The sequence below is a fragment of the Gopherus flavomarginatus genome, chromosome 4, assembly GCF_025201925.1.
Source record: "Gopherus flavomarginatus isolate rGopFla2 chromosome 4, rGopFla2.mat.asm, whole genome shotgun sequence".
Classification (NCBI taxonomy): Eukaryota; Metazoa; Chordata; order Testudines; family Testudinidae; genus Gopherus; species Gopherus flavomarginatus.
The window spans coordinates 3,112,270-3,168,046 of NC_066620.1; the positions used below are offsets into that span (position 1 = coordinate 3,112,270).

The 55,777-nt window shown below is 51.8% G+C and overlaps 2 protein-coding genes across 4 annotated transcripts; one reads left to right on the plus strand and one right to left on the minus strand.

The window, feature by feature from the left end:
• Nucleotides 1–4,879: 4,879 nt before the first annotated feature.
• Nucleotides 4,880–46,287, plus strand: PPP2R5D (protein phosphatase 2 regulatory subunit B'delta). 3 transcript variants are annotated; one of them, XM_050951211.1, is made up of 16 exons: nt 4,880–4,991; nt 7,246–7,335; nt 17,786–17,981; nt 19,667–19,866; nt 20,322–20,432; nt 21,516–21,608; nt 22,719–22,849; nt 23,280–23,339; nt 24,284–24,392; nt 25,645–25,698; nt 29,261–29,431; nt 33,191–33,318; nt 35,695–35,796; nt 43,983–44,055; nt 44,652–44,768; nt 46,032–46,287. In XM_050951211.1, exons 1-16 carry the CDS (start codon nt 4,965–4,967, stop codon nt 46,167–46,169), a joined length of 1,800 nt encoding a protein of 599 aa, XP_050807168.1. In that variant the 5' UTR covers nt 4,880–4,964; the 3' UTR covers nt 46,170–46,287. The 3 variants fall into 3 exon arrangements, with proteins under 3 accessions (XP_050807168.1, XP_050807170.1, XP_050807169.1); XM_050951212.1 differs by having other exon boundaries at nt 4,881–4,991; nt 17,792–17,981; XM_050951213.1 differs by lacking the exons at nt 43,983–44,055; nt 44,652–44,768; nt 46,032–46,287 and adding an exon at nt 40,970–41,508.
• Nucleotides 46,288–49,183: 2,896 nt separating this feature from the next.
• Nucleotides 49,184–52,377, minus strand: MEA1 (male-enhanced antigen 1). Its single transcript, XM_050951270.1, has 3 exons — nt 52,023–52,377; nt 50,180–50,288; nt 49,184–49,961 (listed from the first exon to the last, which is right to left on the minus strand). The coding sequence occupies exons 1-3, from the start codon at nt 52,314–52,316 to the stop codon at nt 49,798–49,800; spliced, it is 567 nt and encodes a 188-aa protein (XP_050807227.1). The 5' UTR covers nt 52,317–52,377; the 3' UTR covers nt 49,184–49,797.
• Between the last annotated feature and the right edge of the window lie 3,400 nt (nt 52,378–55,777).

Below are 55,777 nucleotides of genomic sequence, written 5' to 3' on the forward strand. Positions count from 1 at the left end.
ACGGGCTTCGTTGCGCTAGGCGCTGCACTGACACGGGACAAAAACACGGGCTCTGATGCGCTAGGCGCTGCACTGACACGGGACAAAGACACAGGCTCTGTTGCGCTAGGCGCTGCACTGACACGGGACAAAGACACGGGCTCCGATGCGCTAGGAGCTGCACTGACACGGGAGAAAGACACGGGCTCCGTTGCGCTAGGAGCTGGCTGCACTGACACGGGACAAAGACGCGGGCTCCGTTGCGCTAGGTGCTGCACTGACACGGGACAAAGACACGGGCTCCGATGCACTAGGAGCTGCACTGACACGGGACAAAGACGCAGGCCCCGTTGTGCTAGGCGCTGCACTGACACGGGACAAAGACGCGGGCTCCATTGCGCTAGGCGCTGCACTGACACGGGACAAAGACACGGGCTCCGTTGCACTAGGAGCTGCACAGACACGGGCGAAAAACACGGGCTCCTTTGCGCTAGGAGCTGCACAGACATGGGCCAAAGACACGGGCTCTGTTGCGCTAGGCGCTGCACTGACACGGGACAAAGACACGGGCTCCGTTGCGCTAGGCGCTGCATTGACACGGGACAAAGACACGGGCTCCATTGTGCTAGGCGCTGCATTGACACGGGACAAAGACACGGGCTCCGTTGCGCTAGGCGCTGCATTGACACAGGACAAAGACACGGGCTCCGTTGCGCTAGGCGCTGCACTGACACGGGACAAAGACGCTGGCTCCGATGCGCTAGGCGCTGCACTGACACGGGACAAAGACACGGGCTCCGTTGCGCTAGGCGCTGCACTGACACGGGACAAAAACACGGGCTCTGATGCGCTAGGCGCTGCACTGACACGGGACAAAGACACAGGCTCTGTTGCGCTAGGCGCTGCACTGACACGGGACAAAGACACGGGCTCCGATGCGCTAGGAGCTGCACTGACACGGGAGAAAGACACGGGCTCCGTTGCGCTAGGCGCTGGCTGCACTGACACGGGACAAAGACGCGGGCTCCGTTGCGCTAGGCGCTGCATTGACATGGGACTAAGACACGGGCTCCGATGCACTAGGAGCTGCACTGACACAGGACAAAGACGCAGGCCCCGTTGTGCTAGGCGCTGCACTGACATGGGCGAAAGACACGGGCTCCGTTGCGCTAGGAGCTGCACAGACATGGGCGAAAGACATGGGCTCCGTTGCGCTAGGCACTGCATTGACACGGGACAAAGACATGGGCTCCGTTGCGCTAGGCGCTGCACAAACACCAGAGGAAGAAATAGCCATAACACAGCTGCCAGTCTAGTGGGAATCAGGAGGACAGAGGGGTGTAATAGACACGTGGGATCAGTCAGTGGAAGGAAACAGCGAGGCATAAGAAGCAGCTGTCCCAACTCACTAGCTGCCAAGCCTTTGTCTGTAGCCCCAACTGCAGAAGATTTCATAGACTTTAAGGTCAGAAGGTACCGTTATGATCGTCTAGTCCGACCTCCTGCACAACGCAGGCCACAGAATCTCACCCACCCACTCCTGAAACAAACCCCTATCCTATGTCGGAGCCATTGAAGTCCTCAAATGGTGGTTTAAAGACTTCAAGGTGCAGAGACTCCTCCAGCAAGTGACCTGTTCCCCATGCTACAGAGGAAGGCAAAACAAAAAACAGGGCCTCTACCAATCTTCCCTGGGGGAAAATTCCTTCCCGACCCCAGATATGGCGATTAGCTAAACCCTGAGTGTGTGGACAAGATTCACCAACCAGACACCCAGGATAGAATTCTCTGTAGTAACTCAGATCCCTCCTCATCTAACATCCCATCACAGGCAATTGGACATATTTAACGCTAATAGAGATCAATTAATTACCCAAATCAGGCTATCCCATCATACCATCCTCTCCATAAACTTATCAAGCTCAGCCTTGAAGCCAGATATGTGTTTTGTCCCCACTACTCCCCTTGGCAGACTGTTCCAGAACTTCACTCCTCTGATGATTAGAAACCTTAGTCTAATTTCAAGTCTAAACTTCCTGATGGCCAGTTTATAGCCATTTATTCTTGTGTCCACATTGGTACTGAGCTTAAATAACTCCTCTCCCTTCCTGATATTTATCTCTCTGATATATTTATAAAGAGCACTCATATCCCTCCTCAGCCTTCTTTTGGTTAGGCTAAACAAGCCGAGCTCTTTGAGTCTCCTTTCATAAGAAAGGTTTTCCATTCCTTGGATCATCCTAGTAGCCGTTCTGTGTACCTGTTCCAGTTTGAATTCATCCTTCTTAAACATGGGAGACCAGAACTGCACAGAGAGAGTTTGAAGGAGGACAATGAGGAGGCCTTGTGCAAGTGATAGGGGTGCTAAGCCAGGCTTTATAATGGAAGCTAGTTGCTATCGTATCTATGCTAAGTGCATGCAGAGAATCTTTCTCCTCTGCCAGCCATCCTTGTTGGGTGAGAAGTACTGGTTCTCTGACTCCTGCAGAGTGAGGCCCCATTTTCATGGGTTTCCTTCTCAGCCCTAGCACATCCAACATCCCCAAATCTGTTTACTCATCACCACTACCTGCTCTTTGAGATAAGTAGCTGCTTGGCTTCGCGAGCTGGCCTCAAGCAGATGTGATGCAGCACTAGCCAGTGGTTGCTTGTGTCCAGGGGGAGAGATGTCTGTGGATCCCAAAGTATCTCTTCTTTGTTTTGGAGAAAGTAATCAAGAGGCTGATATGATGGGGTCAGCAGTTTGCCTGAAACACCCTCCCAACTAGCAGATGCTGGTCCAACTGGGCATTGTTAAGTGGGTTCTGCTGATTCCCTGAGACAGGGCACTCATTAACCCACAAAGATATAAGGGGGGAGGGAGTGGCTCTGTTACTCCCCTCCAGAATATTTTCCCTCCCTTCTCTTCAGTCAGCCAGCCTCATACTCTCCTTTTCTGCCCCTACATTCCCTCAGCCTCACAGTCTCCATCTAAACCCATCCCAGACACTTCCATTCCCTCCCTGTTCAATGCATGTGACAAGAGACAGGGTGGGTGAGGCAATATCTTTGTGAAAAGTGTTCTCCCATGAGTGACAGGGTGTTTTTGTCTTTTATCACTTTTTCTGTTTGAGTTAATTCAGGGGCACACTATGTGAGTGAAACTAGACAATCACTATGCTCTCCAGTGAACTCACACAGAAAATAGTTTTTTTATTATAAAATATTTTAATGAATTGAGCAGTTGTTGCTGTGTCTTTAGTGCTGAACAGCAGCGACACCTGAATTAAAGCATTCCTACAGATCTGCATGATCAGATGCTGTGTTGCATGCAATGGATATTTCTTTATGGCCTAGAATTCCTGAATAATTTGGTGCTGCCTGCCTTTCCATCAGGAAGCTTATATGATCCGTAATCCTGACAACCAACTCATATCCCGAACATTCCATGGACATCAAACTCCCTCTCAAGATATAAAGATCCTATCTTCACTAGGGAAAAAAGTTAAGATTTTACTGCATCTAGCTAACGTGGTAATTGACACATGGAAAAATCCTAGAGAATTCAAGCCAGTGGTAGGTTTTGTGGTTTGCTTGTTTTACTCTTTATTTATTTAGGAAATTTTAACCAATCTAAATAAAAATGAACTTTTGTTTAGAGAAACATTATCCTGTAACATAATCATGAGCTCTTGCAGTTTAACAGGGTGTTACCATATTACAAAGTGAGCATCTTTACACTTCCCACAACATGTTGTTTCTGGTGATTTTATTAAATCAATAACACACTAGGCATGTCTATCAAATATTAATATTAAAAAAGATTGGACAGGTGTGGGTTTTTGGCAGGTGACTGTACTGGCAGTTGTAGCTTTAACATGTTAGCAGGTCTTTACCTCAATCCTAGTCTTTACCTCAATCTGCTAATGTGTGTTAAAGTCACAACTGCCTTGTCTTCACTAGGATTGTACTGGTATTAGTTAATACATGGTTTAAAAAAAACACCTTTCGTTCACGCAGCAGGAGACTACCAGTGCAATCCTGCTTGTGACGGACATTGCTGGGCAGCTAAATGGACATGTAAAGGTGTCCTCTTACAGCAATAAAAACAGGTCAAAATGTATCTGATTCAGAATAAAGGTAGGTGAGGTTACCCAGCCAGTCTTGAGGGAGGCTCCCTGATGTGGATGACAATTCTAGGGAAAAGGTGAGTTTCGAACAAGTGTTGGCTAACATACATGACAATCCTAGCGTGGACAAGGCCAGCTGTAGGTTTCACACATTAGCTGCTCAAGGTAAACACGGAGGCCTGTGATCCTGTAGCCCCAAGGTATAAGTCACGTAAAGCTGCTGGCTCACAACCCCACACTGGCGGCAGCTGAGCCCATCGGCACTACCAAGGTATCGTATGTAGGGATAACGGTGGGAAAATCCACCTCCCGGAGCGACGCAGTGACAGTGACCTAGCCACGGGCGTGGACTCAGCCTGGCCCCACGAGGAGGGGGAGCCCCTAGTGTAGGCAGTGTGGTCACTCAGGCCTGGCGGGCAGACTAGGCCGGGGCTGCGCTCGGCCAGGCGCCTGGAGGTCTGTCCCTGCCACTGGGAGAGCCAGTCCCCTGCCCCGAGGGCCCAGCCACAGATCTGTTCCTCTCCCGCCCGCTAGGCGGCGCGGCCGGGCACCGCCTCCCTTTGCGCCACGTGACCCTGCCTGGGCGGAGTGACTGGCTGCCTTGGGCCTTTCTCCTTGCTACGGCCCCGCCCCTTCCGGCGCCGGGCACAGGACGGGCCGATGACGAGCCCACTGGGGGCGGGGCCGCGCTCCAGCCAATCGGTCGCGGTTACTGCTGGCGTAGGTAGCGCGGCTGGCGACCAATGAGGAAATTCCGTGCTGGCGGCGCTGGCCAGTGAGGTGCGGCCGGCGAGGCTGTTGCTAGGCAGGTTTGGGCCGGGGAGGCGGCAGGGCCCGGCTGAGGCGGCGGCGGCGAGCGGGCCGAGCGGAGCCGGGATGCCCTACAAGCTGAAGAAGGAGAAGGTGGGGCCGGCGGCTCCCTCCCCCCAGCCCCCCTGCGGCCCGCACCCCCCCGTCCCGGCCCCGCCCCGTCCCGCCTCGCCTCCCGCCGGGACAGGGAAAAGGGCGGGCCTGGGCCTGGGCCTGGGCTGCAGCCCCCGGGGGCGGTGGGGGCCGTGGTCTGGAGCCCGGAGCGGGCTGTGGCGAATGGGGGTTGGAGCAGGGCTATAGGGCTGGGGGCTATGGGGCAGGTGGGTGGAGGTGCCAGGGTGGAGGGGGCTATGGGGCAGGTGGGTGGAGGTGCCAGGGTGGAGGGGGCTGGGGGTGTGGGGGGCTATGGGGTAGGTGGGCGGAGGGGGCTATGGGGCAGGTGAGTGGAGGTGCCAGGGTGGAGGGGGCTATGGGGCTGGGGGAGGCTATGGGGCAAGTGGGTGGAGGTGCCAGGGTGGAGGGGGCTGGGGGTGTGGGGGGCTATGGGGTAGGTGGGCGGAGGGGGCTATGGGGCAGGTGAGTGGAGGTGCCAGGGGTGGAGGGAGCTGGGGCAGAGGGGTCTATGGGGTAAAGAGGCCTGGAGGCTATAGTGCACGGGGAAGAGAGGGTGGGAGGCAGTGGGTCCGGCAGTGCTGCCCCAGTAGGGGGTCAGTAACAAGGTGCCGTGGTGCAGGGGGAAGGGCAGCAGTGTCCCAGATAGGGTTACATGTTCAGTAGCGTATCACTGTGGTGTGAGCATGAGGGGCCACAGGGCTGCAGTGCAGGTATGAATCTGCAGCTGCCTGCAAACTCTGATACAGCCCAGGCATGTTTGGCACAAAAAGACATGACGGCTCCAGTGGCATGGTGAAATCACTGCATGGTGCAAACACACGTGGCCTCGATGCTAGTGGTGACCAGGCTCAGGCACTAACTGGTCTGCAGCATTGCATGCAGTGCCATAGCAAGGACGTGTGGGCAGGACATGTTTGGTGAATGTGTTGCCACAACCCAGGCTCGTTTCACCCACACTGTGCTCTCTAGGTCATGGTGCAGAAACCCACCTAGAACATGCTGCCATGGCCTGTGCATACCTGATGCATCTGGTACACATGTTGCGATGGACCACAGCACAGACTGGCCACACACAATGAAAACACTGCCCATGCGTGATGCACAGGTGTCTGCAGGCAGTAGGCTAGAGTGCTGCTCTCTAAGCCCATCCTGTGGGTGCACTAGCCTCGCTCACTTTTCTGGCTGCTGCACGGCTGTTGTTCATCTGGCTCTGGCTTCTCTCTCCTACTTCCCTTTTCTCCCACTTCTTTCCATCCCCAGCTCTCCCAGCTCTTTTCCTGTCGTTCTGCCCCCCACAACCCCCCACCCAAAGCCTCTATGTTTCTTCCCTCACAAACACTCTTCAGTCCCTTCCCTTCCCATTGTACCTGGTCACCTCATGGCTTAATTACAACCTCTTTGTGAGTCCTGTGTTGGCTAATTCTTTGCACCTTTTTTGCTGTCAGATGCCCTCTTGTGGGCCTGGTGTTTTAGCCACATATTGCATCAGCAACGTTTGTGCTGTAACCAGCTAAACTAGTTCCCCAGCTGCTGTCCTCTCCTGGCATTGCATTCCCCCTCAAGCCATGGACAGGCCCCAGGTCCACTGGGTGAATCTTTAGGAGTGTGAATGCATTCTTGTAGCCTGATTCTGTTCGGGAGGTTAACAGCCAGCTTTCCACATTGCAGAGGGTGGGTTACCGAGTCAGACTGGCTGGGAAGAGGATATGACGTATGTAGTAGTTGGAGAGTTGGGATGCTCCAGCCTTAGCTGGTTGCAGAGTTCTCCAGTGTGAAGGGGAGGAAGCATCTCTGGGAAGCCCCCATTTTAAGAGACATGCATGGATTATTGCTGGGATGGTGTCTCCATGACAGTCTGTGAAAGATATAAGCAATGTCTACACTGTCCTGCAGTTCAGACTGTGGGGGTGCCTTGTGCACTGAAGTACTGCGCTATAGCTCTTCCGTGTGGATGCAGCAGGTACAAATTAAAAGGTTCCTAGTTTGCATTAATGTAGCCCTGTTTGAAGAGGACTGTGTTAATGTGAACTAGGAACCTTTTAGCTTGCGCCCGCAAAGTTCCTGCAGGGGATTTATAGGGCAGCACTTTGGTGCACAAGACACTGCTGTTTTCACCCCTGTAGTCTGAACAGTGGGGTAGTGTAGCCAAGCCCACAGAAGCTTGTGACTAACTGAATGAAATTAAATCTTTTCCGAGCCCACTGCAACTGAATATGCTCTCTCCTCGTTCCAGGAGCCTCCAAAATCTGCTAAAAGCACCACAAAGGCCAGCAGCGGCAGCAGTGGTGGTGGGAAGGATGGTGGGGCAGAGAATTCAGAGGAGGTAAGGCATTCATCTTGCAAAGCATCACACCTGTACAGCTCCTCTCGTTTTGTATGGCATCTTTCTTTCAAATTGTCTCTTCAATAGCTTTGCAGAATAAGGAACTTAATGTGCTTAAGCGTGGTACTTAATGTCAAAGGTAGAGAGAGGCTGATTGAGGTAGTTGGAAAAGACGGAGGGTGAGAACTGAACCATGTGGCATTCCATAGAAATAGAGACTTGAAGGGGAGCGCAGTTAGATAGGCCAGAATACAACAGTGAAGCCTGCACTGAGAGCAAGGAGAATGGAGAGGAGAAGACATAGCTAGCAGGAAGAAGGAAGCCTGAATGGAACAGAAGTTTTCCTGGTATGGTCCAAAATGTTATTGAGAGGTGAACTGAGTGGTAGAAGAGAGCCTGCAGTTTGCTTGGGAGGAAGAGGCAAGCACTGGGATAAATTGACATCGGAGTTCAATTAAGCATGGGGAGAAAAGTGGTGAATTTGTGAGATACGGAGAAGGTACTAGAGAAAGTTTGAGTTTCTCACTGTTGTAACATCCTTACTGTCAGCAGAGGAAGAGCTAACATATGCAACCACACGTTCTATATTAAAAGTGCTACTCAGAGCATCCTTTGCCATGGGCGCTGATGCTGCCAAGAAAGACACATCTGGAGTAGTGTCAATACAGAGTAACTTGCTACAACAAATGATGTTGCATATTAACACACAGTTTTTCCGGAAATTAGCAGGAACTCAGGCACATATAAATGTTTTGGTAAGATTGAGCTCATTCAGTGTTCAAACAGCGTGGTTGTCTTGGGCTCTGGAAACAGAAACCCAGCCTCCAGAAAGCATTTTACTTGCCATCTAAGGAGGCATGCTTATTTTTTCCATTAATTTAGTTTTTCAGGCAAGACTCCCCACTTCCATCCCAGTCTAGTACAGTCTGATGAGGAGACTGTGTGCTTAAGTCTTCGCTATGTGCTGTCCTTGAGAAATTGGAATGTGTTTCACTATAGCTCTAGCCTGGGAATTAGAGGTTGTTGATGTGTGTAAAGTTAGAGGGGAGGAAGGGTAAAAAGGCAGCAATTCAGTGGGGCTGTGTCTCATCAAAGCAGAGTAGTCATTTATAAGCCCCCCTATCCCCAAAGATAAACACATTAAATGTATAAACGGCCCAAGCAACATCTCTACTGATAGTAGTTGCTCCTTCTGAAAAGCCAGTGTAAGAGCTTATGCCTAAACGAAGGTGTAATTGAAACAGAGTCTGAAGCTGGAGTAGTTTGCCTTGGGGACTCCAGTTTAGTGATCCATGGTCTCCATTCCATTTTAGTCTCAGCCTGTTTGTCCCCACTCCTTTCCCATGCTGGATTTTCCCCTCTATTGGTGTATGGTTTTAAAAACAATTTCCCACTTTAGTTCCTTTGGGCTAGAAGGAAGCAAGGGGACACCACCACCAGCCATGTGAGTAGTCGTTGCCTCTTGTACAGCTGTCTTGATCCTTGGATCCCACAGTGCTGTACAGAAGAACCTGTCTCGTGTCTTCAAACACAAAGGTAGCCAACAACAATCTGAAGCAACCAAATTAATATTGGGCAGTTCCCCAGTCAGGCTGGTGAGAAGCTGTTGTGCTGTATTCCTAGGACCCAAGTGATGCAGTATGAGGGTATAAAGAGCATCACTTGCAAGCTTTCCTCATTGACCCAAAATGGCAAATACTTTTGATTGCTACGGATGTAGAAAAAACCTAGAATGGTTTAAAAAACCCTGACAAAACAAACCCCAAGCCCCGCACAACCACCCCGTTCTCTGTTGAGGTAGAATGTCAGCTCTCCTTTGGCGATGCGATGTGCTTTGCAATGTGCTTCTCCTCCTTTCCCATTAGGGTTACCTGTAAGGCTCTGTTCAAGACTGTTTTTCCTCTTGTGCTCTCTTACCCTTAGTGGCAGACCACTCTGTTATGGAATGGATGAGTATGTCTCTTGACAAGTAACTGTCTTTTTTCTTAATTTGGATTAAATTTTTCCAGGAAACAAAGTGACTAACCATAATGCTCAGAAACATTCATACAGAACTATCAGCAGACATACTTGTAAGTCAGCAGTCCATCACATGCTGTTACTATCTGAATATTTGGAGGATGGATTAGTTGGTGAATGGAACAAGAGATGTGCATTGTGTGTCATCCTTTTAGTGGAAGGCAAAAGGGAGCTTGGGTTAGTGAAGCGTCCATGGATATTTTTAAGGGGTAAGGTATGTGGGCTGAAGTTGGACTGGATTCGAATGTTGCCCTAACTGAGGATTTCATAGTTTCACTGATTGCTTTGAGAGAGGTGAAGTTGCTCAGGTGCATTTCTTAAGAGAAGTTTTGGTTCCTTTGGGGGACCAGGGGAGTTGGCGGGGGCAGGAGAATTTTCCTGTTTTGAAGTGACCAATAGACATTTAAATGCGTATTGTATAGAGCAAGGGGCAACCCTGCTCCAGCATGTCTCCCTGTTCCCTCCCACCACATCGCAGGAAGAAGCAGGCGTCTTGCAGCCAAACTTGCCTCTCAAACAGAGTTTCAGATTCTGCTTCCAGAACAAAGCATTTTCCCAACGGGCTAAGGCTCTCCGCAGAGATGCCCTGCTCTGGCAGACTTTACAGGTGCAGCAGATTGGGACTTCCCCCTGTGAATTTTGGCAGGTCTACAGGAGGGTGAGGCAGGTGAGGGGCTGGGCAGCAGGCTTGGGAACCTGCACTAAGCCCTTAGTTTCAGCACTTTAATGCCTGTGCTGTAAGCCAGTGGTGATTTCTGCTGTCGTGAATAAGCAAATAAAAATACCATGCAAGCCAATCATGAATCTGTACTGGAGAGGGGAAACCTTTAAATCCATATGCAAACACTCAGCAATGCCAGTGCTGGGAGAGAGCAAAAGGATGCAGGATTAGTTCCTATAAGATGTACATTCATTTCTACCCGGTCAAGAGGTCACTGAGCTAAGGTGAAAATGTCAACGGTCAAGTGGCAGCAGCACTTAGTAGCTAGGCACGGGGCTTTTAAGGTGCCTACTTTGCTCCAAAAGAGAAGTTACCAGTGCTAGGAATCTCAGGAGTAAATCTGGGGAGATGGGGGAGAAAGGGACCGCTGGGGAAGTGTTTTCCTTTAGGGGCTGGATGATGAGGGGAGAAGATGTCAGTGTAGATCTTGGGGGAGGAGATGCTGCTGCAAATCGTTTCAGTATTAGCTGGGGGAATGATGAGGAGGAGGAGAGTTACTCACCTCTAGCCAGAGAGAGACTGAGAGGGACAGGTGAGGTGGGTGGGTGGAAGAGAGTTAATGGCCTGGAAGAGGGAGGGAGGCTTGCCAGCGCATTGGAAGAGAGGGAGGATGGAGAAGTTGCTCTGCAGCCTGGAAAGTGGCTCAGGAGAGGCAAGGATGAGATTCCCAACTCATGGGGCTCAGGGACATGCCTGTTGTTCTTTGAGTTGCTGTCTCATGCACTTCAGAGGCATTTCTATGGGACTTGTCACTGCAGTACACTGGGAGGTCTGCAGCTGATTGAACTAGGGTTACTTCAGGTGTGGGAGGTGGATTTTAATAGAGACAGTTGGCTTAAGGCAGTAGAAGAGACACTTGTATGTATCGGCTCCAGGGGCTGGAGGAGAAGAGTCAGCAAAGAAGGGGCTGACAGCAAATCTGGGCTGAAAAGCCCGGTGAGTTTAGGAGCTTGAGAAAACCGTGAGGCAGGATTGCATACCAAAGGGTGAGGCAGCGAAGTGAGCATTCAGCCGCAAATAGGAGTGGCTGGCGTATGTGAGTGCACGGAGAGGGGAGCCTGTGAGCTCAAGGGTGTGTGTGGGAGAATGACACGCAGGCTCTGGGAGTCCAGGATGAAGTGTAGTTCAAGAACCTGGGGCTTATCTGTGGACACATGAAGCCCTCCCAGGGAGGAGGAGGAGAGGAGGGAGAGTCTGGCTATGGGGAGGAAGAGTCTGTGAGAGGAGGAGTGAGAGTGGAGAACCTGACCTGAGCTTTGGTAATGACTAGCATGTCCTCTGGGCCTGAGCAAGGGGGCTGTGCTGGGAGGAGGTAGCTTCCACACTCACTGAGAGTCAAACGTTGATGTTAGTTTTTAAAGCAGCCTTCAGAGGGGAATAGTGTAGCGTAGCCACCTCCCTGAGCTGTCTTGCCTTGGTGTAGTGTAAAGGCATCTAAGTCTGTCTTATCCAGCTAGGAGGTGAGTGCCCAGCCTCATTCTTCTCAGAGACCAGCCAGCGGCTGAGCAGTGTTAATCTGGAGAGAAGGGTTTTTAAGGTGGACATATCTGTGCATTAAGTGACAAGCTTTCAGCTTCAGTGATCCATTTATATCTGCTGCATTTTCAAGGCTAGAAACTCTTTAGAAGAAAATGCAGAATCGTCTTCTGAGTTTGCATTTCCCGCCTGGCCTAGTCAGGAGTGGGTGTGGGACCCCGACGGGCTGGCTCTGCCAGCAAACCTGTGGGACAACACACCTACCACGGGCAGTGCGTGATGAGAGTAAGAAGTCCGCCTGGTGCTGGTTTCCACTAAAATCTTTCAGAGCACAGCAGTGTGAAGGAATAACTATCAACCCCCCATCCCTAGACTGAGCTGGGAGTGTACAGAGCCCCTCCCTGTGCAGAGAGGAGTTCTGTGTGTTACCAGGGTTTCTCTGTTGGGCTTGTCTCTAGCCAGCAGATCTTTGCTATTCTTTTGACTCCCCAGCTGTTGAAACTTTACGCAGCACTTCCCTCCCTCTACAGCAGCTATTCAAGGCTCTTCAAAAGCAGGAGAGGTAAAGCAGCAAGGCCCTTCCCAGGCTCCTAATGAAGTGACTGCAGCCAGACCCTGTTCAGATGCAGCGTGTTCTGAGCTAGTAGAGTTCCCTGTCGCCTCTCCATGTGAGAAGGGGGACCAGGAGACGGGAGATCCCGTCGGTTTCAGATTTATTTTGAAAGTATTGTTTCCTGTCCTGCGTCCCACAGAGTGTTTCCAGGTTTAAGGCCATTTGTGTTCCTCCTTGTCTCTGGCTGTAACGTCTCTCCCTCAGGCTGGCCCGTCGTATGGAGACTCTGCCTTTTCTTCTGCCCTGTGTGAAGGGCATACAGTAGCTTGGAGAGCTCCCTTGTTTTGAAGTTCCTTAGCGATGTTTGACCAAACCTGTCGGTTGCTAAGGATATTCCAAGGGCTGAATAGTCACGGGGAGAACTGAACTTTGGGACTCTAGGAAGCATCCAGTGGAAATCCTGCCAAATGGAGTCAGTGGCCTAAGGCATCAAATGACAGATCAATATTCAGGAATAGCCTTGAACTGGAATAACATCCCCAATAGCTTCATAGCAGCTCTTGCTAATGTCTCATCTCCGACCTTCATCATTAGGTGGGCCAGCTTACCCCCCACAGGCAAACAAGCAGCCGCTGAGACAGCTACCGCAATGGCCTATGTGGAAATTTGTTAGGAAAGTAACATTTCTGCTGACTTGAAGTGTGATTTAGCAGGTAGGAGTGACGGGGAAGTGCTGGTGTCTTGTGAGCAGCCACTGGCCTAAATGAACATCCTGCTCAGTAATTCTTTCCCTGCCCACTCAACCCGTGTGTCGGCTACGAGTGCGTGGGAAGGCCTCTTTGGCGAGACCTCTGTTCTATGCCCTCTTCCTTGCTAAATGGCTCGGCCTTTCCTTACTGAACACCTCCTGCGCCTTGCGTGGATCATCTCTTCTCTGCTGCTGGTTTACCTCTGCCCTGCAACACACTGGCATTGTCAGGAAGTCCAGCCAGCTTGTGCTGTGTGCCCGCCTGGCATCTGTCCCTCCCTCAGGCTCAATCTTCAAGGGGCTCTCTAACCTTGGATCTTCTTTCATGTTCTCTGTGCATCCTTCCCTTCTGCTACTCCCACCGCCTCCCACACCCATTCCTCCCTCTCTCGTAGGATTTGTTTTCTTGAGCAGTCAGGTGTGCCCTGGTCTCCAAACCTTCCTTTGACCTGTTTCCCCCTACCTGCACCTCATCTGCCTCCTCCCCTTTGCTCCAAGCTTCTGGAGGGTGCAGTTGATTCCTGGCTCTGCAATTGTTCTTTCAGGGTCTTCGCCATGTCTCTCTTCCTTCTACATCTTATTCCTCGGACTTCATCTGCTATAGGAGAAGGGAGGTCAGTTACTGCCTTTGCCCCGATGACTCTCAGATCTTCCTTGTTCAGCCTTGCATCCAAGTGCCTCCAAAATATCTCCCTTGATGTCCCACTGTTAGCTCTTCTTTGTTCCCCTTGTCCCTTCTCCAGCACTCAGCACTTCCTCTATCACCCACCTCTCCTCTCCCTGTATCTAGGTTGCCAGCCCTCACTCGGGAATCTCTCCTAAAACCCATCCTTTCCAGCCTGGTTCTAAGAGATTTCATGCCCTGGTCATTTCCCACTCCTGTTACTGCTCCTGCTTTCCACCTACAGTGCTGACGTCCCACTGCTCTGGTCATGTCAATCCTCCGTCTCCTTCCAGATCCCTTACTTAGTTTCCTTTCTCCTTCCACGCAAACTTGTGGTCCCTATTCTGCACAACTCCACCTAGTCCTGCGTCTGCTCACATTTCCTCCTGCTTCATTGCTCCCCGCAAACTTCTTGGATACCTGCCCCCTTTGTATCCTCCCTTCTCCTGGCTGAACTGTGAAAATGGGGTATCCTTGCTCTTTCTCCCAGGCTACCCCCTCTGAAACTCACTCTTGAAAGGTCTTTTGACATTAATTCACCAAAGAAACAAGACTGAAAAAGACTTGCCACACCATTTCTGAGCTGAGCCTTTCTCTGCATGGACAGCACCATGCACATCTGCTCTGTGCTGTGTGAGAGCTGCTTGGACAGCTGTGCTCTGGGCATCGCCAGACAGCCCTCAATGTATGAGAGTGCAGTGGCAAGTTCACAGCAGGCCTGTGCTCATCGCGTAGGTGTCCCCGGCAGACCAGTCTCCAGGGTTGTGTCCCTGGTGGAGTTCCAAAGACCCCTGTCGACTTCAGGAATCTCCTGTTTTCCATCCCTTGCTCCCACGCATGCAGACTTTAACTTCAGTGTGGAAAGAGATTAATGGTGGGATGCCCCACATCCAACCTGGCCTGCCTTACACCCTCTGCCCTTGAGTCCCCATGCTGGGCAGCGCCTCTGGGCATCAGGGAGGGGGTGGCTTACTGGGGGTTCGGGGAACAGGGGCTCTCAGGAGAGGCAGTAGTGATGTGATGGAGATTTGGTGGGGTGGAGGAGTGATGGGCTGAGGCTCGTGTAGCAGCTCCTCATCCTGGCGCATCCTCTGGTGCTATTGCATGTGATGTAGTGCTGGGTAAATACAATAGATAGCCTGGCGCCTCCCTAGCGGGGGACTGGAACAATGTGTAGAGTGGGGGTGCTGAGAGCCATTGAACCAAACTCTAAACCCTGGATATGATGGAAACCACTGCTAGCCAGGGGGTGCACCTGCACCCCTAATTCCAGCTGTTATGTCCCTAGGCGCTTCCAGCAGCCCCTAGAGGAGTAGGGGGCGGAAGATGGAGAGGGGAGTACAGCTGGCTTGCACAGAGGGAGACTCTCAGTTGCGAGGCTGGCGGTGGAAGAAGGCACAAAGAGTGAGGCTGCGGAAGAGACAGTGTCTGAGATGAGGCGGGGTCGGGCAGAGCGATGGAAGGGAGGCTGAGTAGGCAATGACCGCACAGCATGGAGGAACGGCTGCTGTACGGGGGTGGGGGGCAGTTACTTTGCTCTCACAACAAAGGAGCAGAGCAAACCGGGTTTTAGACTGACCCAGTATCCATCCCATTCTGTCTCTGGAGCATTTGCCTTGGTATCCAGGCAGCTCTGTACCACCTTTTGGGCTCCTTCTCCATGTCCCTTCACTCAGTCTCCCCAGCTACTATCTCACGGTTCTCAGGGGTTCCCTGTGCTGTCATGCACACAGGGCTCTGGCAATGGCTGGGTGGTTGCTGCTGGTGGCACAGGAAGTTCTTGTTCCCCCTTTCTGACAAGATACAACAGACACAAACCTAGTCTGGGAGCTCTGCAGCAGAGACTGCGATCCCGTGGGACGTCTGGACACACCCAGCGAGCAGTTTTATTTACTTTGCACAGGTGCTGTAAGTCCAGCAGACTGGAAGGGAGGGACGCAGGGGTTTGTAGGATGTGCTCAGGAGCAGGGGCAACAGAGAGAGCTCAGTGCTCGAATTCTGGGGGGCCTGGGCTGGCTTTGCAGTGTTTAGGGGCTACCTCACTTGTTTCTTCAACGGCACAGGTGGCCGGGAGGTGTTTTGGCCACCCTCTCACGGGTGTTCCCAGTAAAGTGCGCCATTTACCGCATGTCACACTGTGTCTCTGGCCCCGGAGCAGGCGCTGCCAGGGCCAGGCCTGTGACTCAGGCTGGGCAGGGCTGAGTGGCTGTTGTGAGTGGGACGCAGAGGAGCTGGAGTGGCCACTGCAGTGCCTGGGATTGGGCCAGGGAGAAAATAGGAACTGCCATGAACAGGCTGAGACTTGAGAGCAGCAGCATCTGGGGGGAGAGACACGAATGGCCAGGACCCCTCTTCCCAGCCTGGACCCGGCTGGTCCCATCGCTCCCCATGCAGGGCACCCACCCTTCCCCCTTGTATCCCTGACACCCCAACTTCTCCCTGCCCCCTTCTAGCCCTGACACGCCGACCTTCCCCCTCTCCCCACGCAGAGCACTGACCCTGCCCCCTTCCAGCCCTGACACCCCAACCTCACCCTGCCCCTTGTATCCCTGACACCCTGACCTTCCCCTGCTTCCCATGCAGAGCACCCACCCTGCCCCCTTCTAGCCCTGACCCTTGATCTCCCCCTGCTCCCCATGTAGAGCACCCATCCTTCTCCCTTGTATCCCTGACACCCTGACCTTCCCCTGCTTCCTATGCAGAGCACCCCACTCTGCCAGCTTCCATCCCTGACACCCCGACCTTCCTCCTCTCCCCATGCAGGGCACCCACCCTTTCCCCCTTCTAGACCTGACACCCTGACCTCCCCCTCTCCCCATGCAGAGCACCCGCCCTTTCCTCTTGTATCCCTGACACCCCGACCTCCCCCCACTCCGCATGCGGAGCACCGACCCTGAGGCCCCTACTCTCCCTGGAGTGGAATTGTTTGGTCCCCCCTCGAGTGGAGCCCTGTCGTCCTGCAGGGGACCAATCCCTGTCTGTGCCCTCCTTCCTCCTGGCTCACCTGGGCTGGGGTCAGTCTGGGAGGGTGTGGGTGGCGAGCCCAGTGTTGGGAGCAAGGCAGTGAGGGAAAGCACTCCACACACACTGTAAGGGCTGCCAGATGGTTGCCTTTATGCAGTTAGGGCGTCAGCATAAGAACCTGAGGTTAGGGTCGGAGTGAAATCAGAGGCAGACTTGTGCTGACACAAGTAGTCCTTATCCACCTAGTCCCCTCCCTCCAATCAGTGGCAATACTCAGGTGAGGAAGAGTTTTCAGGCACAGGAAAATGGGGAAAACGCATTCCAGGGTCAGGTGAGTGTAAATGAGGGCAGAATCTGGACCACAGTGGGACAGATTGTCCAAAACAATAATCTCTTAAGTGAAGTGTCCAGAGTCCCATTGAGAGCTCCTGAGTTCTGAGCTCTTTGGAAAAACTGGTCCCTTCCCTTAGGTGCTTCAGTGGTAGAGGTTGGGCACTGGCTCTTGGAAAATCTGGGCCTGAGTTTCCATCAGGATGGGAAACCCATTGCACTCATCCACGTTTGTTTTGTGATGTAAAAAATGTGGATGGTTCAGAACGGAAATAACCCACACCCTGCTGGATGGTGGGGGGATGAGGGACAGTAGTTTATGGAGACAGGGAGAGGAGACAGAAGAAAGTTAGCTATTGATGACAAGTCAGGTTTGATATAGTGCAGGGGGTAGCACAGTTTGGTTTCTGGCTCCTCCCCCCCCCCCCTGCAATTTACACTGCTAGCTTGGATTTTACTGCTGGAAGTGTACAAAGGAATGTCAGAAAGAGGCATCCTCCAGATCGTGAATACTGCCAAAATTAATCTGTGACTGTAGCTCTGCCTGCAGTTCAGTATGGGACAGCTTGAACGCTTTATTTTCTAAATGAATTCAGAATAGATTAATTGGAAAAGTAGGACATGCCCACTTTAAAATTAGACATGGAAATGTTAAGGGAAGAAGAAACACACCAAGATTAGAATTATCGACTGAATGTTCCCAGCGGCAGATAGCAAGAGGGATATTCAACACAGGTGGACACACATACATGGCATGATTGCTGGACCCTGCTCTGAGTTGTTGTCTAGGCCCCCCTGTTTTTTCCCCATAATTCGAGCTGCTAGATTTCTTCAGTTCAAGAAGAGGCTGACGGTGTCTAGTCTTGGTAAACAGCCTGTGAAACTATAGCCCAGCACATGCTTGTGGATCAGGTTGCTGGAGCTGAGATCTGGGGCTCTGGGTTGTCCTAGTCTCTTCTTGATCTCCCGTATCAGGTCCAGCAGCAGCAGCAGCCGCCGCCACCCCCGACTTCCAATAAGCGCCCCAGTAACAGCACGCCCCCGCCAACGCAGCTGAATAAGATCAAGTACTCCGGAGGACCCCAGATTGTAAAGAAAGAGCGACGGCACAGCTCCTCCCGCTTCAACCTGAGCAAAAACAGGGAACTGCAAAAGCTCCCTGCCCTCAAAGGTAATGACATGGCGGATCTGGGAGTGCATATGGCTAAGTCTCAGGTCTGCCTGGCTCACTGGAAACCTTCTTCAGGCAGAACAGCCACAGTTCAGCGGTCGCTTTGGAGACAGCTCAATAATAGTCATGCTAGCCTTGATGTCTGCAGCACCATAGTGTCATAGTACCTGCAGTGCCCATTGCTGTCTGGCTGCAGCTGTGTCACGGTGTCCTTGTGCTGCCCCATTGCCCCTCTGGTGATAGGGTAGCTTAGGCCCCTACCTGTGCTAGGCGCTGCACAAACACAGAACCAAAAGACAGCCTCTGCCCCAGGACCAGAGACGACAAATGGGTGTAGACAGATGGGAAGTACAAGCAAACAATGAGACAATACTGGTCAGTGTGATAGGCAGTAGCTGAGCCCTACAGCCCTCTGAGCCCTCCCTGTTCAGAGGAAGCAGAAGGAACCCCGGGAGTGTTCTCCCAGCCGGCTAGGCTCCAGCAGGTTCAACCACAGCCCTCTCTTTAGCATCAGTGTGCGCCCTCAGACTTCTCCCAGATGCTTAGAGCACATCCCCTTGCTCCTAGGGGTTTACAGACCTCCTCCCCTTGACTGTGGGGCTTATCTACATTCCCCCTCCAAAGATGGTGCAGCTGAGGAGTGGGAGAGTCTAAATCCTACCTCTACCCTGCGGTCCAGACCTGAGCCCCTGTGCAGCAAAGGGGCCATTCACACCAGCCTCCACGTTCTACTTGGCTGTTCCTCCAGAGCTGCTTCCCAGCCTGGCTCACCTGCTTTCTCACTCCCTTTCAACTGAGAACCCCAGTGTAGATCCCATCCAGACCACAGGGGCTATCTCTTGCGCACCCCTCACCCTGCAGCGGTCTGTTGTACTCTCCAGATCTCTCTGCTTATTGAGGGGCAGGGACCTGCCTTCTATTTCCTGCTTGCTGCCTCGCAGCCACTAGTCGCATGTTCTCAGAAGAACACAGACGCAAGTAAGAGGCGAGTTCAGTTTATGCCGTGACATGGCACTATCACAGGCCGTGTCTATGTTGCAATCCCAGGGGATGATTGTGGCTTGAGTGGATATACTGAGCTGGCTTTAGTCTAGCTAGCTCGGGGACCAGAGCAGTGAAGTCGTGGCAGTGCGTGCTTCAGCATAGGCTGGCCAAGCCTGCCAGAACCCTGGTCATGTAGTCATGGGGATAGCCCGTGGCAGTCCCACAGCTAGCTAGATTTAAAGCTAGCTCAGTGTGTCTACATGAGTTGCAGTCATGGCCCTTGATAGCTGTGTAGACATATCCTAAGAGGAGGTGAAAGCTGCACAGACTGTGGTAAATGAGCCCGCATGTGGACACTCTTATTGCAATGTAAGAGAGCCTCTTTTCAGTTTAAATTACTTTCCTTGGGAAGCCACTCGTATACTAGAATAAGAGTGTCCTGTGTGTGTATGTGTAACTAGATCTGTATAACTGGTAACACTTTCCAGTGTAGACAAAGCCTTAGTCTGTCTGCCTGCCTCAGTTCACCATCTGTATAATGGGGATAACAGCACTTCCCTGCCTCCCGTAGGGATAAATACAATACATACACTGAGGCTCTTGGGTACTACAGTAGTGGAGGCAGGGTAAGTACCGTAGATAGATGTTCTGCCTGGGAGTTGTTAGCACAGAGATGAAACGTGCTTTGCTGTCCCTGCCAGATGCTCCTGCTCATGAACGAGAAGAGCTCTTCATACAGAAGCTGCGACAATGCTGTGTTCTCTTTGACTTCATCTCCGACCCACTCAGTGACTTGAAGTTCAAGGAGGTGAAGCGAGCTGGGCTCAATGAGATGGTGGAGTACATCACGCATAACCGGGATGTTGTCACCGAGGCCATCTACCCTGAAGCTGTCATCATGGTAGGACTAGCAGGACTAAGGCCGGTTTTCTGTGATCGCGCCCCAGCAGGTGCCAGGGCAGTCAGGACTGGAAGAGGCTTCTGTCTGCATGCCTAGAAATTGGACGTAGTGAGAGGCGTAAATGAGGGCAGCTGGAGAGAGGAAGAACAACTTGCTCAGGAGGAACATGACCATGACATCTTTGGACCCTTATTAGCCATCCAGAGAATGACTGGGGTGTGTGCGTGGAGGGTCAGGGAATAGGCGGGGTATAGAGCCCCCAAAGGCATTTGTCTGCAGCACAGACAGCACTGGAGGTGTTTGACGTCAGCATGGCGGCTGTAACCCTTTGGCCTCCAGAGTGAGAGTGTTTGGGAGCAGTTATAACAAGCATCAGCTCTGGGCACTGCGAGAATGTCAGTGTCCGTGGGCCAAAGGGAAGGTGCGGAAAGGTCACTCATTGCTTCTCACTTCAGTTTTCAGTGAACCTCTTCCGGACCCTCCCCCCGTCGTCCAATCCAACCGGAGCAGAGTTTGACCCCGAGGAGGATGAACCCACACTAGAAGCTGCCTGGCCACACCTCCAGGTAAGAGAGAGTCTGCCAGCCTCATTTCCAGGTCACGGTGGGTGAATGGATTGCTAGGGGCTGCCTGGCCAGGTGACGGACGCCAAGAGGTAGGAGTGGGAAGGAAGGTACTAAGCTTTCCAAGTGCAGATTTCAAATATTCTCCCACTGCAGATGCTTTTACCCTCCCTTTCCTTGGGCGTCAGCACAGGAAATGAGGCATTGGATTCTGTAGCCTTCCAAAAGCAAGTGCAGCTTAGCCCCAGGTGTGGGCTGGGAACCAATGGCTATTCTAAGCAGTTTAGGGGGTCTTGCATTTTTGAAGTTAGGACCCTTGGGAATCTCTCCTTCATTTTTTCTCTCTCTCAGAAGCCCATGTCTCTGCTCCCCTCTCTCTGGCCAGGAACCTCAAGCATCCTCAGTGGTTGGGGCCTATTTGGTCCCCATAAGAGCCGTTCTTGGACACCCAGACCATTTACTTAACACTTTACCCGGCAAAAATAATTATGAGCAAAACTGATGGGGAGCAAACATTTCAGCAGAGATGTGAGAGCACAAACTGAGTAGTAGTTTGGGGAAAAGGGGATGTGGTGGAAGCAGCAATTAAAAAAAAATCAGTCTAGCAACAGAGCTCGGAGAGAAGGTTAAGAGAACTTGATCAGATCAGGTTCTGCAAGTACCTACGCACAGAGATGGTATCTGTTAGCAGAGGGCTGTTTGATCTCGCAATCAAAGACAGAAGACGAGCCAGTGGCTGGAAGCTGAAGTGAGAAATACTCACAGTGGAAATGAGATACAGTTTTATAACCATGTGGGGTAATTACCCATTGGTGCAGCCTACCTAGGAATGTGTGTTGTGTTAGTAAAGGCGGTGGGGCTCAGGCATCAGATGCTAACAAAACTCTTCTCCACTGTTAGAACATTCAACTGTTAATTGTTTCCTGGCACATTAGCGCTGGTGACACCTGCTGTAACAAGCCACCGTTCAAAATCTTTAGCCTTTTACTAATCAGATGGGAAAAGGAACATCATTGACACGTGTAAAGCATGAAGAATTAAGTGAAGCTTTTCTTTTTTTAAAAAGCCCCCTCTTGCTCTCCTCAGCTGGTGTATGAATTCTTCCTGCGGTTCCTGGAGTCGCCCGACTTTCAGCCAAATATAGCCAAGAAATACATTGACCAGAAGTTTATATTGTCAGTAAGTAGTTGCAGCTTCCCCCTCCCCATGCCCTTGTGAAGGGGTGTTTAGCAGGCACGCTGTGTATCACTGCTCAAGCAGCCCCCAAGGCCTCCTCAGAGGGAATGGGTAGTAGGCTTAGTTCAGAGAAGGGCAACAAAAATGATTAGGAGTGTGGAACAGCTGCCATATGAGGAGAGATTAACAAGACTGGGACTTTTCAGCTTGGAGAAGAGACCACCAAGGAGGGATATGATACAGGTCTATAAAACCATGCCGGGTGTGGAGAAAGTAAATAAGGAAGTGTTATTTACTCCTTCTCATAACACAAGAACTAGGGGTCACCAAATGAAATTGTTAGGCAGCAGGTTTAAAACAACGACAACAAAAAGGCAGTGTTTCTTCACACAACACACAGTCAACCTGTGAAACTCTTTGCCAGAGTATGTTGTGAAGGCCAAAGACTATAACAGGGTTAAAAAAAGAACTAGATAAATTCATGGAGGATAGGTCCATCAATGGCTATTAGCCAGAATAGCTGTTTGCCAGAAGCTGGGAATGGGAGACGGGATGGATCACTTGATGATTCCCTGTTCTGTTCATTCCCTCTGGGGCACCTGTCACTGGCCACTGTCAGTAGACAGGATACTAGGCTAGATGGACCTTTGGTCTGACCCAGTGTGGCCGCTCTTATGTTCTTAGGTAGTGTCTGGGCAGCTCCACCTTCCTCCATGCCCTCACTGGAGGAGCTCTTGGGGATCCTCAGTGCTAGGGGAACCTGCGTGGGTTTTTGCCATTGAAACTCACTCTAGAAGCTGCTTCCAAAGAAGGTCCCTGAAGGACTGGGAGAGCAGCAAGGGTTTCCCTGTCCTAGAGCTGGGCTGCATGAGGAGAGGCAGGCTCAGGAGCTGGCACTGGCACAGCCTTTGCTGTGCTACAGGAGTCTGAGCAATTGCTAGTGACACTGAACGTGGCTGACTGTGGGGAGGCACCAGCGTGCCCTGCGTGCAGAGGGGTGCGCTCCAAACTGGAACCTACTTACCCTGATGAGCAGACGCTTTCCCCTGTGCTGTCGGCAGCCCATGTCCAGCGGACAGCCCCTCAGGACTAAGTGAGTCCCTCTTTCCACAGCTACTGGATTTGTTCGACAGTGAAGATCCCAGAGAGCGAGACTTCCTGAAGACCATCTTACACCGGATTTACGGGAAGTTCCTGGGCCTGCGAGCGTACGTGAGGCGGCAGATCAACAACATATTTTACAGGTGAGCTGTTCTGCCAGGCCCAGCGATGCTTGGAATGGGCTTGGAGGACCCGGGGGATGCAAAGCCGGAGCATTCTGTCTGTTCTGGGCCCCACCAGTGACTGGGCAAGTCAGGTCATGTCTCTGGACATGGGGATAGTACTTGCCTGTGCTACAAGGGTAGTGAGGATTCAGTAGTGTGGAATGCCTCTGACTGATGTGGGAAATGGTAGGGCTTTCTTCCCCCGGCCATGTCCCAAAGCAGCCCACTGCTGATCTAGGAGCCTGGGCTGATCCCTTACCCACTCTTGTGTAGCACGTCCTCGAGCACGAACAATCCTGTTCTCTCCCTGAATCCTGTCATCTCTTTCGGGGAGGTTTCCCCTTACTGAGCTGTGTCCTGGGCTTGGCAATGACTCCTCTCCTCTCCCATCCCCCTCCCTTCTTCTCAGGTTTATCTATGAAACAGAGCATCACAATGGGATTGCAGAGCTGCTGGAGATCTTGGGCAGGTAAGGGCATTTCTCCCTTTCTGTGTTTCTTCTGCCAATTCTGGGAGCTCCAGGGCTTCTGAGCAGGGTGGGACCTCACAGCCTAGTGTATTATGTGGTGTAGCAAGGGCTTACCCAATCTGCCTTCAGGCCCATCTGCTGCCTCAGTTTCCCCTCACACATGTTGGTTCTCTCAGCCTTCCAGCACAGTTGGGTTGCTGAGCTGACTCAGCCCTCCAGCTAATTTACAAAAGTCTGCTCCTTCCTGGGTATCAGAGTCCAAATACACGTGCAGGTAGAGTTCCCCTCTCCAGTCTGGGCACAGCCCTTCCTTCCCCAGGGCCTGTCGTCTCATCCCCAGCCACTCTTCCAGCTTCACTCTTCTGCCAGGCTCTGCCCACTCTCTCCATATCCCTTCTGTTTAGAGGTCACTGCAACATCACATCAAGTGGCAGCACAGGAGGGACCCACACCTGCCCCATAGCCTCAACCACACTCCTGCATCTCCTTCCCAGGGCCTCTTCCAACACTCCAGTCCTCCTGCTGTTCTGTAGAGCATTACTGCCAGGGCTGCTAACCCCAGAGTCCATCTCAGTTCGGCTTCCCAGCAGGCCTGGCTTAATCATGTGATCCTTGACGCATTACTGCAGAACTCATCTCCTCCTGGAGCTAAGTGTGGCATGGGGGCAGCTGAGTCCCAACGCTCTTAAAGGACCAGCTCGCTGTGATGTGGGATTTCCCACTCTGCATGTGACTGGGCCTTCACTGGAGGGACTGTGCTTTTTAGGACACATTTTCAGGGTCCCCTGGGCTGGGGCCCTAGTGACCGCAGCCCTGAAGCCAGGTGCTTCCTGGAGATGATAATGTGGTGTGGTAGGGCTGGGGCTGGTTCTATGCTGTGGTTGCTCTGGTACATACTCAGTAATACCTGACCCTGTAATGTGTCTCTCCCTTCCCCTACTCAGTATAATCAATGGGTTCGCTTTGCCTCTGAAGGAAGAGCACAAGATGTTCCTCATCCGAGTCTTGCTACCTTTGCACAAGGTGAAATCGCTGAGTGTCTACCACCCACAGGTGAGAGGCTCTGTCAGTTACTGGAGAGGTCAAACACTCAGGCTTTTTTACAGCCACCGCCAGCTTTACTTATCAAAACCTTGCTGCGGGGGTTCTGCCCTCTATACGTTCACATCCTCGGATGCCTGACTGTACCTCTCACCCCCAGCATGTGCTTTGAGCTGTCCCGCCCCAGCCTCCTTCACCTTTGTCTGTTAACTTGCTGCCTCTTGCTCCTCGGCGGTGTGGGAATGCTCCACTGTCCTCTGCTGGCTTCAACGTCAGGCCTGCTCATCCTCGATGGTTGGAAGCTCATGGATGATTTCAGCCCGGGTTTTTACAGGTATTTAGGCCTTGCTGTGCTCAGCGTTGCAATGCCTGACTGATTTAGCAGCCTAAATCCCACCGACCGTCAATGGGATTTTTGACTCCTAAGTGCCTAAATCACTTTAGATTTAGACTCTTAAATCAGTCAGGCATTGCAACGCTGAGTGCAGGAATGCCTAAATACCTTTAACTATCTGGGCCTTATCCTCAGATATCTGCTACTCGCTACTACCCTTGTATTCAGAGAGTTGAAGGCCCCGAGTTCCATTCCCCAGCCCACGTGTGTGTGCTGTGTACTTAGATATGGAGGCAAGGTCCTTGCATACGGAGCAGTTCATCTAGGGAGACTACGGGACAGAAGCCCAGATCTGAATGGTGAAGCTCTCTTGCTTCCTGCTGCTTCCCTGACCATGCTTTTTGAGAAGGGAGGGGAGGGCTTTTCAGTTGCTTACTTTGTCACTGGCAATTTTTAAATGGAGATGGGATGTTTTTCTAAGAAACCTGCTCGGGTTCACCCAGGAACTAATTCTGCGAAGTCCTGTGGCCTGTGTCATACAGGAGGTCAGACTAAATGATCACAGTGGTCCCTTCAAGCCTTAGAATCTATTCATCTACCTGTCTATAGCCACAGATTCGTTAGTGTGCTGCCTGCTTGTCGTGAACATGTGGCCACAAAGTACACCTGGTGCAACATGAGGGGCAGAACTCAGGGCTTCTGGCTTCCAAAGCCCAGGGTTCTTCTGCTTGGCCTAACAGAGACACACTCACTAGTCGCTATCAGTCACTGGGGCGTATACACTCTTTGAGCTGCTGCAGGTTGCCAGGCACACGCTGGAGCAGGTCTGACCTGGCATGCAGCCAAGGGCCGTGTTAAGTGCTGATGCCTCACGTGTGCCGTCTGCTTAGCCAAGAGAGGAGTTCTAACTGGGCTGTGTTTTCCTTGCAGTTGGCATACTGTGTTGTGCAGTTCTTGGAGAAAGACAGCAGCCTGACAGAACCGGTGAGTGCCCTTGCTTGGCTTTGGCGTGTCAGCCACAGCCCCAGTTCACATCACAAGATATTTCTAGACACTTTAGCAGCTAAATTACTCTGACCTCACTCCAAAGAGACCTGGCATAAGTTGGATTTGTTCGCTCACTGGAACTGGCCTGCAGAGGGGTATCGGTCAACTGATATGTCACAAGCACGGGGCAGGACTTGATACTCATGCACAGCCAGGCAGGCTTTGGGGTCTGAGCAGGCTCAGTTTGGAAACAAGACATGAGCAAGCAGAGCACATCTAGGAGTGAGTCTGTCTTGTGTAATTCCAGTCCAGCTGTAGCAGAATCCAAAGCATGCAAAGACCCTCTCATGGCAGCTCCCCTTCTGGCTACACAGCTTCTGCCCTGAGAAGATGCTTGGGAATCGGACATCCGAAGAAACTAGCAAGAGTTGATAGGGAACTGCGGGTGTTTGAGATCCGATCTAAACCACTGGAGCTGGTCAGAAGGCCACAGGAGAGGGTATAGAAACTGGAGACAGAAAGATCTGTTTAGCCTGGGTGAGCTGTCCGTTGTGGAGGGGGTGGGCTTTGTTCTACTGAGCTGTTGGAGCCTCATTATCATATCCCCTCCTGCCAGTTCACCTCCAGGACATTGAATCCTGACAGCTGAGTTTGCCTTCAAGTTATAATGCTGCTGAAGACTAAATTTGTACAATATGGTGCTCTGGCGCAAACAGGGTCCAGATGTGTTTCCTACATTGTGGCTCTGCAGCCCACAGTAACACTAAGCAGAGCAATGCTGGCGGGACAGAGGGCGTGAGAGGAAGATCAAGGGCTCCGCTCCTCAGGGCAGAGTGCGGAGAAATGCCATACGTGGCTCTATTCTACACAGGCTCAGTTCTGGCAGACAGCTACTGGCTCATGCATGGAAATGGCATTTTAATTACTAATATTTACAGCTTGGGTTGTTTTGCACCTGAGCTGGCAAAGCTGCGCACTGACAGTTAGCCTGCCTGTGTTCAGCCATTTGCACATTCTAGCTCCAGCATTCCCACACTGCAGGTTCTGGAAATAGGCCTCCTCCTGCCCTCCCACTCACTCCCCCAAGTCATCCATATTCTCATTGCTAGAGGAAGCATATGTCTCCTGTGCCAGGTAATTCACCGCCCTGCTGATCCCAGGCTAGTGAGATCTAGCTGAGCCTGTCATTCAAAGTATTGGAGCTGCTGAGATGGGGGAGGGAAGCAGAGAATTTCTGGGGGGTTCTTGCTGTGCATTCACGCAGCAAAGTGTGGTAGATCCTTACTGACAACTCGAAGACTCATTACTGAATTTTGCAAATCAGTGAGCAAAGGCCTGATATGGTACCCATCATAGGACTCCCACTCACTGCAAGGGGCCTTGTATCAGGCTCCGACCAAACAGATTCTGTGAAGACAAGGCAGTGTCGTCACAGAACGCACTGGGTGTTTGTGTAAAAGTATCCAAGCCTTAGTAACCAGGGACCTCATGTGGTGCTTGTGTGCTTGATCCCTGCCTTGTTTGTCCTTCATCCAGCCATAACGCAAGAGCTGCCACGCCGAATCTTGCTGAATTAACGTGCTCCAGAATGGCAGTGTTAGTGATAGCCAAACGGAGAAAAGATCAACTCCTGTGCATCTCACCCAACCTTAGCTCTAGGGAAAACTGCCTTTGGAGTCACTGAAATTAGTTATTGATTGAATGGCAAAACTACCAGTGCTGGGGACACCGAGCTGTCCCTGCATTGCAGAGCCCTTGGAACAGTGGAAACATCATGCAAGCAGCCTTCCTCTTGCTGCTGTGCCCACTGCAGTTCCCTCAGGCTGCTTGCCGGGGCTAATCTCAGTGTTTCAGGCTTCTCCTAGGAATTGGTGAAAGGCTGGTGTTTCCAAAATGTTTTCAGTTGTGCAGCACCAACCAGACACTGCAGCCGTGAGCGCTATGTTCAGCTTCGACCAGTGCTAGCTGAACAGCATGTGAGCTCTCTGAACATACACTGACACTTCGGCTTCATAACTCCTGTTGTTGAACTACAAACAGTGTTAGTTAGGAGAACTGCTCTTGCAAACCGTTCTGTTTGAAGCCAGCGTGTGCAGTTTTCATGCAATGCATCTCTCCCAAGTGAATGTTCAAATTGCAGACTCTGCAGCGTGTGGCTGTATCTGTTTCAGGAAGAGATTGATTTGGAAATGAGTGGCTAAAACTTTCACTCAGTGCATTTGGATTCTGATCTAAAAGGCACCGAGCGTTGGTATTTGGCGTTCAGTGGATTTGTCACATCACTTTTGGGACATTAGGTTAGCCAGATCATGATACATTGAGTCCAGTATCCCTCCCCTGCCAGTACCTGATGCCTCAGGTAACAGTGGAAACCCCCCTCCCCCATTGCACTCAGTAAATGGTACAATCCTGCATGTGGACGAGAACTTCCGTTCTGACCCGCTGGTGATTAGTTTACACCCTGGAGCATCAGTTTCGATCGTCTGAATCTCAGCATCCGTACAACAAACACGACTGTTTGTAAAAGTCTCCAGTCTCTGTCCTGAGTCTCCTGCGGCCGTGAGCACCACAGGGCAGCTGCATTTCCTGGGAAGCAGAATTTCTCTCCCTTGCTCTCTATTCACCAGCATGTCACTTTGAGTGACCCCTTGTTCTCGTGGGGACAGAGTGAAAAGAGGCGATGATCAGTGTTCCCTGCGTAGTCTGAACCCTTATGACACAGGCTAGTACCAAAGTTGGTGAAGCCCAGGCTCAGAAGAAACTTTTTGGTCCCAATGCAGGGCTCTCCCTCTTGAATGCCTTCTCCAAGAATACCACCAAGTACATTAACTTACCAGAAAACCCATTCGCTCCCTGGGCAGCTTTCCTCTGCTTGCTAAGGAGCTGGGGTGGGGGGAAGTAGTCTCCTTGCCCAGTGCCCTAGATTGAGAAGGCTGTCAGCCACCGTACTGCCTGGAATGATGAGAACCTGGGCAGAGCCAGCGTCTGTGCAGCTGGATCCTGTCCAGGCTGCCTGCAGGGAAACGTGGGGGTAGGTGCCAGGTGATACAGGTGCCTTCAGCTTCCGGGTCTGGAGCCCAGAGGGTCCGTGTGCTGGAGAGGTAGTCAGTGGCATTGGCAAGGTAGGGAGAGGAGCAGCAAGGGAAGCTGTGCCACTTCAGACTTGAGGAGGAGAGTCCAGAAGAGAGTTCACCCAGTGCCTGTCCTGCAACATATAATTCTAAGGACTGCCCCAGACACTGGGATTCTGAGGGCCAAATACCTTGATGGAGCCCTCTTTAGTGCCTCCCAAGATCTGGGAGGACAGAGCAGTTCGAGGCCTGTGCTTGTGGAGGATCTCTGGATGCAGAGCTGTGGGGGAAGTGGTGGGGTTCAGAGGCATGAAACAGCTGGTGATTTGTGTGCCTAACCCGACTGAGCCCATATGTACAGGCCCTGCGTGCTGCATCTGCTGATGTGCTTGGGATGTGGCTGTGCTGGGGTTCTGTGGCTGAGGGGCTATACAGCAGTGCCAATAGGTTTGCACTCTGCTCCCAAGCTCCTTTCTTTACCTGCTCAGGTGATTGTGGGCTTGCTGAAGTTTTGGCCGAAAACACACAGTCCCAAGGAGGTGATGTTTCTGAATGAGCTGGAGGAAATACTGGATGTGATTGAGCCCTCTGAGTTCATGAAGGTCATGGAGCCCCTGTTCAGGCAGCTGGCCAAGTGTGTTTCCAGCCCACACTTCCAGGTAGGTTCCAGGCTCAGCAAGACCATCTGGCATTGCTGTGCACCTGTGTCCTGTTTTTAGGGTGAAGCTGAGATTCTGGAGCGTGTTTCTGTGATAACTAGAGGAATCTATGGTAAATTTTGTGGCAGTAGTGATCAGAATGACTCCTGAGGATGGCATAAAAACAGGAGGCATTAGTGAGCCACCAGACAAATAGTCTAGGAGAAGTAGTACTGTGAATGTCCTCCCAAGCTACTGATAGTGTTTTCCCCAGCCCTGAGTGTTACAACATTGAGGAACTAGCGTGGGTGTCTTGTGCTGCCTCCTTGTAAGTGGCCGATCTGATATGGCGGGGGGGCGGGAGATGGGCCCCGTTCAGCTTCCTCCTCTCCCTGAGTAGTGCCCAGGCCCTTCCAAGATCAAATTATCTACTTGTCTACTGCACTGGATGGTGATCAGCCAATGAGACTTTCTATTCTTATGAGTATTCCCAGTGTTGCATGCCTGCAGAAAGGATACCTTGCACTGGCCTGGCTCTGGAGCAGCAGATCATCCATTGTGGAGATTGAAGAGGGGGAGAACAGGAAGGATGGAAGATCTTCAGGGTCACTTGATGATTCCATTTGAGGGACACTAAGGGTAGCTGGGGAAGGTGGAAACGTTAATACCGTGATACAGTTCTGAGGGGCACTCCTGGTAGTTTTGGGATCAAGCCATTCAGCAGCTGCCCCTCTCCATACCCTTTCTCTGCATTGCCTCTTGTTTGCCATCAATGTGACGTGCACTTCGCAGATGCATACAATGAGGTGCTCTCTTCCCCACACAACTCACAGTGTAGGTAGATGCCATGCAGGCACGCATTAAGAAGGTCAGGAATTAAAGGATGGCAAAATAATTAATGCCAATCAACATGGGTTTTGTGGAAAATAGGTCTTGTTGAATTAATGTGATACAGGTTTTTTATGATCTTACAAGTTTAGTAGACAAAGGTAATTGTGTTGACATAAATTGCTTAGATGTCTGAGAGACATTTGATTTAGTCCAACATGATGATCTGAAGATTGGCGCTGTACAAAGGCACTGTAGCCCATGTTAAATGGATTAAAAATTGGCTAACTGATAGATCTCAACAAGTAATTGTAAATGGAATCATCAGATGGGGTTCTCTGCCCAATGCTATTCAATATCTTTATTAACAATCTGGAAGAAAATGTAAAATTATTTTTGGTAAAACTGGCTGGTGACATAAAAATTGGTGGGGTGGTAACTAAAGAAAAGGAGGAGTCAATTGTATAGAATGATCTGAACCTCTTGGTCACCTGGGTTCAGTTGAACATGCTAGGTACAAAGACTGTAGGCCACACTGACAGGATGGGGCCTGTATCCTGTAAAGCATGGACTCTGAAAACGACTTAGGGACATGATGGAAATTCTTGACTGTATAAGCAGGGGGATATTGAGTAGGGGTAAGAAGGTGGTTTTACCTCTGCATGTGGACAGAGTTAGTGAGACCGTTACGGGATAGAGTGTCCTTTTCTGGTGTCCAATAATGTTGATAAAACTAAGAGGGTTCAGAAAAGAGCTATGAAAATAAAGCTCTGTGAGGAAAACACTGCCTTACAGTGAGAGACTACCTCATCAGAGAGTTTGAGATGACTTGGTCATAGTCTAGTGCAGGGGTTGGCAACCTATGGCACGCTGCCGAAGGCGGCACGCGAGCTGATTTTCAGTGGCACTCTCACTGCCTGGGTCCTGGCCACCGGTCCGGGGGGCTCTGCATTTTAATTTAATTTTAAATTAAGCTTCTTAATCATTTTAAAAACCTTATTTACTTTACATACAATAGTTTAGTTATATATTACAGACTTATAGAAAGAGAGACCTCTTCTAAAAACGTTGAAATGTATGACTGGCATGCAAAACCTTAAATTAGAGTGAATAAATGAAGACTCAGCACAGCACTTCTGAAAGGCTGCTGACCCCTGGTCTAGTGCCTCAATGGGAAGAGATGTCTGATAACTAGCTTGTTAATCTACCAGACAAAAGCATAACAAGATATAACGGCTCAAACATGAAGTTAGATACATTTCAGACTAGGAAGAAGGCTCTTTTCTCTCTTTTAACAGTGAGGGTAATTAACCACTGGGACAACTTACCTGGGGAATCTACCACATCCTTATCATTTGGCATCTTGAGATATATTCTAAAAGATATAGTCTAGCTCAACCACAGAGCAGGGGTTACTGGATGCTATGGCCTGTGTTATACAGGAGGTCCGGCCCAGTGATCACAGTGTTATCTTTTGGTCTTAAATCTGACTCTGCAGTTGAGCAGGGATGTGCAGGGACCTGGCGTGATAGAGCCACAGGCTTGTTTTGTTTTTTGTCTGGAGGGTCTTTGAGACAGAAGTTTTCTTCTCTCTTCCCTGAAGGAAGTGTGAGGACTGTTGCTGAAGTGCCCTCATGGGATCTATTTTTACTGCCCAGTTAGCCCAGGCCCTTATGTGACTTTTAGGCCAGAGTCCCCTTGCAGCCACACAGGGTTTGGAGGTATTTTAACCCTGGGCTAGCTTACTCAGCTGCAGGTGTGAGTTAGAACTGAGCTCCACTTTAACTCGAGCTAGAACATAGTCCTCCAGTCCATTCCCACAATCCCACTGAAGGACCAACAGGCTCTCCCACAGTTGACAGAATTATAGTGTCTCTGATAAAAGGGATATCGCCCCAGACACACACAGGCATGTGCAGAAACAGTGAGGATGCAGTAACACAGATGGGCCTTTACAGTGGGGATCCTCACACCCGGGGTAGGCAACCCAGTGCTGAGACCTGAGTGCCAGTCACCCGGGTTAAGTGTGCAGTGAAGGCATAGCGTAAGGAAGAGAGGGTAAAGGAACTGTCGAGCAGGTCAGGGAGGAGTCTTAGCCTAGGGAGCTATATGGAAGGTGGTCCAGGGAGCAGAGAGAGACAAGAACGTTAAGGTGGGATCCAATTTATGCAGGAACCCAAAGGTAAGTACAAGGAACTTGAGTTTTGTACGGAGGGCAAAGGGGAGCCCTAGGAGAGATTTGCAGAGTGGTCTGATGTGGTCAGAGCAGCAGGCAGGGGAAATGGTTTTGACAGTGTTTTTGGTTGATTGAAGAGGCTTAGGTCAAAGGGAAGGAAGTTGCCGTAACAGAGGTGAAAGATGATTGGGACCTGGATGAGGGTCTTGAAGTTGGGGACAGGCAGCAGTGGAGAAAAACTGACCAGGCTTAGCAGTGATGTCAGTTTGGAGGGTCAGGAGGAAGAGAGAACACAGAGGGATGTTCCTGTTGGACAGGGAGGGGAGTGGAGATTTCAGGGAGGAAAGAGCTCCATTTTTAGCCCTTGTTGAGCTTTGGCTGGAGGCAGGACAGTACGAGGAAGACTTGTTGGAGATGTGACTGAATGGAGAGTCATCGATATAACAATAGCAGCTGAAGCCATGTAACCAAATGAGGCTACCCAAGGACATAGCCCTGAGGACCCTCCCTGCACAGGGAGAGAGGAGCTCTTGGAGTAGATGCAGCAGAATGTAAACAAGGAGAGACCAGAAACCAAGGGATGGGTCTCTCCAAGCAGAGGACCATTGCCAGAGGTGGCGAAGATGAGCTCCTCAGCCAGAGTTCTGTCGAGTCTGATTTCTTGGCTGGGGAGTGCCAGAACTTTTGCCTGATTGGTGACGAGTGGAATTCTCACATGCACCCTATGACCTGTCTGCAAGGAGCCTATACAGAGATGTGCTTCCCTCCTCCTGCAGGTGGCCGAGCGAGCGCTGTACTACTGGAACAACGAGTACATCATGAGCCTGATCAGCGACAATGCAGCCAAAATTCTCCCCATCATGTTCCCGGCACTCTACAAGAATTCCAAGAGTCACTGGAACAAGTAGGTCCTTTCTGTGGGTCCGGGGGCCATTAGGAATGAGTGTGCGAGCATTCAGGATCGCGCAGGCCTGCTGCTGGCGCCGGGGGAGTTCATTGTGATGCTGCTGCTGGCCGTGGGGCACAGAGGAGGCATGGAGCTCAGATACCAAGGGGAGGGGTGTACTAGATCTGAAAAACCCAAGTAGCCCACAGCAGCCAGGGCCTGGACATGTCATTTTGGGTGGCTATGTAGCCAACCCAGTCAGTTAGATGGCCGATATCGCTAGCTCTTGGAGTCTGACTGGCAGGTGTGTTGGGACTGTCTAGCCCAGTTTCACAAGCGTGGAGCGCGGAGGCGTCTGCAGCCTCCAGGGCTGAACAGAGGCACTGGTGAATGTGCTGGTCTGGTGTCTATAGCTGCCAGGTAACAGAGAGAGCACTGAGACAACACAACCCACAGGACAGTTGTGCTTCCTGCTGCTGCTTGGCACTAGATCCTCATGTGACCCGCCCACCACCCAGCTCTTCCTCCAACTATTGTTAGCTGTTTCAGTTAACTAGAGGTTAAGAGAGTTAAAAGACAAAACCCGTGCTGCTTGGGTGAATGACTTAGGAAGCTCACAGCACACATCCATGACCCCTGAGGGTACATTTGCAGGGCCAGCAGAAACCCATGGCAGCAAGTCTCAGAGCTCGGGCTTGCACTACAGCACTAAAAATAGCTGTGTAAATGTTCAGGCTTGGGCTCTGAAGCCTGTGGGGAGAGGGGGGCTTTTCCTGATATTTCTGTGGGGGAGAAGGCAGGAAAGCCCCCACCCCCGTCCTCAAGCCTTCCCTGTACACTGGAAAGAGGCAAAACTAGGGCACTTTTAATACAATTTAAGGGGAGCTTGCTGGAGCTGGGATTCAGTGTGTCTGTAATACGAAGAAATTGGCTGCAGAATAAAAACTGTTTGCAAACTATTGAACCATTGACTGTTTCTGCTTTTGCTTACCTCTTTGCCGTAAAGAATCAGAAGGAGGCACAAACAAACTGTTCCCTTTGCAGCTCCCCTTAAGGGGAGGGGTAAATGTTATGCTCACCACCAGGCAAGGAAATAGTAACCGTGGCCTTGGCTTTCACACCAGTACTTTTCACACACGCATGCACTTCATGTAGTTTGGGCCACCTTTCTCCCATCAGGATTCAGAAATGTGCTTTGCACCACTAGACAGAGCATTTCCAACAGTTCTGAGGTTTCTTTTCTCATTTGTCTGCCTCTCTCTCTCCTTCCTGGTACTTTCCTGGGAGCAGCACAGGACAGCTCTTGTACTCTGTTCTGCCTTTTTCCAGTTTGTGATGGTATTTTTCTACTAGCCCTGCTTTCCCTGAGATCTTTCTCGCAGCCACCCTTGCTTTCCCAGAATGGGCTGATGGACCCAGAAATTCTCCCCTTCCTTCCCCAAACTCAGTCACTGTGTGTGTCAGAAAATAACACCTAGGAGCTATCCCTTCATTGCAAACTGTTCCCAAAGACAGTTAGTACCGCGAGTCCCCTTCCACGGCAGGGGAGAGAGCACAGAGCGGTAAGGTGACTTACAGGAGCCAGACGGCGTGACTCCCGGCCCTTGTGTTACTAGCCCATGCTGCTTCTGGGCACGATTCCAATCTATGTTCTGATTTCCGAGCACTGCGGACAGGCAGGCACTTTCCGACAAGACAGTCCTGCCCCAGGAACTTACAGTGTAGTGTGAATAAGGCGTGACGCAATGCAAGCACCCTTGACACCAGAGGAGGAGGTGGCTTGTTCTCTCAGTGCCCGTAGTGCTAGTTCCTGGCTCCAAATTGTTATTAAGTACCCCTCCTTCAGAGTTGCGGTACGTTCCAGTTTGCTGCAGCAGCTGCTGCACGCTGGAACTGAGCTAGTGGAGTGAAGCCGTGTGGAGAAATCAAACAATGCGGCTGGTACATTGCAAACCCCCATCACGTTCAGCTGTAAAACGGAGTTGAACAAAGCCCTATAGGGAAAATCCCCGAGCTGGCCCCCAGCTTCTTCCATCTCTAGCTTCTTTGACTGACTGTGTGATGCCCAGTAGGAAAGGCCCTGAGGGCTTGAATGCTGATTACCTGCTGACATCTGTGTTGGGAACCACCAGCTCAGCAGCATTACTAGTTATGGCTCCATTGAACTGCAGCCCCAGTCACTATGAAGAGAGCTGCTTTCCCTCCCCCGCCCGTGGAGTAATATCAAATGGATTCAGGTCCCAGTTCTTTTCACACTGAGTACTGGGACCATAGGAAGGGCTCTGGTCAAGCTCCTAGAAGCAGAAGTGATGCCTGTCCCTTATACTGCTGGGAGACAGACAGACAACTTGATGCTACCTGTGACCCAGTGTCCTTCTTCTGCCTTCTTTGCAGGACGATCCATGGCTTGATCTACAATGCCCTGAAGCTGTTCATGGAGATGAACCAGAAGCTGTTTGATGACTGCACGCAGCAATATAAGGCAGAGAAGCAGAAGTGAGTAGCTTGGGCAGGGGCCTCACCTCAGCTGACTTAAACGAATATCTGAGTCTCCTTGACCATGTGAGGAAAGTCGCAAGCCAGTACAGTTAGCAGTCAGGTTTAAGTGATTGCTCGGGTCAAACAGGGGCCCTTCAGAATGTAGGGAAGCCAAGGGGAAGGCGTATGAACAAAAGCAGGAAAAAAGCAAGATGGAAATTAGGAAGGCAGAGGCAGACATCGGAAAGCAAAAAGCTAGAAACAACTGAGAAATCCTGTCAGTCTGTCAGAAGCAGGAAGCCTGTGGCAGAACTGTTGGGTTTGCTGGACCACCAGGGAATGAAGTGAAGGAGGAGGAGGAGGCTGCAGAGAAACAAAGGCCCTGATTCGGCAGTGCATTTACGCACCTTCTTGTCTCCCATTGACTTCAAAGGAACCTAACCACATGCTTAAAAATTAAGTCTCTGCTCAAGGGTTTTGCTGAATTGGGGCCATGATGATTTCTTTGCAGCCTTCCCCGCAGAGGACATTTGGGAAGGTATCTGCGGTTCTCAGATTATACAGAATTGTCTGGGGGTTGAGTTGTCAAAAGAGGCTGTGCTGGAATAAATGGATCAATTAAAGAGGCTCCGGTCCCCAGCCCCTAATGATACATCCACGAGCTGTGAAGGAGCTTGGGAATGAAGTGGCAGAGCTGCTAATACATACATGCTTGTTAAAGTCCGGTACTGTACCAAGCACCAGAGGGTAGCAAATATTGTACCTGTTTTTAAAATGCCTCTGGGGATGATTACAGCCCTGCAAGCCTTACTTTGGTACTTGGTAAGTAGGTTGAAACCAGAATAAAAAATACCTAGTAAAACAGGACAGGCTGAGGACAGGCCTGCACAGTGTCTGCCAAGGTAAGTTGTTCCTCACTGACATAGCAGAGCCCTTTGAAGGTATCAGAAGAACAGTGGCTAAAGCACAGGATGGCATAATTTATTTTGCGTTTCAAGTTGCTCACAAGAGGCTAGTAAGGAAACAAAGTAGCCCTGTGGTGAGAGGTAAAGTTCCGTCATGGATCAGAAAATGGATAAGAGACAGAAAACGAAGAGCTGAGATAAATGAACTTTGTCATGTTGAAAGCTGACGACAGCAAGGGTTTCCCAAGGGTCCATACTAGAGTTGTTGCTGTTGGACGGAATACATGTATAATGTAGGCAGGGTTGCATTAAGGGTTTGTCTGCGCTGCAGCTGGGACGTGCTTTCCAGCACAGATAGGCAGACTTGTTTACTCTGCTCCAGCTAGTGAACTAAAACCAGCAGCATGGGGCTCAGGCAAGCTGCCCAGGTACACACCCGCCCAGCCACCTGCATGAAGGTACTTGGGTGGCAGGCCCAGCTGCTGTGTAGACACACCCTAAAACATCTTGTTTTCATTAGCTTATGACTTTTCCACGCTTTAACCTTCTGTCTGACATTTTCCATGCAGGGGGTCTGGCTCTGACTGAATGGTTTTAGAAAATTTCAGCCAAAATTGGTCAGCCATTTCTAAGAACATAAAATGTATAGAAGCGTGGAACTGCATTGTTTTGCCCATGTTAAAAATTTCTGACAACTTGTCTGTGAAAAGCTGTAGCCCCCCTCTGCTTTGGAGTAGCGATGTGAAATTTGGCAGGAGGTGACCTTTGTGGCAGGGATACACCTCTTGAGAGCCCATGTGAAAATCTGCCCAAATTTGGCCCTGTTGCTGAGCAAAGATGTGCAAGAGTTTCACAGCTCAGTTCCCCAAAGATTCTATCTACATTGGGCATGCTTCAGCCCAGGACTGAGCAGGACTTTCCCTGCAATTGCAGCTCTGGGCTGCCACAGGCCGTGCTGGGTTCAGGCACTGGATTGAGAGCAGGGAGATTATTTCCTTTGCTCTTAATGACCCCATGGCTGCTGGGCCCAAGCAGTGAGGAGGTGGAAACTGGCTGACTCCAGTGTAGAGGGGACAAGAGCCAGACCAGCAAAGTAGTAGAGAGACTAGATTGGGACAAGGAGACTGAGGAGGAGGCTGGGACTGGAGCCTGGCAGGGGTGGGGAAAGGAAAACTGGGCCTGGGCGTTAGGGTGAGGTGAGGAACCTGTGGCTGGCTGGGCAAGGAGACTGGTACTTAGAGCCAGGGGGAGACTAGCATTGGGATTCTGGGAGCCAGTATTGGGGGGGATTGAGACTGGATGAGGAACCGGGGGAGACGAGCTGAGAACCCGGGGGGAGGGGAGAGAGCTGAAAAAGAGCCGGGATGCAAGGGGAGAACTGGCACTAGCTGGGCAAAGAGATTGGGACAAAGAGCCAAGGCAATGGACGGGGGAGACACTGAAATCAGAGCCTAGGGAAGAAGATTGGGACTGAGTTAGTGGGGAAGGAGAATGGGACATGCTGGGCAAGGAGACTGGGACTTGGGGTGGGGGAACCTGGGATGGAGAGTCCAGAGGAGGGAGACTCGGACTTGCTGGGCAAAGAGACTGGGACTGGTTAGGTGAGGCATATAGGGACCAGAGTGTGGGCAGTCAGGTCTAATGATTAGAGTGAGGTGCCTGGCACTGGAATCAGGGTCAGAGCCAGGTGCCAAGCCAAGGTCCGTGGCTTGATCTGGAGCCAAGTGCCAAGCTGAGGGCTGGAGCTGGAGCCCGCATCAGAGGTCGGGTGTAGGAACAGGGACCTGAAGCGAGGTAGGAAAGCAGGAACCGGGAACAGATGGGAACTGGGATAAAGAGGCAGAAATCAGGAACAGACTGGGAGGCCAGAAGGCAGGGCTCAGGGATCAGGCAGGTAGGCAGTGTCCATAGCAGCAGACAGCCCAGGATTTACCTAGTTGCTTGAACAATTTCCTGTGTCTTTGGTGGGTTTAAATAGCGCCCCCTAGCCCGTGAATGGGGCTGGATGTTCCCCCCAGTTAGAAGCTTTGCGGAGGGGACTGTGTGAACTAGAGCTTTGCTAGCCCCCTTCTCTACTGGTTTGGGTTTGCTGCTGGTGGTAGCCACGGTCAGTGCATTGTCTAGTTCCAGACCTGTGATTCCTCACAAGAGAGTGGGACTGGGAAGAAGAGCTGAGGTAGTGAAGAAACGGGACTGTGGCCAAGCAGCTTGGAGGGGGCAGGGCAGAAAGGGTCACACTTGTGGGAAACAGGCAGAAGGGTCTGTGCCCACTAGAAATACTCCCCTCCAGAGCCTGGAATGGAGTCCGTGATTCCTGAGTCTCACCGTTCCTCTGCTGTTCACAAAGATCTGTGCAATGGACTGGGAAAGCATGTGTCTCCTTCTCCTCTAGTGCTGGCCCACATAGAGGATGATGATCTGTAATGCGCTCAGTTATTCCCTTCGCTCGAGGTGCGGAGCTCAATGGGGTGGATCTAAAATTTCCACCCCGGCTGATGACCATGTGGGGATCAGTCAGATGTCACGTGATGGAATTTCTGTGTTTGCTTTTTTCCAAAGTTAGCAAGTTACATGCACAACCCTGTGTTCAGAGAACAGTACAGTGACTCCTCACGTCACGTCGTCCTGGTTAACGTTCTTACGGTGCTGAGCAGTTAGGGAACATGCTTGTTTAAAGTTGCTCAATGCTCCCTTATAACGTCATTTGGCAGCTGCCTGCTTTGTCCCCTGCTTGCAGGAAGAGCAGCCCATTGGAGCTACCTGGTGGGGGCTTGGAACCAGGGTGGACCAGTAGCCCCCTTTCAGCACCCCTAAGTTCCCTGTGCTGCAGCCACCCAGCAGGCTATCAATTGCCGGATAGTTCAGCTGTCCCTCCCCGCATTGTCGTGTGCTGCTCCTGCCCTCTGCCTTGGAGCTGCTCCCCAAGACTCCTGCTTGCTGTGCAAGTGGGGGAATGAGGGGGGCTGTCAGGGTGTCCCCCTGCTCCTGCACCCCACTTACTCCATTTCCAAAGAGCAGGGGGAATGCACAACAGGGCTCAGGACAGAAGGAGCTTGCTGGCAGGAGCTGCTGTCTCAATTTGCCAATCTATTTAAAATGGCAGTGTACTTTAGAGTGGGGTCAGCATACTTAAAAGGGCAATGCGCATCTCTCTCTCTCACACAGTGTGTGTGTCTCTGTCTCAGTCTGCCATGCTGTCTTCCCTCCCTCTATTCGTTCTGCCTTGTAGAGTGTCCAGCCACATTAACAACAGTGTGTTAACCCTTGAGGGCTCAGCCAAATGCTAGTTGATAATTTAGCAGCAAGGCATTCCCTGGGATGTATGCCTCCCTCTTCCACCTTCTGACTTCACCACCTCAACCAAGCTTCATAGTCATCATTGCTGTGTACCAGTATTAAATTATCAGAGGGGTAGCCATGTTAGTCTGGATTTGTAAAAGCAGCAAAGAGTCCTGTGGCCCCTTATAGACTAACAGACGTATTGGAGCATGAAGTTTCGTGGGTGAATACCCAGTACACGCATCCAACAAAGTGGGTATTCACCCACGAAAGCTCATGCTGCAATACGTACATTAGTCTATAAAAGGGGTAGGCAACCTATGGCACGCGTGCCAAAGGCAGCACGCGAGCTGATTTTCAGTGGCACTCAGACTGCCTGGGTCCTGACCACCGGTCCGGGGGACTCTGCATTTTAATTTAATTTTAAATGAAGCTTTTCAAACACTTTTAAAACCTTATTTACTTTACATAAAACAATAGTTTAGTTATATATTATACACTTAGAGACCTTCTAAAAACGTTAAAATGTGTTACTGGCATGCGAAACCTTAACTTAGAATGAATAAATGAAGACTTGGCACAGCACTTCTGAAAGGCTGCCGACCCCTGGTCTATAAGGCACCACAGGACTCTTTGCTGCTTTTACAGTATTAAATTGTTTATTTAAAACTTGGTGTGTGTGTGTGTCTATTTTTTTTCTTATATAGATATATTTTTTTAAAAAAAGTCTTGTCTGGCGAAAAAATTTTCCCTGGAACCTAACCCCTCCATTTACATTATGGGGAAATTGGATTCGCTTAACATCGTTTCGCTTAAACTCGCATTTTTCAGGAACAGAACTACAACATTAAGCGAGGAGTTACTGTGTTAACATTGCAAAGTCAAGCACTCAGAAGATAGGAAGTGCCAGTATAAAGGTTGCCTATGCAATATTAATTTGTCCCTCTTGTGCATATATATTATAATATTGTCTGTAATTACATGATCACGTGCTGTTTTTTCCATAGGACCCTGCCCCATTCAGTGAGACTGAGGAGAGGAGAGATTGAGAAGGATGAGGACTGTTTAGGTTAGAAAGAAGAGGGCACGTGGGAGGTATACAAAATAATTACAGGGATAGGGAAGGTATGTTGGATATTCCTGTTCACCTTGTGTCATAGCACAAGAACAAGGGGATGTTGCATAAGGCTGAAAGCCAACCCAAACGCAACTGATAAAAAAAACCTATTTTTACACAAGGCATAGTTAGCCTGTGGAACTCACTGCCACAAGGTATCACTGAGGCCAATCGCTTAGGAGGATTCAGAAAAGGATTAGACATTTAAATGGTTATTGACCGCCCACAGTGCCTGCCTCTGCAGAGCTGATCGCTGCCTGCAGCTACACAGCCACAGTACCTTTGTGAGCAGCGCTGGGCAGTTAGAGGCATGCCCATTTCCCCTGGCCATACACTGAGTGGTTGATGGCACTGCTGGTGCCTTTTTCTAGAGCCCCATAGCCCTCCAGTAGAAGTGAGGCCATGCACCTTGATATCCAAAGAGCGATTAGTTGCTCCTTAAACAGAGTTACACTGCTCAGAAAGTCAGACCTTTGGAGAAAAATCAGAGGGTCAAGCCCTATTAGTTACAAGATGGTGCATCTGGTCATACTATGAACAAGCTGATTGTCTGCACCTCAGCAGTTAGGGCCTGGTGCAGCTATAGGGATGGTAGACTCAGGAGCATGTGTCCATACTGCCTTGTGTGAAAGCTGAGGGGGCAGCTAGGTGGAGTTGTGGACACGCCTTCATGATCGCTGCCATGCTGTCTGGAGCGGCTCACAACTGTGAGTGCCAGCCTCAGGGCAGATGGTCAGAAAACCGGGCTGGCACCCCAAGCTGGTGATGTGTTCTGTGATTAGATTTCACCAAGCCAGTAGCAAATGTGAACTCCTGGATCACTATAGCAGTCTTACCCTGGAGTCACAGACAGTTCCCTTAGACTCTCCATCTATCTTACCACCCAGACAAACTGAACTTGGTGGTAATGATCTCTTAAACCAAAACCCACACATCAGATTGCTCCCAGTCCCAAGAGACCAGACACTTACCCCAGATCAGTTGGTACCCCAGATGCGTAAGGGTCAGTAAGAGGCCTCTTGTACCATCAGGTGGGATTAAAAAATGTCCTACTGCAGGACATAAAACCAGTCTCTGACTGATGGCAATAGGAATAAACTTCTCTTGTGGAATGGTGTTGCACATGTGTATCATAGGACTGTAATGCCAGTCAACATTGGTTTATGGGAAATAGGTCTTGGAAAACAATCCCGATTTGGTTCTTTGGTGAGATTACAAATTTGGTCAATAAAGGCACCTGCACAAATGTAACCTGCCGAGACTTTTGTCGGGATTTGACTTAGTTTCGCACTGTACGATATCAGCAAGAGCCCCCATTAAATGAAGTAACTGGCTAACTGACAAGTGTCAGAAACTAGCCGTCAACGGGGAACCATCCTAGAACAGGGGTGTTTGTAGTGGGCTTCCGAGGGATTGGTACTAGGCAGATACTAGTCCACATTTTCAACAGTGATGTGATAGTAAGTATGAAATCACCGCTGACACAAAGAATGATGGAGTGGTAAATACCACTGAGGAAAGGGCTCAGTGACACACAGCGATCAGGATCTCTCAGAAAATGCAAGGTCATGCGTCTTGGAACAGGAAATGCTGGCAGTCCCTACAGAATGGGAGACTGTATCCTGGAAAACAGAGACTGAAAAAAATACAGAGCTTCCATTTTGGATAATCAACTGAATGTGAGCTCCTAATATGATGCTGTGGCAAAAAGGGCTAATACTGTCCTTGGATGTATAAATAGGGGAATAGTGGGTAGGAGCAGAGAGGAGTGATTTTTACCTCTGCATACCGCATTGGTGAGCCCGATATCGGAATGCTGCATCCGGTTCTAGTGTCCATGTGTTAAAAAGGATGATGTACATTGGAGAAGATGCAGAGAAGAGGCATGGGCTGGAGAAAATGCCCTGGAGTGAGGGACTCAGAGCTTGATCTGTTCAGTTTATCAAAACAAAGATGCAGCGGTGACTTGATTACAGTCTGAACGTGCCTTCATGGGGAGAAACTGCAAGGTGCTAAAGGGCTCTTTAGTCTGTCAGGGATGGGAAGAACAAGAACCAGCAGCTGGAAGCTGAAGCCAGACAAAATGTGTTTAGAAATCAGGTGCAGATTTTTACCAGAGAGGGCAATTGGCCCTTGGAACAAACTCCCAAGGGCACTGGTGGATTCTCCATCTCTTGATGCCTTCAGACCCAGACTGGAGCCTTTCTGGAAGATCTGCCAAACCCAAGTTGTTTGGCTCAATGCAGAGGTAACTGGGTGACATTCTCTGGCCTGTGCTATATAGGAGATCAGACTAGATGATCTGATGGTCCCTTCTGGGCTTAAACTGTATGAAAAATCTGTGATTTGCCCACCTCAGGGCTTCTTGTGCTGTCCCCTGAAGCTGCTGGTCCTGGCCAGTGTTGGAGAGGGACCTTGAGCTAGATGAGCCCTTGCTCGGCTCTGGTAGGGCAGTTCCAATGTTTCTGTGCCTGGCCTGGGGAAAGAGAATGGTAACTCCAAACTAGCCTCAGCACGTAATGCTGGGGACAGGTCCACATGCTTCCTTCCTTCAAACTCAAACACATGAACTGATCATTCAGACAACCCACTTCCAGCTGCTTTACCCTCCAGCTAGCAATCTGATACCCCCCCAAAGACAGACAGACAGACAGACACTCTGTGCCCACTCAAAATCTTCCTAGGTGCACTGAATGGAATGGATCCTCCTCCAGCCTCCAGGTGCTCCCAGTTGCCAGGTGTTACCCCCACCGAGAAATAGCTTTGTCTGTAAGGGACAAAATTAGTGAACCCCCCCCTTTCCACTTCCCCTCCCTCCTTGTCTCCTGCTGTCGCCAGCCCCCCAGTGGATTTCCATCTCTGCCACTTTTCCCTGGAGTTTAACGTCTTCCCTTTCTCGGCAGGGGGAGATTCAAGCTGAGGGAGCGAGAGGAGATGTGGCACAAGGTTGAGGAGCTGGCCCGGCAGAACCCCCAGGTAATGATGTCACTCGGGGGAGAAAGCGTTGAGGTTTCAAATGCCTGCTGCCTGGGCCCGCAAAGAGCAGAACCCATCACTGGGCGGCTCCTCCTTGCAGAAGGTCCTGGCCAGCCATGGAGCCCCAGTGGCAGCCTGTGTCTCAATCCCCTATTGTCGTGATGCGCAGTTACCTGAGGACGTTGCCAAGCTAGTGGCGATACCTCCAATCTCCCAGCTGGCCTGTTACTTCAGTGGCATTGACCATCTGATACCGGAGGAGCAACTGTCCCTGGAAAGCTTACGTGTGTTCCTGGTTATCGAGTAGGGAGTGTGCTCGTGGCTGGCCCTCTCCTGCTCTGCCAGCCTAGGCATGGTGAGTGGCACGCCACCACTGCTCAGCAGGCAGAGTGGGAACAGCGAAGGGCAAGAGTCTCCCTGGCTGAGGAATACTGCCCAACCCCTTTGTGCTGGCTTGAGGTGTAGAGGGTGCTTTGGGAGCATGTGAAATTCCATGGGGCCCTGTCAGACATGGGGGTAGAGGAGGTATTCTGGTGCTGGAGTGCAGTGCGCCTGCGTGCTGAATTAACCTCCCTGATTGTTCGGATTGTCTGCAGTACCCCATGTATTACGCACCCCCACCTTTGCCTCCTATTTACTGCATGGAGACAGAGACTCCAACTGCAGAGGACATTCAGCTACTGAAGAAAACGGTGGAGACAGAGGCTGTGCAGGTGAGTCAGGGTCCAGCACCCTGGGCAGAGTTCCTCAGAGGAGGTCCCTCCACCATAGGTGGTTCCATTTGAACAGAGATCTTGCCAGACTGGATCAGAGCTGAGTTCATCTAGTCCAGTATCCAGGGGCCAGCACCAGATGTTTCAGAGGAAATGTTAAAAACTCCCCAGCAGGAAGCAGTGAGACAGTTAGAGATTCTTAAACCCTGAAGGAGGAGGATTTATCGCCCTTCAAAAATTTAGCATTGGCTGTTATACTTCTGCATAGTCTTGTACTCCATATGGAATGTCCAGCTCCTCTTTGAGTTGTGCTGAGGTCCCATGTGAGCCCAGGAGTGTCTCTACAGTTAGGGCCCTACCAAATTCACGCCCATGAAAAATGCATCACAGACCTTGAAATCTGGTGTTTTGTGTGCTTTTACCCGATACTATGCAGATTTCACAGGACAGACCAGCATTTCTTCAATTGGGGGTCCTGACCCAAAAAGGAGTTTCAGGGGGTCAAAAGATTATTTTAGGGGTGTCGTAGTATTGCCAGCCTACTTCTGTATTGCCTTCAGAGCTGGGTGACCAGAGAGCAGTGGGGGTTGGCTGGGCATCCAGCTCTGAAGGCAGCACCCTGCCAGCAGCAGTGCAGAAGTAAGGGTGGCACTACCTTACCAGGCCATCCTTATCTCTACACTGCTGCTGGCGGTGGCTCTGCCTTCATAGCTGGGTTTCCGGCCAGCAGCCGCCGCTCTCCAGTTGCCCAGCTCTGAAGGCAGTGCCAGCGCCGGCAGCCACACAGAAGTAAGGGTAGCAATACTGCGAACCCCCCCCTACAATAACCTTGCGACCCCCCCATCTCCTTTTTGGGTCAGGACCCTGCAATTACAACACCATGAAATTTCAGATTTAAATAGCTGAAATAATGAAATTAATATTTTTCAATATCCTATGACCGTGAAATAGACCAAAATGGACCATGAATTTGGTAGGGCCGCATGTGGCTCTGGGTAGTAGGCAGAATCCCTCCCCAGCAAGCAGGGCTTCCTTAAACCTAGGCAGCTGGGTGGAGCATTGCTGTTACTGCTCCCCTTTGTCGCTTCTCACAGGGTGAGGCAAGGGCCACGTGAGCAAGAGCCACCTTTGTTCCCTCTGGGCTGGGGAAGGGGGAGATGCTCAAAGTTGATCTGGGTGAGAGTGAGGGGCCTGGGACTCTCGCTGGGTGGGAGGTTAGTTCATCTCCTGAAGCAGAGCGCTGACTGTGGGCTTTGTCTCTAGATGCTGAAAGACATCAAGAAGGAGAAGGTTTTGCTGCGTCGGAAATCTGAGCTTCCTCAGGATGTCTACACTATAAAAGCCCTGGAGGCCCACAAGAGAGCAGAAGAATTCCTCACCTCAAGCCAAGAGGCGCTCTGACGGGCTAGGGAGCTGCCCTGGGAGGCCTGGCCCCCCTCCCTTTCCGCCCAGGGGTACCCAGAAATGCACTTGGTTCTAATGTATAACTAGGGAATGAACATGGTGAGCTGTGCCTGTCCACGCCATTCTCATTCTTTCAGGGTAGATTTGGTTTTACATTGTACCTCATATCTCATTGCATTGTCACATCCTCCTGCTTTTTCCTTTAACGCTGTTTTGTGTGTGCGTCTGCAAAGGAAGCCCAGCCAGTCCATTTTCGCATCATTCCAGGCAGGAGTCATTCCATTCCCTGCTGCTTACTGACGCAGGACCAAAGCCTCCCCCGAATGCTCAGTGTCTGGATGGGATTCCTCAGCCAGAGCCTACATCACATGGTTCTGCACACGGCCCAAGGCCCTGTGCATGGTCCATCCTCCACACCCACCCCCTGCTCCATCTGTGCATCAGAGACCTGTAGCCATGACAGTAGATAGAGGCTCGGTTGGTTGACTCAAGTCTATCCACAGGGCAGCTTTGTTCACTACAGTGGATTCTCAAGGGCCTTTTCCAGTCGAATTGTAACTGTCCTCGATGGGAGGTGATTCCACCAGTTAATAATCTGGCTTGCCAAGAGAACAGGTATTTACCTTAACTTATCCTTTACTTAACTGAATCTCCCCTGTCTGTTCTCTCCCCCTCCTCCCTGCCTACCGTATGGTGGGCTAATCCTTTCCTGGGTGAAGTGCTCTGCAGTCTGAATGTAAGCACATTACCCCTATTCCTTTGTACCCCCCTCATGTAATTACCCTCTCCCTTCTTCGTTTAGCATAAGTCCCCCACCCCCCGAAGGTTTTTATTGGCCAAACTCTAATGAGGAAAAATGGTCATTTTCTCCAACCATTGTTGCTCCCATCTTGAGTTCCCTCAAACTTGTCACTGTATTTCCAGTAATGATGTGCCCGAATTTAACATGCTATTCCAGGGGCACGTGACCAATGTGTCCCTGCTCTGTGATGTGTCTGCATACTCAACCCCAAGTTGTGCTAGCCTCAGTTCGTTGTCATATCACGGGGCATCTGCTGCTCCATCGCTCCACCAGCCGTCCGGTCCAGGAAGCTTGTGCTGGCAGTAAAGCGATAGGCGTGTCTTGGGCCACTTTGAGTTTGGAAGCATTCTGTTGCTCTGCACTTTGGAATCTGTAGCTGCTGCAGGTGTTGATCAAGGCTCACCTTATGCTGGCCATGTAGGCAGCTAGTTCTCTTGTCTGTTGTGCAGCTGTTAGTTCTCTTGTAGCATAGAAGGGACTAGTTATGCTATTTCATCATTAGGAATGTATTTGCCAATAGCCCAGGGCCTTCATCCTGGCAGGTAATCTATGGGTGCTATTGGCCGGGGTGCTGCAGTGTTTCGGTGGTTCTCTCCTGAGCATTCAATTTTGTGTCACAGCTCTCCCCATTGTCACCCTGGGGAGGCTAGTTTTTAAAGGGCATGAGTGGGTTTGCTATACCTTTAAACAAATACCGGCCTCACTCATAACATAGATTGACAGCACCAGCCAACCCCCTCAAGCCCTAACTGCATTTCCAAATCATGGAACGTTACAAAAGGAAAAGTATCATGTCTGCTCTGCATCTCTAAAGCATCTCCGCTCCAGCTCTGTGGTGTCTATCTGCTAGGGTTCCCCTTGGGAGACAGTGCTCTAGCCTCCTACTTCTCACTCCTTACCTTCAGCCTGTTTTCCCTTTCTTAACTTCACCCCACTGCTCCTACTTTTAATTCCCACCCCTAACTCATGTTAAATTCCTCTCGTTTAAACCCTTCACAGGTATCTCCCCTCCCCCTTGCCCTGGTCAGCTTTTTCCTAAGTCATTCCTTCCACACCCTGGCTCATTCACATTCTTTTGAATTCCCTCATGCTGGATGTGCCTGTCTCCCCCAGCAGAGGTGGAGGGGATGGTAATTTATATAGTAGGTTCTTTAATCCTTTGGAGATTTTTCTCTCTCCTTTCCCAGCCCCAAACAGAACAGCCTTTCCTATCAGCTTTACACTGGGGGCTACTTCAAGTCTCTTCTGGATCCATGAATCACAGATTGGGGAAGGTTACTGCTTACTTTGAGTGTGAGTGTTAACATAGAGCCAACACTTACTACATGCCTGGCCCAGCACCTCCACTGGCTCTGTAGCAGCTGTTACCCTGGAGTCGGGGCAAGGAAGGTAGAGAAGAGTCTGTGGGAATGGGTGGCTGAGCCCTTTCTAACACTGGTGGAGCAAAAAGGGGCGTGGGCTGAGGAAATGGAGTGGGAAGAAGTGGCTTGGCCTTGGTTGTCACACACATTAGCAAGAGCCTATGAAGCAAGCTGCCTGTCCTCCCACCTCTGAAGTGCACCAGAAGATTCCAGGGAGCAGGCACCGCCCCCATGGAGAGTGCAGAGGGAGTAGATGGCCTGAACGTGTGTAGAGAAGTGGTTTGGCTGTAGAAGAGATGGAGGCTGTAGCTGCATTTCAGGCTAGGATTTTCCTGGGGGTGGGCTCTGGTGCCTGTCCTGAAGCAAGTAGCAGTGAAACTTTCCATGTCTAACCAGGACAGCACCACTGCCTGGGTGGGTTGTACGCTGCAGCACAGTACCAGAGCAGTGTGTGCTGGATGACTTAGACAAATACATAGCCCTCTTCTTGGGGAGCAGGGAAGTGTGTTCAGTACTTCAACATTACATTTTGTTTGCTGCCTATTCATTCCTGTGTCCTATATGTGTAAGGTGGGGCCGTGTGAGAAAGGGTTGAGTGCCTGCTGCACCTCTGCTGAACTATCATCCGACAGAATTACAATGAGGACACAGCCCTTGGTAACTGTCTGCCAGGCCTCTGTTGTCTTTTGTACAACATTTCCTCATATTCAGTCTGTGCCCTCCCCACTCACACAGACAGAGTTAGAGCAGCCTCTGCCACTTCTCACATAGCCCCTCTCTTCATGAGGGAAAAGCAAAACTAAACAATGCAGTCACCCCCTGGACACAAGTATTAAACTGCTTACAGGTCATATGTACATATGGTGTACTTTATTTTCAGTAGAGCATTATAGTATGAAAAAGTGTTGGATTTTGTACAGATGTCCCTGTATGTACAGAACTAAATAAAATGGATCTCTTGAAAAGACAACACACTGGACTCACCTCCTGTGACATGGTATAGCACAGCTGTTTGCCCTCTACAGAACTTGGGGGCAGCACATGCATGGGTGAGGAGGGAGATACCCTTTCCCTCACTGGGATCCATGGGCACCTAGTGCAGACCTGTTGTTCCTCACAGACGGACCTAGCTAGAGCCACTAACGGTCTGCCCTTGGAGGTTATGAAGACAGTCCAGTTCCGTGGAGGCAGAGAACTACGACTGGGCGAGCATGAGGACACCACACTAACTGACATCAAACTATCCAATGGCTGGGAGTGGGAAAGGAAGAGACAAGGAAACAGATCTCCTCAGTGGGAGACAAACTGAACATCTCAGCACTTTAGCGCCGGGGAAGGTCGTTGACCCATCCAGAGAAGGATGGTGGTGGTCTGCCTGCCATACATAACCCGAGGTTAAAGTGCACAGGGTAGCACTTTGTACTCAGCTCTCTTGATAGGGACCTGACCCTGGCTCTGCATTTCATTTCCATTCCGGCCTAGAGGTGCTGAGACTCTGCCTGGCCTGCAGCGTTCGCTGCACCATAGCCGTCCACTGATCATCCGAGATCTCGCTGGCCCACGCAGGGATTCCCAGGGTAGGGAGCTTCACGCCAGCCATCGTCCTTTTCACCAACTCCACGTGTGCTAGGCCCAAACAAAGTCAGAGCATGAGACCAGATGCTGCTGCTAGAGATAGCGCCCAGGCCCAAAGCCTTCAACCAGCTGGGCTCTGGGACTCTGCTCCACCTCCAAGCAGCCAGGTCCTGGTGCTGATACAATGCCCAGCAGGAGAAAGCTGCCTCCTTCTCTATCCCCAACAAATGCCACTTCAGTGTAGAATAGAGTTAAGGGGATTCTCTGACCTGGATCCATAGGGATGGAACTTCGGCTGCTCTGAGCTGCAGCTCCGTTGTCATCCTCCTCCTCCTCCTCGCTATCCACAGGGGGGTCCGGCAGGTGCAGCCTCAGCATCTGCAGTGCATAACAAAATCCTCACAAGTTTCAGCAAAGCCTAGGAGAGAAACATGGTCCCCTCCTCCCCCTACCTGCATCCATCCTCCTGTACAACCCCTGCCTATGCTCCCCAGTACTGCCACCCCAAAAAGTCTTAAGTCAGATCCCCAAAATCATGAGATTTAATAAAAGACTAAGTCAGGATTTTTGGTCTGTCTTGATTTAACTTCCCCTTCCTCCCTGTGCCACAATCTGTGCTGCTAGTGCTGACAAGTTTAGAGTGAGTAATGCAATTCTAGGCCCTGCTGAAAGAGCTGTCATTAAAGAACCCAGCTGAGCTCAGGGCCCTATTGTGCAAGGTGCTGTACAAGCATAGCAAGAGACAGGCCTGGCCCTGAAGAGCCTGCAAACTAGTGCAAAGCATAACGACCTGTCTGTAACATTTGCCCCTCCCCCCCATCGTATCTATACAATAAACATCTATTGGATGGGAACTTTTAACACTTGCTGAGCTGGTCAGGATTCAAAGGACACCAGGTGAAGGCTCTACAACTCATTACCGTGCTCCAAGGCAGTCTGCCCACCCCCACTAAACTAAAGGTGCAACATTAGTGCTATGTGGCATATTTTCTGGAAAAGTGTTTATTAAATCAAGTTCAGTCCTTTCTGGAGTTTACAGGCAGGGTCTGCCGCTCTGCACACATAGGCAATCTCCCACATACCACTCAAAAACCTGCCACTCCTGGTTCATGAAGGGCCTGCTCCAATTAACCAAAATGCAAACACTACAGAAGTAAGGAAGCCAATATTAACACAACATCCCAATTCACTTCTAAAATACAACAAGTGCAATCTAAAATCAGCCCAATGGTTACTGCAGGGCCCTAACATTTCATCAGTGTATATTTTATCACTTCAAGTGTCAGCAGCAGCTTTCAAACCAGAGCCACAGCACAGCCTTCTACCAGGCCAGCTACAGGATCAGCTGATGAGAGGCTGGGTTACACAAGGATTTGAAAGACTGCAGCAGTGGAACTACAGGCTCCATGATGCTTGGTTCCTCTTCCTGCCTCCAGGAGCAGACTGTGGTCTGGCAATTACATTTGACAACAACTGCCCTGTTACTGTCACCTGCAGGGACTGAAGCCTGGCTCTGTAAGCGTAAATGCATGAGCCTCTGCCACTCGAGCTAAGAACAAGGTCTCTCAGCATGGAGCCATGAACTTCTACGGGGTCCAGCTGCTAAAAGGTGACCGAGCCGTACTGTGTTAGTGTGGGTCACAGACTATTATTTCTGAAATACTGGGGGGAGGAGAGACACAAAGGAGATAATGTAACAGAGCCAAGTTGCAGAGATCAGAGTTCTCCATCCAGCTTTGCCAGAAGTGACCTTGTGGCCGCTCTCATTCGCACTGTCTGTGGAAAGGGGGATCGATAGGTTAGCCCCAAGGCAGCAGTAGGAGTCCATGACTCATACGGGATGTGAAGTGCAAGGAATAGTTACAGCAGCTAGTGGAAGGGCGAGGACTAGAGCTCCTGATTCCAGTGATGCAGTTTGGTGCCCCTAGGCTTACAGGGCATTGGGGGCGGGGGGAGCCGGGTGCTCTCAGATTCTGCTTCCTCAAACAATTGAGGGACAGAGCTCCTCATGCCATGCTGAGACTATCAATTTACTGATAAGTTCACAAGATGGCAGCGGTGCATCCCATCTGTCCTGCACACTCCCCCCCACACCAGACAGCCCCATGTGACCTGCAATCGCTCCTGGATGCCAGGGGCTGTCTCTGCAGGGCCCTGTGTCCCCTCAGCTGCCAGCGAACCCTGGTCCCACGACCCCAGCTCTGGATCCTGGCTCAGGGGCTGGTAGAAGTAGCCATTGCCACTGCTGCCCCCCTCCTCCTCCTCCTCCTCAGGCTCCTCGCTGCTCCAGTCTCCAGGGGGGTCCACGGCTCCCTCAGGCACCTCCTGCGGTCCCAGCTCCTCGTGCTCATTGGGACAGATCCGCTCGGGGCCCATTGTCCGTGCAGCCACCAGCTCCGTGGCCATGCGCCAGCGCCTCAGCCTACAGGGGGACTGGGTCAAAGACGCTCCAACCCCCACACAGACTTCCAGCACTGGGCCTTGCCCCCCCCCACACACACCCCTGTGCTGGGCCCCCCTCAACTGCCCCCCACACACACACACACCCCTGTGCTGGGCCCCCCTCAACTGCCCCCCCCACACACACACCCCCCTGTGCTGGGCCCCCCTCAACTGCCCCCCACACACACACACCCCCCCTGTGCTGGGCCCCCCTCAACTGCCCCCCACACACACACACCCCCCTGTGCTGGGCCCCCCTCAACTGCCCCCCCCACACACACCCCCCCCTGTGCTGGGCCCCCCTCAACTGCCCCCCCCCACACACCCCCCTGTGCTGGGCCCCCCTCAACTGCCCCCCACACACACACACACCCCTGTGCTGGGCCCCCCTCAACTGCCCCCCACACACACACACACCCCTGTGCTGGGCCCCCCTCAACTGCCCCCCCCCACACACACACCCCTGTGCTGGGCCCCCCTCAACTGCCCCCCCCCACACACACACCCACCCCTGTGCTGGGCCCCCCTCAACTGCCCCCCCCCACACACACACCCACCCCTGTGCTGGGCCCCCCTCAACTGCCCCCCCCACACACACACCCACCCCTGTGCTGGGCCCCCCTCAACTGCCCCCCCCACACACACACCCACCCCTGTGCTGGGCCCCCCTCAACTGCCCCCCCCACACACACACCCACCCCTGTGCTGGGCCCCCCTCAACTGCCCCCCCCCACACACACACCCACCCCTGTGCTGGGCCCCCCTCAACTGCCCCCCCCACACACACACCCACCCCTGTGCTGGGCCCCCCTCAACTGCCCCCCCCCACACACACCCACCCCTGTGCTGGGCCCCCCTCAACTGCCCCCCCCACACACACACCCACCCCTGTGCTGGGCCCCCCTCAACTGCCCCCCCCACACACACACCCACCCCTGTGCTGGGCCCCCCTCAACTGCCCCCCCCACACACACACCCACCCCTGTGCTGGGCCCCCCTCAACTGCCCCCCCCCACACACACACCCACCCCTGTGCTGGGCCCCCCTCAACTGCCCCCCCCCACACACACCCACCCCTGTGCTGGGCCCCCCTCAACTGCCCCCCCCCACACACACACCCACCCCTGTGCTGGGCCCCCCTCAACTGCCCCCCCCACACACACACACCCCTGTGCTGGGCCCCCCCCAACTGCCCCCCCCACACACACACACCCACCCCTGTGCTGGGCCCCCCTCAACTGCCCCCCCCACACACACACCCACCCCTGTGCTGGGCCCCCCTCAACTGCCCCCCCACACACACACCCACCCCTGTGCTGGGCCCCCCTCAACTGCCCCCCCCCCACACACACCCACCCCTGTGCTGGGCCCCCCTCAACTGCCCCCCCACACACACACCCACCCCTGTGCTGGGCCCCCCTCAACTGCCCCCCCACACACACACACACCCCTGTGCTGGGCCCCCCTCAACTGCCCCCCCACACACACACCCACCCCTGTGCTGGGCCCCCCTCAACTGCCCCCCCCCCACACACACCCACCCCTGTGCTGGGCCCCCCTCAACTGCCCCCCCCACACACACACCCACCCCTGTGCTGGGCCCCCCTCAACTGCCCCCCCCCACACACACCCACCCCTGTGCTGGGCCCCCCTCAACTGCCCCCCCCCACACACACACCCACCCCTGTGCTGGGCCCCCCCCTCAACTGCCCCCCCCCACACACACACCCACCCCTGTGCTGGGCCCCCCTCAACTGCCCCCCCCACACACACACCCCTGTGCTGGGCCCCCCTCAACTGCCCCCCACACACACACACACCCCTGTGCTGGGCCCCCCTCAACTGCCCCCCCCACACACACACACACCCACCCCTGTGCTGGGCCCCCCTCAACTGCCCCCCACACACACACACACCCCTGTGCTGGGCCCCCCTCAACTGCCCCCCCCCACACACACCCACCCCTGTGCTGGGCCCCCCTCAACTGCCCCCCCCCCACACACACCCCTGTGCTGGGCCCCCCTCAACTGCCCCCCCCCCTGTGCTGGGCCCCCCCCCGGGCTCCCGCTCCCCTTTGCCTGCAGGGGCCGCTCACCAAACCCGGGCCCGGGTCTCCCCGCTCTCCAGGCAGGAGCGAGATTTCCTGCTTTAGCCACCGGACGCGGAAATTCGTATTTGTCCAATGGGGATGACGTCACAGAACAGGCCTTATGGGTATTGTAGTTACATTGTCACCCCCAGACCCCTCCCCCATGGCCCCTCCCTCCCCCCTTCGCCCCCCCTTCACTCCCTCAGAGCCCCCTGGACCCTCACCCTCCCCACATCACCTCCTAGGAGCTCCTATAGCCCCTCCCATCTCCCCCTGACACCCCCAGACCCCTCCCCATAGCCCCTCAATGCCCCCCATGGCCCCTCCCTCCTCCCCTCACCCTCCCCACATCACCTCCTAGGAGCTCCTATAGCCCCTCCCATCTCCCCCTGACACCCCCAGACCCCTCCCCATAGCCCCTCAATGCCCCCCATGGCCCCTCCCTCCTCCCCTCTCACTCTGTGTCCTTTTCTTAAGTCACTCCAGGATACCATCCCCTAATCTGTAAGGGTGGCCTACAGTCTTTGTTCCTAACTGTATGACCTTGTATTTAGCTGTATGAAATCTTATGTTGTTCAAGTGAGCATAGCTCATTAAGCTACCCAGATCACTCTGTAGAACTAACCTGTCCTTAACATTATTTGTGATATGTACATACTTTACCAGCAATGTTTGTATATTTTCTTCTAAATCATTGACTAGAACAGATCTCCCTGGGATTGCACTAGAAACACACCATTGGATGCTGATTCTCTGTTTACAATTACTGTTTTGGGAGATCTTTCAGTCTGCATTTAACTCATTAAATAGGTGCTACATCGAGTTGCATAACCCCGATTTTTTTAATCAGACTATAATGTGGTATTGAGTCATATGCCTTACAGAAAAAGAAGTATCTTATGTCATCACCGTAAACCTTTGTCAACCAAACTTGTAATCTCATCAGTAAAAGTATCCAACCCTCTTTCTAAGGGTTTGGCTACACTTGCAGCTGTACAGCGCTGGAAGTTAAAGCTGTCTTCGTACAGCTGTGTAGGGAAAGCACTGCAGTGTGGCCACACTGACAGCTCCCAGCGTTGCAGTGTGGCCACATTTGCAGCGCTGTTGGGAGTGGTGTATTTATGGGCAGCTATCCCAGCATTCAAGTGGCTGCAACGTGCTTTTCAAGAGTAGGGGGTGGGGGTGGAGTGTGACAGGGAGCATGGGGGAGAGAGAGAGAGTGAATTTTTGGAGCTGACACTGTGTCAGCAACCTGCCTTGCAAGTTCTGACCCCTTCCCCCACCCCTCTCTCATTCACTAAATGCAACTAGCCTTTTGTGTTTTCCTCACAGATCA

Excerpts from the sequence above, each read along its gene's own strand:
- MEA1 (XM_050951270.1), bottom strand. The coding sequence starts at position 52,316 with ATGGCCACGGAGCTGGTGGCTGCACGGACAATGGGCCCCGAGCGGATC. Across the intron at positions 50,289-52,022 it reads GCATCCAGGAGCGATTGCAG|ATGCTGAGGCTGCACCTGCC; the intron begins GTCACATGGGGC and ends TATGCACTGCAG. Across the intron at positions 49,962-50,179 it reads TTCCATCCCTATGGATCCAG|CACACGTGGAGTTGGTGAAA; the intron begins GTCAGAGAATCC and ends GTTTGGGCCTAG.
- PPP2R5D (XM_050951211.1), top strand. The coding sequence starts at position 4,965 with ATGCCCTACAAGCTGAAGAAGGAGAAG. Across the intron at positions 29,432-33,190 it reads TTTCCAGCCCACACTTCCAG|GTGGCCGAGCGAGCGCTGTA; the intron begins GTAGGTTCCAGG and ends CTCCTCCTGCAG. Across the intron at positions 33,319-35,694 it reads TCCAAGAGTCACTGGAACAA|GACGATCCATGGCTTGATCT; the intron begins GTAGGTCCTTTC and ends CCTTCTTTGCAG.